Source organism: Propithecus coquereli, unplaced genomic scaffold (genome assembly GCF_000956105.1).
Source record: "Propithecus coquereli isolate 6110/MARCELLA unplaced genomic scaffold, Pcoq_1.0 Scaffold748, whole genome shotgun sequence".
NCBI lineage: Eukaryota > Metazoa > Chordata > Mammalia > Primates > Indriidae > Propithecus > Propithecus coquereli.
Genome location: NW_012153596.1, coordinates 651,988 through 719,920, shown reverse-complemented (window position 1 = coordinate 719,920; position 67,933 = coordinate 651,988). Strand labels below are relative to the sequence as shown.

The window sequence follows — 67,933 nt, the reverse complement described above, 5'->3', positions numbered from 1 at the left end:
TTTTCTGCTTGTCTTTGGGGGAACAAGCACTTCAAGTCATGCCTGTGTTGGTTGTTGTGCAGTGCCTTCAGTTTTTTAAAAATATATATTTTGTCCAACTTCTATAGCTGTTTCCAGTGAGTTAGTTTGATATGAACTACTCTTATCATGGTTAGAATCAAGTCTCCAGAAGTTATTCTTAACTCTCTCCCATGCCCTCACACACACCCCACCTCAACACCAAATAACCAAGGCATCTTGTCTTCTTCCAAATTTTGTATTTCCTGCATTTCCCTGCCCACATCTCCAGCGCCCCTGCCCTGGCCAGCCCACCATTGCCCCTCTCCTACATGGGAGTCCCACCGTGCTTCTCTCTCCAGCCTCCTCTCCCACAGCACGCATGCAGTGCACCGTGTTCCAGCCTCTGCAGTCATCTTGCAGTTCTGTGGACATGAACATGACATAAGGGGCACTTCACAAAACTAACTTGTTTTTATCCTTCCGGCTTCCAATGTTAAACGTTGCCCTTGGTTTATCTTCATTCAAGACAGATCTGGCCCCAGGTGAGCCAGAATGAAGTCAAATCAAACACATTCCCTTAGCTTTTCTCTCGGTTGAATTTATGAACTATACTCAGTTCCACCGTTGGTGATGTTTGGTTTCTTTTTTTCTAAAAATCTCCAAGAGCCATGCTTGTGGTCTATAGGACACCAGTTGCTGTAGCAACCTTGAGCAAGCACTTTGTGAAAGGAAGCTGGTTTTACCCTGTCAGCGGGAGGGTCTAGAAGGAAGCTGCCATAAGTGGAGGCTGCGTATTAAGTAGAGCAAAGGACAGGCTGGCAGAGGGAAGGGGACCCAGTGATCTCCAAGGGACAGGGGAGCAGAGTAACAGTGCTCACCTAGTGAGAAACTAGAAGAGCGGGTCGACTTCTTTCTACCACCTTCATGTTTTATGAGCTCACCAGATTGCAAAAGCAACATCAGAAATACACCCTTGCTATTATTTTTCTAGGGGAGAATGAAAGTCGGCAGGCGAAAACCGTGAATGGAGACCTCCCTCTTGAGTTCGGTTTTCTGCTGAGTCACTGGTGTAATGGCTACCGGAGACAACCGACTCTCCTGGCGTAGCCTGTTTCTAAGGCAACCACTGAGCAAGGCGAGAGCGAAGCCAGTCTGGTCTCAGGAGACTCAGAAACCTCGCCACCATGTTGCCTTTTGTTTTTCTATCCAGAACATTTTTAGAGCCTATTAAAAAAAACAAAAACAAAAAACCCCAAGCTTTCCTTTTAAAAACACCTGCTCATTAAAAAAAAAAAATCCAAACAATACAGAAGTGTACAAAGAAAAACCCCTTCTCACTTTCCCATCAAGTCGCCTGCCTAAGAGTAGCTCTAGCCGCCAGTCGCGGATTTCACTCCCACTTCTCTGGGGATTCTGCACCTTGCCAGTCTCGCTTAATGCAAATCAGGACGGGGAACAGTCAGCACAGAATAACTTATTTCGCCCGTCCTCCACGGAGGGTCAGTTCGGTTGTTTCCAGTTTCTGTGTCTGTGTTTTTGCCATCACAAACCATTCTGCATCCTTGCATGTCTATTTTCCCACTTAGGCAAGTATATCTTTAGGCGAGATCCCTGGGAGCAGGACTGCTAGGTGATACAGTTGTAGCCAACGTGGCCTCCAAAACACTGGGTATTGGCAAAAGTTTCACCTTAGCAAATCTAATAGGTCAAAAAAGCAAATCTATTTTTTTATTTGCATTTCTTTCATTATGAATGAGGTTGGACAATCCTGCATTGGCCTTTTGAGCTATGTAGCCACATATGTAGCTACGTTATCAGATTTCCACTGGGTTGTGGGTCTTTCTCTTATTGCTGGGGAGAGTTCTTTCCATAGCCAAGACTGTGACTCATATGTGTTGCAAATATTCTATCCTGGTTTGTGATATGTCTGACTTTGTTCATGGTACTTTCCATGCAAAAGTTGAGTAATCTTGTACAGCTTCTGCCTTGCATGTCAGGCTTAAAAATGCTTTCCCCACTTCAAGATCATTTTTAAAATCCATTCATGTTTTCTTCTAGTATGAGTGTATCTTTTTAATATTTAATTATTTTCTGATAGATATACACAGAGAACTATGCGCAACAGAGGGACACATTCTTTTCAAAGATATATGAAACACTCAGAAAAATATCGTGCTGTGGGCCACAAAGGTCAACCAATTGCAAGGAGTGGAAATTCGACAGACCACATCACTGACTGCAGTGCAAAGAAAACAGAGATTAGCCAGGAGAAGATAACACCTCCCCTCCCAAAATTGGTCCCGCCTTTTATAAGGTGACAGAGGCATTCGCAAGGTGGAGAGCCAAGCAAGCCTGGAGTGTGACAAGAGATGAGCTTTTCCCAGCCCTGGGAGGCCCTGCCTGGCTGAGGTGGAGGTTATGGGGCTGCATCTGTCCCTGCCCGGGTGGCGGTGTGGCTTTGGACACTGTTCTGTACCTTTTGCTAATTAATTTCAGAGTCCAACGCAACCTATATTTCTACCTATCTGCAGCCCCCAGAGCCACTGGAGATGCTAGAGGGGACCCCCCCCACCGCCTTTGCCCAATTGCAGCTGTTGGCTGTAGACTCCCCAAAATCACCACCAGAAAAACCTGTTGTTCAGGCAACGCCACGTTTACTGGACTCGCTGCAGTGAGGAAGAGCACGAGCTCGACAGAGTCCTGTTGCCGGTGAGGAAACTGGGAGAGGAAATGCCCAGAGCCTTAGACGGCCCAGGGGGAATTCAAGGTGGGAAGCTGCGGTCAGGGCACGTTTATGACACAATGGCTTTGGATTGGTGGACACAGCCTAGGGGCGGGGCTCAGCGCAGCACGCTCTCTTAAGTGTTGGGTCAGTGTCATCTTTCAGGAGCAAGGATTTTTTGACCTGGGAAGCTATTACTTTCGCTAGTTCCCAGTATTGTTTGACATAGGAAGGGGAAAGTATACCTGGTCCTTGAATTGTTTAGCACTGCGACAGGAAGGCATGTTCGCTCCCAGTATTGTTTAACACAGGGCTAGGAAATGATGTTGGTTTCAGATGTCACAACTAAGCTCCCCAGCAGAGAACAAAAGAACAGAAGGCCATGGCCAACTCCTGCTCCCCTATAAGACCATCGCGATCACCTGTTGGTCCAGCTAAGCCAAGATCATTGCTGCCAGCAGTAAGGGAGACCACAACCTTGACAGCATTACAAGGATGAGGTTAAGGAAGGGATGTTTTTAATAAAGATGTTTAGGGACTGGCTTAAGACAGGTCTTTCAGTGAGGGGATCTAACTGGGATTGAGCAAAACTGGCTACAGCAAGGTGGGGCTTTGAAGGTGACCTTGAAGAATAAATGGTCATCTGACAGAGCCCAGCTGAGCAATCTGTTGTTGAGTAGGAGGCTGTTAACCTGATAGGGGCTAGTTGAATCGTCTAATATTTGGAGGAATGGATCTTCAGGAAGTTCCTGAAATAAACAATAAAGTTATTTGCAACTTCCTTTTCCTGGACTAGAATGTCCTGGGATAGTAAAGTCATGTTAATGCAAGAGTCAAATAGTAAAAGTCTAGACACTGGGTGACAATGAATGGTCTCAGTTCTCTGAGTAGCTCACATTTTGAGGTCAAAAGCTGCTGGAAGGCGGGGCGCGGTGGCTCACGCCTTTAATCCCTGCACTTTGGGAGGCTGAGGCAGGAGAATCGCTTCAGGCCAAGCGTTCAAGACCAGCCTGGGCAACAGTGAGAACCCCTTCTCTAAAATTAAAAGTAAAAAGTATTAGCCAGGCATGGTGGCGTGTGCCTGAGGCAGGAGTTGGAGGCTGCAGTGAGCTATGATCATGCTACTGCACTCCAGCCTGGGCAATACAGCGAGGCCCTGTCTCTTAAAAAAAAAATCTGTGTTTGGGGACAGCCACCTTGCTTTGGGGCCTGCTGAGAGGTGCAATTGATCAGACCTGGCCTGACCAACACCACCAACTCCCACCTCAGGCAACAAGGAGCACAGGGTGGGTAACATATGAGGGGAGCACATGGGGGATGCTTCTGCAAAGCCAAAGGAGGGGTGCCCCAAGACAATCACTCCTTGAGAGGAGAGGTGCTTAAATTGTCTGTCCCTGTCTCATATGAAAGTGGCTGAGCTCCAGGTGCTGCTGTTTGGCACGTCAAAGAGGTGGCAGGCTTTCAGCAAGCCAAGCAGTTAGGATCTCCTACTGGGGGGGGGTCCCCAGTAGCAAGAGCTGTGGGGAGGCTGCCTTGTATTTCCCTTTCGATTGCATTGGCCAATGCAGGGGAGTGGTAAATAATACTGGTGATCGCTGGGATATTATATTGCTCTTAACTAATGAAAATGTTTCTGGAGTTCCACCATTAAGCATAGGACTGCTTTGGGCTTGAGATATATATAATCAGCTCACGAAGCTATCATCTGTTGCAGATTTCACTTTCCAAAAATGGTTGGAATAATATTTCCCATCCCAATTGTCCTTCCCGAACATTTCCACTTCCCCACCAAGAGGTAGAGTCCCTTTGAACCTGGGTGGGCGTCTGTGGCCGCTTTGATTAAACAGAGTCTGACAGAAGTCACTGTGGTGACTTCCAAGGCATGAAAAGCTCCCACTCTTGGAACCAGACACCATGCTGTGGAGGCAGGTAGCAAGGGGAGGTGCTTGTGGAGAGGAATCAACGCATTCAGTCCTCAGCCCTAGCGGAGCTTCCAGCAGGCAGCCAGCACCCACTGCCTGGCTTGCCAGCCATGTGAGCGTGTCACTTTGACAATGGCTGCTCAGCAGAGCGAGTGCTCAGAATTGTTTTAAGCCACTGTTTGGGGGTAGTTTGTTACACAGCAATCATTAACTGAAGCATCATCTATTCCAATGTTATTCCTGTGTTAAAATTAGCCAGATGTGGTGGGGCCTGTAGTCCCAGCTACTTGGGAGGCTGAGGCAGGAGGATCGCTTGAGCCCGGGAGTTGGAGTCTGTAGTGAGCTGTGATGGCACCTGTGACTAGCTGCTGCGCTCCAGCCTGGGCAGCATATCGAGACTGTCTCTAAAAAAAAGAGAGAGACAGAGAATTGGATTTTATCAAACACCTTTTTTTTCTTCTTTCTTTTATTTTTGTATCGTGGTAAAATATACATGTAAAATTTACCATTTTACAAACTAAAAAGTTTATGCACAGCAAAGGAAACAATAAAGGAATGAAAGACAAACTTCAGAATGGGAGAAAATATTTGCAAACAATACATCTGATAAGGGGCTAATATCCAAAACATTTAAGGAACTCAAACAACTCAACAGCAAGAAAAGAAATACAACTCAATTAAAAAATGGGCAAAGAGGCCGAGTGTGGTAGCTCACGCCTGTAATCCTAGCACTCTGGGAGGCCGAGGCGGGAGGATCGCTCAAGGTCAAGAGTTCAAGACCAGCCTGAGCAAGAGCGAGACCCCGTCTCTACTAAAAATAGAAAGAAATTAATCGGACAACTAAAAATATATAGAAAAAATTAGCCGGGCATGGTGGCGCATGCCTGTAGTCCCAGCTACTCGGGAGGCTGAGGCAGAAGGATCGCTTGAGCCCAGGAGTTTGAGGTTGCTGTGAGCTAGGCTGACGCCACGGCACTCTAGCCGGGGCAAAAGAGTGAGACTGTGTCTCAAAAAAAAAAAAAAAAAATGGGCAAAGAAACTGAAAAGACATTTCTCAAAAAAAGACATGCAAATGGCCGAGAGGTATATGAAAAAATGCTCAATGTCACTAATCATCAGAGAAATGCAAATCAAACCACAATGAGGCTGGTCCAGTTGGTGGTGTTCACAACTAATTGATCACAACCAGCTACAGATTCCTTTGTTCCTTCTTCACTCCTACTGCTTCATTTGACTAGCCTAAAAAGAAATCCCACAATGAGATACCACCTCACACCTTTTGGAATAGCTAAACAGCTATTATCAAAAAAAGTGATAACAAGTGTTGATGAGGATGTGGAGAAAAAGGAACATTTACACACTGTGGGAACGGAAATTAGTACGGCCACTATGGAAAACAGTATGGAGGTTCCTCAAAAAACTAAAAATAAAACTGCCATATGACCCAGCAATCCCACTACCAGGTATATATACAATGAAAATGGAATCATTATGTACAAGTGATACCTGCAAGCCCATGTTCATTGCAGCGCTATTCTCAGTAGCCCCGATATAGAGTCAACCCAAGTGTCCATCAAGGGGTGAATAAAGAAAATGGGGTAATATACACAATGGAATACTATTTGTCCTTAAAAAAGAGGGAAGTTTTGTCATTTTCGACAACATGGACGAACCTGAGAGACATTGTTAAGTGAAATAAGCCAGGCACAGAAAGACAAATACCAGACATTCTCACTTACATGTGGAAAATAAAAAGGTTGAACTCACAGAAGCAGAGAGTAGCATGGCTGTTCCCAGGAGGTGGAGGCTTAGGTGAGGGTAGGGCGGGGTTGGGGAGAGGAGAATGGGGTGATGTTGGTCAAAGGACACAAAATTTCAGTTAGAAGGAATAAATTTAAGAGATTTACTGCACATCAGGGTGACTATAGTTAATATCAATGTATTCTTGGAAATTGTTAAGAAAATAGATTTTAAATGTTCTCAACAGAAAAAAATACATACGTGAGTTAATGGATATGTTAATTAGCTTGATTTAGCCATTCCATAATGTATACAAATATCATGTTGTACACCATAAATATATTCAACTTTTGTCAATTTAAAAAATTTACCATGTGAACCATTTTTAAGTGTACAGTTCAGTGGCATTAGGCACATTCACGGTGTTGTGCAGACATACCCACCGTCCATCCACAGACCTTTCTGATCTTCCCAAACCCAAACTCTGTCCCTATTAAGCAATAACTCTTCATCTCTCACCCCCCAGCCCTTGGTACCCACCATTCTACTTTCTATCTCTATGAGATGGACTATGAACCTTATAGAAGTGGAATCCTGCAGTGTTTATTTTGGAAACATTTGTCAGTATTTCTCCGTAGTGTTGACGGTCTCCGCTCGTGGGCATGGGGTGTGTGCGTGTCATCTGCAGCAAGTTTGGAAAGCAGCTTCAGTCAGTCAGCCTGAAGAGCCTGCGGTGTGCCAGCCACCTGTCTGGGACTCTTGCAGTGGAGCAGCAACCAGGATCCCCAAAGAGTCTGTCTTTGTGTCGCTAACATGCTCCTGGGGGAAGAAGGTTATTCTAGCTTCATAAAACACATCTGGAAGCTTTTCTTTACTTTCTTTAAAACGCTGGGATTGCTTGTGTCTTAAAGGCCAGAAATAATTCATTTGAGGATTCACTAGGCCTGAGGCTGTTACAGGGGTGGTTGTCTGACAATTTGCCATTTTTTTCCTCTGCTAAGCTGTTGTTGGGGTGTCCCTACTTCCCCAGCTGCAAAACTGTGGGAATAAAAGTGTTCCTGAAAACCCTGCAGCCCACAGTAGCATACCAGGGCAGGGCAGGGGATGGGGGCGGGGGGGCAGGAAGACAGGAGAGGCTCCTTTTGGAGCAGGAAATGGTTCAAGAGCTAAGAGCCCTCCTCCCTTCTCCCCTCCCATTCCTTCTGCCCTCTCCCTGCTCCAGCCCTCAGGGCCCTGCCCATGCACTCCCCTCCCCTCTGCCCTCCCCTTCTCCTCCCACTAAGGCATAGGAAGAGATGCTCTTCCCATGTCATGGGGAAATGGGAGATACAACCACATGAGCTATCTTGCACGCACACCAGAATGACCAGCACTAACAACACTGATGACCCCAAGCATCAGTGAGGATGTGGAGCACATGGAAGGTTCATACACGGCCAGTGAGAGTGTAGAATGGTACGAGCTCTTCGAATAACTGTTTGGCAGTTTCTTATTAACTTAAACTTCACCTACCCTAACCAAGGAATTCCACTTTAAGGTGTGTACCAAAAAGAAATGAATGCATAGACTCGTGCAAGGGCGTTCATAGCTGCTTTATTTATAATAGCCCCAAACTGGAAACAGACCTATGCCCATCAATAGATGAACAGATAAACAAAACAGTGTCTCTCCACACCGTGGGATACTACTCGGCAATAAAAAGGAATGAAGCCGAGAACGGTACACCTGTTGTCCCAGCCACTCAGGAGGCTGAGGCAGGAGGATCGCTTGAGCCTGGGAGTTCAAGACCAGCCTGGGCAACATAGCGAGACCTGGTCTCTACAAAAAATTTGAAAAAAGGAAGGAAAATTCCAATATGGGTATGAATCTCAAAAACATTACGCTAAGTGAAAGACACCAGACACAAAAGACTATGCTGGATGCTTCCATTTGTATGAAGTTCTAGAACATGCAAAACCAACCTGTAGTGCAAGAGCTTATACTAGCGTTTACCTTTGGGTCTTGGTTTTCTGCAGCCTCCATTTTGCGTGTATGAAAAATTCAAGTTATATATTAATATGTGCACACTTCACTGGATCATGTTATATAGCACAATACAAATTTTTAAATATGTCGGCTTCTAAAGCTATACATTTCACTTGAAGGGCCACTTTAACTATTTCCCACTGGTTTTCTCATGTATATGTAGCTACTAATAACTACATTATTGGTGTAGTTCTGAGTATTTTAGAATTCTCATTGTGATTTTCTTAAAGTTTGCACTGAGTAGAGATTTTGGGTTACCGACTCTGCTTCACTCGCATTGTCCTCTGAGAGTGTGCTCTGTCTGCTACCACGTCTGAGGGCTGAGCTGCTTCCTGTGTCATGGCTCTGATGGTGCCATGTCTGCAGATGCCGCTCGTGGACATGGCGCACATGCAGGGTGCAGGGCGCCACACCTTCCTGTCACAGCACCTCTGGTCAGGGGCCTGCCCACATTTTCTGTGTCTTCATGGAGCTTTCCTGCTTGACCTAAATGCCTGCAAGGGAAGCCTTGGAGAAACCTCTTTCACGATGCAAGATTTGTCTCTTTCTCCCTAGAGTGCTGGCAATTTTTGCTCTAGATATTTTGAGTCTATTTTAACATTATTCCTAAAATGGTTTTGTTTTGTCCCAGTCTATTTTGTCTGATATTAATATAGCTATGCCAGCTTTCTTTTGGTTAGTAGTTAGTTGCCTAGGATTCATCCTTTCACATGTAATCTTTCCATGGACATATGGTTTAGGTGTGTCTCTAGTAAACAGCATATGCCTGCAAGTTATGGTTTTGGTCCAATCTGACAATCTCTGGAACCTCTGACAGTTCCCAATCTGAAGTCCTCAAGGAAGTTACATCTGCCGTTTGTTGTGTCTGTTCCAGGAGAAGCCCCCACTGGGGCTGGCTCAGCTTCCCCACCTGCTCGGGTTGTACCATGTACAGAGCAGTCTGGGAAAGCAGCCATTGGAACTGCCAAGACCAAGAGCAGGGAACTCCCTGAGGAAGCTGAGATGGACAGCAGCCGCCCTGTGTCCACACTTGACCTGTGACACATCTGAAGGGTAGTTGCCAGGGACTGGTGGGGGTGTGGGGGACTAGGGGGACAGAGTTTCAGTTTTACGAGATGAAAAGAGTTCTGGAGATGGACAGTGGTGATGGCTGCACAACCTTATGAATGTATTTGACGCCACTGAACCACACACTTAGAAGTGGCTAAGATGGGCCAGGAGTTCGAGGCCAGCCTGAGCAAGAGGAGACCCATCTCTACCAAAAATAGAAAAATTAGCCAGGTGGTGGTGCGCACCTGTAGTCCCAGCTGCTCAGGAGGCTGGGGCAGGAGGCCCGCTTGAGCCCAGGAGTTGGAGGTTCCTGTGACCTGTGATTGATGATGCCACTGCACCCTAGCTGGGGTGTCAGAAAGAAACCCTGTTTCCAAAAAAAAAGAGTTATGATGGTAAATTTTGTGTTATATGTATTTCACCACAATAAAAACATTTTAAAATGTACTTTCAAAATGAAATTTGGATCCGAAATGCTGGTGGCAAGGGCTCCCTGGAACACAGTTATAAACAAGAGCTACAGAGGGAAATCCAAAGCCCCGAGGCAAACCCTGCCTTGGCCACTTCCGACCTCCATGAACTTGAAGGTCATTCAACTTCTCTAAACTGCCTTTCCTGGACAGTAAGCCCTCAATGACTTTTATCTCCTGCCAGTAGGATTCCTGTCCTACTGTACAGCTGTAGCAATGGTCCATCCTGCCTCCCTTGCAAGTTACCAATGACTCGGTACATGATTTTATAGCCTCAACCTAAAGGAAAAAAACTGAAGCAGAATTAATATAAGTAGAGAGTTTATTTGGGCCAAACTGGAAGATTGCAAACTGGGAAACACACTTCCAAACAAAGTTTGGGAGATGCTCCAAGTTGGGGCAGTTACAACCAGATTTTTGAGGACAAAAATGAGGAAGTGCCAGGCACAGTGGCTCACGCCTGTAATCCTAGCACTCTGGGAGGCCAAGGCAGGAGGATCGCTTGAGGCCAGGAGTTCGAGACCAGCCTGAGCAAGAGTGAGACCCCGTCTCTAGTAAACATAGAAAAATTAGCCAGGCGTGGTGGTGCGCACCTGTAGTCCTAGCTACTCCGGAGGCTGAGGTGGGAGGATCATTTGAGCGCAGAAGTTAGAGGCTGCAGTGAGCTATGATTGCATTACTGCACTCCAGCCTGGGCGACAGAGTGAAACCCTACCTCAAAAAAAAAGAAGAGGTGTAGTGAGGCCTGTTCACACAGAAATGCCATTGGTTAACAGGGTTAAGCTACGTTTCGGGATAGTCATTCTCAGTTTGTGATTAACCCAGTTCCTCAAATTCTTTACAAAAGTAGGAGGGCTGATTCTGCTGAGAGAGAGTATAAAAATGAAAATAAAAATTTTAATTTTTAAAAATCAGGAGGGTCCAGGAATTTTGGGGAGTAACTGTGGCCTGAGCTTACAAAACTCACCCAAGGCCTCCCAGCTAGTGACGTGCAGAGATCAGCCTCCATTTTTAAAAAAATTGTGGTTAAATACATGTAACATTTACCATCTTAACCATTTTTTCTTTTTTCTTGTTTTTTTCTTTTCTTAATCATTTTTAAGTTCAATGACATTAAATACATTAATAATGTGCAGCCATCACCACCATCCCTCCTTAGATCTCTTTTCATCGTGCAAAACTGCAACTCTGTCCCCATGAAACAGCAACTCCCCGGCCCTCTTCCCCAGCCCCTGGCACCCACCATTGTGCTTTCTAGCTCTGTGAGTCTGACTACTCGAGGTGCCTCCCAAAAGTAGAATCATATAGTATTTGCACTGGCTCAGTGCACGGAGCACGACGTCCTCACGGGTCGGCTGTGCTGTAGCCCGTGTCAGCATTTCCTTCCTGTTCAAGGCTGAGTCGTGTTCCATTGCCTGGAGAGACCGCATTTGTTTATCCATGCTTCCCTCCATGGACACTCGGGTTGCTTTCACGTTTTAGCTATCATGAATGATGCCGCTGTGAACGTGGGCCTAAAAATGCCTCTCCGAGACCCTGCTTTCAAGTCTTTTGGGTCTATACCCAGAAGTGGAATTGCTGGATCATATGGTAGCTCTATTTTTAATTTTTTGAGGCAACCTTGATTTTAAAAGGCAAACGAGAACAAAATGAGCTTCTAGGTCACTCCCATCAGATTAGCAGACAGTAAATCTTGTGATAACGCCAGGCTCAGATGAGGCCGTGGTGCAATGGAAACTCTGCGGGGCAGTAATTTCAGCAAGTGCTTTGATGAGGGATTCGGCACAGGGACGTGCACAGCAGTGCTGTTGTGAAGAACACCAAACCAGGAGATGGGGGCCGGGGAAAACCTGCCACTGATCCGGTCGCACAGCCGGTCCAAAAGGACCTGAACAGTGTGTGCGTTTATAGAAAATGGAAACACGAGGCAGACACTAGTCGAATCACTCATGCATGTACCACGTGTGGGAAAGGGATGTGAGGGACATAGACCTAAAGCTGGATGGTGGCTCCAATCCTGAGCTGGCCGAGATGGTGGTGCAGACACCCTGGCCGAGGCCCCAGTGCAAGTCAGGTGGGGCCAGGAAGAGGCAGAAGTATAACAAGAAGTCAGCAGTTCCAAAGAGAAACAGCAAAGATCAAAGCGAAGGGTGGGCAACGGAAGAAAAGACTAGAAAAACACAAAAAGATTTGAAGGACCGGGCTCCTGTGGATCTCTGGACCCACAGAGGCCTGGCCCTGGAAACAAGATGTCCACAAGCTGGGCCAAGGCAGTGCCTCCAGCCACCTGGTCACTGAGCAGAGAAGCAGCACCCAGGACACCTAGGACGAAGGCTGCTTGTCTTGGCACAGAATGCAGAGTGCAAAAATAGACCGGGCTGGCTGGGCGCAGTGGCTCACGCCTGTAATCCTAGCACTCTGGGAGGACGAGGCGGGTGGATCGCTCAAGGTCAGGAGTTCGAGACCAGCCTGAGCAAGAGCGAGACCCCATCTCTACTAAAAAATACAAAGAAATGATCTGGACAACTAAAAATATATATATATAGAAAAAATTAGCCGGGCATGGTGGCACATGCCTGTAGTCCCAGCTACTCGGGAGGCTGAGGCAGGAGGATCGCTTGAGCCCAGGAGTTTGAGGTTGCTGTGAGCTAGGCTGACGCCACGGCACTCTAGCCTGGGAAATAGAGTGAGACTGTCTCAAAAAAAAAGAAAAAAAAATAGACCGGGCTGGATCAACCCCGGTCCAAAGAGCCTCCACTTTGAAGACTCCAGGGCCGGGTGCGGTGGCTCATGCCTGTAATCCCAGCATTTTGGGAGGGCGAAGCAGGCAGATTGCTTGAGCCTAGGAGTTTGAGACCAGCCTAAGCAACATAGAGAGATCTGTCTCTACAAAAATTTTTAAAAATTAGGCAGGCATGATGGCACACGCCTGTAGTCCCAGCTGCTCGGGAGGCTGGGGCAGGAAGATCGCTTGAGCCCAGGAGTTGGAGGCTGCAGTGAGCTATGATGACACCGCGGCACTCTAGGTGGGGTGACAGAGTGAGACTCTGTCTCAAAAAAAAAAAAAAAAGAAAGAAAGAAAGAAAAAAAAGCAGCAGCACTCCCCAATCGCATGACTATTTGGGGACTTGCTTGAGAACATAAACTGCTTACATTATATTTATCCGATATTTCTACCCACGGGGACCTTCAAAGTAGGGAGGGAAATGCTTTACCTGTTGGATGCACCTGGAGAACACAATCTCCTTTGCTGTCCCCGGCCACAGCAAGACACCTTGCACGGGGTGCTGCATTTCTTCTCCTCAGTGAAGTGTGCTCCGAGCTACACCAGTTAACTGTGGTTGGGCACGCTGTCACATTAACAAGATGACGGCTGCATTGTTTTATATATAAATACAAATTTTAGCTATTTACTAATAAATTTATAGCGATTATTATCTATAATAATTTTTCTTATCCACAGTGTAGTGTTCATATAATAATTTTTGTTTTGTTTTGTTTTGTTTTTTGAGACAGTGTCTCACTCTGTTCCCCGGGCTAGAGTGCCATGGCGTCAGCCTAGCTCACAGCAACCTCAAACTCCTGGGCTCAAGCGATCCTTCTGCCTCAGCCTCCCGAGTAGCTGGGACTACAGGCATGCGCCACCATGCCCGGCTAATTTTTTCTATATATTTTTAGTTGTCCAGATCATTTCTTTCTATTTTTTTTTAGTGGAGACGGGGTCTCGCTCTTGCTCAGGCTGGTTTCGAACTCCTGAGCTCAAACAATCCGCCCGCCTCGGCCTCCCAGAGTGCTAGGATTACAGGCGTGAGCCACCGCGCCCGGCTGAGATGTTATAATTTAACAAAGCTAGCTGACTGTGCAGGCACCAAGAAAACTGTTTTAAGCAAGACCAGACCCCCGAAAGCTACGAAGAAAAAGACAGACATGTATGACCACATAAATCTTCAGCCATATTGCCTTAAGATATTCACAAAGGGAACAGTCAAACAGTAGATGAAGCGGGGCTGAAGGGAACCTGAGTTTGAAATCCCTGAGTGTCCCTACAGTCCCACTCATGCGACTCGGCCTGACGTGTGCTGTTGCCAGCACTGCAAGGTCCCCAAGGCAAGACGGGGCCAGGGGAAGCAAATGCACAGACCCCTGTACGTTCTATGTGAATTGAAGGGCACAGGGGAAAGTGTGGGCAGGTCACCATGAGACCCAGGTGGGGGAGGTGACAACGATGACTGTGTCCGGATCAAGCTGCATACATGTGTGCTATCGAATCCACATGAAAGTGTACGTGTCACTTCATTTGGAGAGACACATGTGAAGGTGGTGGGGCCACCAGAATCCTGACAGTCCCCTCCACTGGCTGTGGGTAACGTTTACGTTCTTCTCTATACTTTCCTGTATTGCTGGTTTGTTTTCCTTCCAATAAGCCCACATTATCTACACAGTCAGAACAAAAACAATAAAACCACTTTCTCAGAGGAAGAAGCCCAGTGGCAATACTATTGCCACTTGGTCCAGGGAGAAGAAGAGTGGAGAGCGCGCTGGGTGGGGCGGGTGCTCCGGTTTCTAGTCCTGTGTTGTAACTTTCAGCCAAGTCAAACTTCTGGGGTTTCAGTTTCTCTATCTGTGAAATGAGGGGATTGGCACAGACGATTTCTAAGATCCCGCCCAGCTTTGAACCTCTCAACCCAACCGTTAGGGCAAAGGTAAGAGAGGCCCCATCTGGGAACCATTGGCTCCCCAGCTGTGCAGGGACTCAGTGGAGCAGCAAGACTGAGAACAGTGACAAACACAGACACATCAACAGCCAACGTCCCTGAGAGCCCTGTGCAGAGCCAGAGGAGGCACAGCCACAAGGCTCGAGCCTCGTCCCTCTGGCAGTGGCTCAGGGGACACTGGCATCTGCAAGCCTGGGCTGGGGCTAAGGCACTCTGAGGTCCCAGCCCCAGAAGCAAGGTTCACTTGGGCAGGAAGGGACAAGGAAGCTGTGTCGCTAAAGTTGGCCACACTTTGAGAAACACTGATCAAAAAAAGGGCATGGGGAGAGAAGGTTCCAGGCCATGGCCTGCCATGCTCCGTCTGGCACAGGTTCTGGGACTTCTGGCGTCACTTGGGTTGGCTCAGTGCGGGGTCGCTGGATTTAGCAAATAAAAATACAGGATGCCCAGCTGAATTTGAATTTCACCTAAACAATGAATAATGTTTTAGTATAAGCATGTCTCATGCAACATTTGAGACACATTTGTGCTAAAACATTATTCATCATCCTGCATTTAATCTGGCAGGAGAGAGGAGAGTGGGTCAGGCTTCCTGAGGTCTCCACCCCTCCTGAGGTGTCCCCTCCACTTGGGCCCCTCCCCAGGGTCTCTCCAGGCCCCCTGTGGCTCCACACCCACCCCACGCTCACAGCGGTGTGCATAGTTCTTCACGAAACTGCCCTGAATCACGCTAATCTGGGTGTGCCACCTGTTTCCTGTGGGACCCTGCCTGACACAGGAGTGAGATGAAAACCAGAAGTCTCTCGGGGTTATTAATTACATAGATATTGGTAGAAATAATAAGTAAAATAGTATTGGCGCATGTGACTCAAAGGTGTGGAATGAACAAGTCCCAACAATTCAGTGGATCCACTCTGCCCGTGAGAGAAACAGCTGTGAACAGAGAAATAACAGAAGAGGGGTCACTTGGACACCAGATGAAGACCCTGGTTCCCGTCCCCCACCTCCGTTCCCATATCTAACGGAGCCCCCAAGGAAGCCCGCCCTTTCCTCTCCCTCCCTCGGGCCTCTCTGCAGACGACCACCGCCTTTTCCTCTCCTAGGGCACAAGGGGCCTTTGAGACAACTTCAAACAGAGCAAAGCTGTTTCCGTGCAAATGCTGTGCCCTGAAGGAGGGGGAGAGGCAGTGCTCTTGGGCCCTTACCTGGTAGCATTTCAAGAGGGTCCTTCAGGTTGAGCCCCGTCACCCCACAACCCACTTGAGATGTGCTCAGCCAGGACAGGAAGTCCAGCCCAGGTGCCCAGTTTCAAAAGCATGTCAACCCTCGGGGCACTGAGCAGGTGCACTTGGGCGGCCCATCCTGAGATGCCATTTGGCAAGGACAGGGCATCCTCTGTCCTCTGCCCTCACCTTTGTAGGTGATCACTTACCCATTTAATTTGGGGATGGCCACTCAGGCGGGCCCAAACTCTGTACCAGTGAATAGGAAAAGCCTAAACCAGAAGATTTTACTCAGTATTTGAGGCTACAAGGACAAGACCGCTGGAGTCTGGCACTGGAGAGATCCCAGCTGAAATGAGTGGTTGACATCAGCTTTCTTCTGAGGTCCCCTTTATGGGCCGGATGCTTTTCAGGTGAAAGGTGGTGACACTGGCCTGTAAATAACACATTGAGAAGCAGGAGGAAAGAGTGCACAGAGGGGAGAGGCCTCTGGGGCTCTGGAGAGGGCAGTCCAAGTGCAGAATCCTCAGTGCCTCTTTAGCCTTGGCATCGGCCAAGGGATGACCTGGCATCCTGACCCACAAACCAGAGGGTCAGACCCCTGGCTCAAGGGCTCAAAAACTATCATCTGCATGAGAAGCACACTGCGGGGTTTAAAGATGTCAACTCCAGGTCCTTGCTCTGAGATGCCACCAGGAGATCATGACTCAAAAGGACCTGGGTGACCTGGGTCTCTCCAATGACCCTTCAGTAATCCTAGCCACTAAGGACATCTAAGCCACACCCTGGCTCTGAGGGTAGACCCACCAAGCAGCTTTCAGTTGAGAATTCAACTTTTGACATTTGTGTGTGTTTTTCATCTAGACACACCCTACCTTGTTCCACAAAGCATTCGAGGTGATGTGTCTTTCATGTGACCTGCCTATAGCTAATACGAACACCAAATCAGCTTGGCAGTCACAGGTGTTGTGGGGAGTTAAGTGATTTCCCCATCAGTCTGCTGGGCATGTGTTTAGTGTGACTCAGTCTCCCTGAATCAAGTCACCTCTGAGGACACTCACTGGTAGCCCCAATGGCTGGCTTGCCTAGCAGTTGCCAGACCACACCTATGACTGACACCCCAAAGACACTGCAGACACCCTCGTTCTCTCCAACTGCAAATGTGACGGATTTCTTGGGGTTATTTCCACCATTCCCTTATGCCTTATTTCGAAACATTTCAAACCACAGAAAAGTTGCGAGAATAGTATGGGGAACACGTACACATCCTGCACCTAGATCTTTGCTTTATGTCTTTAAAAGTAAGCTGTAGAGGTCATCACACTTCACGCCTGAGTACTGAAGCTTGTAACTTCTAAAGGAAGGACAGTCTTTCCTGTAATCATATATTATCACACCCAGGACACCAGCACTGGTAGCAGACTGTCATCTGACAGTCCATTTTAATGGCGGTGGGGGAGGGTCATCAGTTTTAAGTATTAATAGCTTCTTTCCACACTTTAATGTGTCTTCCCCTCAGGATGAAGTCTTTGGCAAGTGCTTAAATTTGTCAGAAACAAAAATGCAAAGTGGAACTGGAGCGCACCACAGACCTTGGACCAGAAGTGGCCTGTGAGGCACTGGAAGAGACGCCACCGTGCGAGCTGATGGTCACACAGCTTGAGGACACAAAGCCCAGGCAGGAGAACACTCCTAGAGCTAGGTAGGTGGCCAAGGAGGTGCTGCCACACTGCCGCTGGGCACACAGGGCCTGCCCCACGGTGGCCGCCACGTGAACACCTAGCGTGGCCTCAAACCCGCGGGGGTGCAGTAGTACAAGGCCGTAACTGGCCAGGGAGAGGCACTCGATGGACAGGAACAACCAGGGCTTCCAGCCCCTGTCTAGGTAGAAGCACCGGGCCAGCGGCCACGCGAAGATGGGCAAAGTGAGCCACTGGTCGAGCACTGCGGCAGGGTGCATCTGGGTCCAGATGGGCAGCCACTGCATGGGCCCATAGAGCAGTGCCATGCCCGCGAAGACGGCTTCCAGGTAGCCGGCCCTCCCCATCTCCGCTGGGCACCCTGGGGTGCTGCTGTTCCTCTGCAGCCAGTACACGCCCAGGAGCACGTAGGCCAAGTTCACAAGCGAGTTGAAGGGCATGGCCAGGAAGGCTAGGAGGCCAGCCACGGGCACTTCTGCGTAGTGCTCATAGCCCACTTGGATGAAGACGCCCTCGAAAATGCCTGCGTAGACGGTGGCAGCACAGAGGCAGCCTGCCACGGCCACATGGAAGAGGGCCTGCCCCGACTCTGGCTTCATCTGGAACCCTCAGTGTGACCTGGGGCAGAGAGCTCAAAAGAGCAGCAGCCAGCAGCCGCTGTGATTTCAGATAAACAGCTTTTGAAAAACACTCCTTGGCTTCCCAGCTGAGCCAGCAGGAAGATGTCCCGTGATTTCCGACGCAGATGCTGCGACCTTGCCCCGGAGGAAGGCAGGAGCCCTGCTGATTGGCTGGCACGAGTGGAGGACCGTTCAGCCTTTTTCCTTTGTGGTTACAAAAAGAGTGTGGTTAGAAAACAAACATCCAAAAAAGAGCCTCCATCTTCCCGACTCTGAGCCTTGGGATCCACAAATGGTTTTCATCAGACAAAACAAGTAAAAGTCAAAGGATACCCACTATGTTCACCTTCTTACTCATGGCCTCTGGAAGCCTCTGGAATTCTCTATTGCCTCTCTCTCCTGGCACCTATGCTGCTCTTCTTTCATCTGTGTACTATAAAAATCCTGCTCATTGTCCTAGTTCCCTTAAAGCCATTGCATTTAGAGACTTAAACCTTTCCTAGGTCTGTCGTTCCAACTCAGAACATGGAACTTTCCAGGCCAGCCCCGAAGCTCTTTTAACCAAATACCCAGTTGAACTAGAGACCATTAGATGCGGTCCGAGTTCTGGCTCTGAGGCAAGGGACAGTGTGGAGCTGGCGGGGGGGCGGGGGGGGAACAAGGATCACCCTGCCTCATCCCTCTGCCTTCCTGCGATGTGCTGAGCCCCAAGTCACCTTCTTTCCTTAGCCCACGCTAAAACCTTCCATTTCCTGTAGTGACAGAACCAGAGACACAATTTAATTACCCAACTGCCAACTGCTCTGGGGCTGGCTGTGGTGTGAGTTAGCCTAGTAGCCGAGAAATGTATGAATATCACAGGGAGAAGAGGTTCAATGCTCTGAAAAGGACTCACAGCCAAGAGGGTGGGCAGGTGTGGGGGAGAGAGAGTGGTGGGCCTCAAGTTCCAGGTAGCCTGATGCCAGACTGTTTCAGTTCCAAACCTCGGCTGTCCCACTTACTAATTGTGTGACCTTGGGCCTTAACCATTCTGGGCCTCACTTTGCTCACCTGTAAAATGGGGATGCTACCAGGGTTGTCGTGTGGATTAAATGGGTTTTTTTTTGAGACAGAGTCTTGCTCTGTCGCCTGGGCCAGAGTACCGTGGCATCAGCCTAGCTCACAGCAACCTCAAACTCCTGGGCTCAAGTGATCCTTCTGCCTCAGCCTCCCAAGTAGCTGGGACTACAGGTGCGTGCCACCATGTCTGGGTAATTTTTTCTATTTTTAGTTGCCCAGCTAATTTCTTTGTATTTTTAGTAGAGAGAGGGTCTTGCTCTTGCTGAGGCTGGTCTCAAACTCCTGACCTCAATCAATCCTCCGGCCACAGCCTCCCAGAGTGCTAGGATTACAGGTGTGAGCCACCACACCTGGCCTTAAATGGGTTCTTATACAGATGGTCCCCAACTCACAATCTTTTGACTTTATGGTGTGAAAGCAATACCTGTTCAGTACGCTCCTTGACTTACGAAGGTTTACATCCAGATTAAATCATCTTAGGTAGAAAGTCAGCTTATGATATCTCAACTTACGATGAGCTTATCCTGACATCACTTCATTGCATTGTAAGTCAAAAGGCATCTGTGTATGTAGACCACTCAGCACTGTTTATTTTACTGTATTGTTAATGGGTCACAGAGTGATATTTCAATATGTGTATACAATGTACAATGACCAAATCAGGGTAACTGGCATACCCATCACCTCAAATGTTTATCATTTCTTTGTGTTGTATACATTCAAAATTCTCTCTTTTAGCTTTTTGAAAATTTGTAATATAAAACAGCAACTCAAAGTACTGTAAAAAAAAATTTTTTTTTTTTTTTGAGACAGAGTCTCCTTTGTCACCCCAGGTAGAGTGCAGTGGTGTCATCACAGCTCACTGCAACCTCAAACTCCTGGGCTCAAGCGATCCTCCTGCCTCAGCCTCCTGAGTAGTTGGGACTACAGGCACCACCACCACGCCCAGCTAATTTTCCTGCTTTTAGTAGAGACAGGGTCTTGCTCTTGCTCAGGCTGGTCTTGAACTCCTGACCTCAAGCGATCCTCCTGCTTCGGCCTCCCAGAGTGCTAGGATTGCAGGCATGAGCCACCGTGTCCAGCCTGCAAAATAACTTTTTAAAAAGAAAATATTCAATAAATTCTATGTAACCATATTCACCCAACAGTGCTGCAGACAGCAGAACTCCTCCTATCTGGTGGCAATTTCGTATCCATTAACCAATCTCTTCCCATCCTCCCCTGTTCCCTACCCTTCCCAGCTTCTAATCCCTACAGTTCTACTCTCTACTTCCATGAGCTCATTTGTTTTAGCTCCCACATGATGAGAGCATGCAGTATTTGTCTTTGTGTGGCTGACTTATTTTAACATAATGTCCTCCAGGCTTATCTGTGTCACTGTGAATGGCAGGACCTGCTTTTTTATGGCTAAAGAGTATTCCATTGTGAACAGACACATTCTTTGTCCATTCATCTGTGGATGGAAACTTAGGTTGACTCCATATCTTAGCTATTGTAAGTAGTGCAAAGGCGCCAAGAACTTAAAATGGGGAAAGGAAGGTCTCTTTAATAAATGATGCTGGGAAAACTGGATGTCCACAAGCAGAAAAATGAACCTAGACCACTGTCTCTCATCATCTACAAAAATCAACTCAAATGGATTAAAGACTTAATCATGAGACCTGAGACTGTAACACTATTAGAAGACACAGGGGAAACACTTTAGGACATTGGTCTATGCAAAGATTTTATGGCTAAAACCTCAAAAGCACAGGCAACAGAAACAAACATAGACAAATGGGACTTCATTCAACTGAAAAGCTTCTGCACGGCAAAGGACACGATCAGCAGAGTGAAGACACCTGTTGAATGGGAGAGACTATTTGCAGACTACTCATCCGACAAGCACAACGTCCATCTCCCTCCTTGCAGTTTAGGCTCTAAAAGGGTGGGTCTGACTCTGCTCTTCCTAGAGGGCCCTGTGAAGCCCTGCTGAAGTTCAACTAAATTACACCAGAGCTCAGAGCCAGCCCCTGTGCGCTCTGTCCTTACCCTTTCCCCAGTCCTATTGCTATGTTGCTTCTCATACAGGTCCTGGGGGGCTGCCCGTATCCTCTTGGGAGGGGGCTGCTGGTCCTTGAGCCGAGCTCCCTTGCTTTGCAGGTCCTGCTTTGGGAGTCTGTCGCTAAGGAGGACCACCAGGCCCAGCATGTGGATGTCCCACTGCCCTCTCAAGCTCGGTGTTTCCACCAGGGAACTGAAGCCCTTTTTCCGACTCTGCATCTCTTTGCTCCACAGGAGCCTCCCATCTCAGGTGGGGCACCCTGGACTCCTCCCACCCTGTCCTCCCACTTTAAGGAGCTTCCAGGTCCAGGGAAGGCGGGGGCGCCCTGCCCCGGTGTTCCCACCTGCAGGTTGGCTGCCACTAACATGGTCCGCACACAGCAGCCCCGGCATCTTCCACATGTACCCCTGGATGGGATCACCCTTCAGTGACTGGCTCCCACTCTGCATGATCACGTACCAACCTGTTGGCCAGAATTTAATATGTGGCCACCCCCACATATCCCTGTGAGCTTCCCAGACCCAGCTCTGTCCTCCAGCCAGAACAAGGCTCTGTAGGCCTGGAGGCCCTGTGCCCTCTGTGCCCCTGGCCTGCTTATACCTTCAGCTTGGCTGCCACTTCCTCTTAGGTACTCCCCTATTTAGCTCCTGACTCCAGCTAGGATAGCAGCCAAAGCCCCACCTGGTATCTATGGGCTCTTCCCTGCACGCATCTGGGGTCCCATGCCACCCATGCTAACCTGACCCTCCTGTCTACCAGCAAGCAGGGTGGAGAGCTGGGGACAAGAGTCAAAAACTGTCAACTTGATAAAGGAGGAAATCCAGGAAGGGTGTGGAAAGTGACTCTTCTTTCCTGCTGCCGAGGCAGTCTACCTGAGCCAGAGCACAAGCTGAATGTGACGTGTACTCAAATCACCTGTCCAAGTCCCCGGGGAAAACCAGGCTGCTTACTTTATGGCCCGGCTCCTCCTTACCCATGAATTGCCATGACTCTTATTATGTGACACTCAAAGCTTTTCATAGCTGCCCCTCTTGCCTGGCCCTTGGGTCTGGGGTCTTTTAGAGAAGTCCTGCACAGTGAGACAATCTCCTGGCTCACAGGCTTTCTACATATGTATGTGTTCCTGTGTTCCTTAGACTCTCCTGATTCCTGGGGCTGTATGCTTTTAATCAGGAGCCACTGTCACCTCCAGGTGAAGAACAGCGGTGGCCTCTTTGGCCTGTAGCATTTATGACAACAACTTGTTGTGCCCCCCATGACCTTCCTTCCTGTCTTTCTGCAGGTAAGGGAACATAACTGGGGACACCCGTAGCACACAAGGTCAACGTGGCACACCCAGAGCAACCACAGTGGTTCCTGAATTTGGGGGAGGGAAACGCTGACTTCAGTTAAGGTCCTTGGACCAGCAGCTCAGCTTTCTTATTTTACAGGGGAGGGCCACAGAGGTAAGGTGACTGGCCAGGGTCACGTAGGGTGGTTGGTGGCACAGCAACACAAGTAGGGGCTCTTCTCCTTTGGGTGTGCCACAGGCCTCTTTGGCTTTTCTCAAATGGATACTTCCGACTGCATAAACTAAAACAACCAGAGAATTACAAAATAAATTTAATATGTTGAAAGATGGTTTTTAAAATATTCTTTTTGAGACAGAGTCTCACTCTGTTGCCCGGGCTAGAGTGCCGTGGCGTCAGCCTAGCTCACAGCAACCTCAAACTCCTGGGCTCAAGTGATCCTCCTGCCTCAGCCTCCTGAGTAGCTGGGACTACAGGCATGCGCCACCATGCCCGGCTAATTTTTTCTATGTATTTTTAGTTGTCCGATTAATTTCTTTCTATTTTTAGTAGAGACGGGGGTCTCGCTCTTGCTCAGGCTGGTTTCGAACTCCTGAGCTCAAACAATCCGCCCGCCTCGGCCTCCCAGAGTGCTAGGATTACAGGTGTGAGCCACCGTGCCGGGCCTAAAATATTCTTGAAAATGTGTGATATGGTAACATATGTGCTTCTTTACTAACACATTAAATTACAAGATCTACCAGCAGGATGAATAACTACAGTAACTTCAAAGTAATTATTTAGCCTGCCAGTAGATCTTGTAATCTGATTAATTTAACTTCTAGACATTTACAACAAAAGCTATGCGATGTGAAATGATCTGTCCATTTCCACTGCTGACAAAGTCACAGGTACTGCTAACGCTCTGTGCTCTGCTACCTACATTTGTAATTTCGAGAAAAGCCAAATTCCGGCCAGAGGTTAGTGAAAATAAAGATGAGCTAAAGTGGAGAAATATCATCTGTTCTCACTCCAAGCTGCCGGACACCAGCTTGGGATCCCTGCACTACAGCCTACGTGAGTCTGTGGGGATGACGCCAGCGCCCAAGAGGCCTCCTGGAGAATTTGGGACCTGGAGGCGATGCCAGTACCCATCTGTCAAGATTGATGTTAGAACTTACAGTATTGGCGCGAAAAGACCAGCGATCACCATACGGGTATTTTGCCTCTCTCGCTTTGCAGGGGGAAATTCAAATCTCGAAAAAGGGCGGACCCGAAAAGCGGCCGTGCGCCTGCGCGCGGGGCGGGGCGCGGGCCCTGGGAAGCAGGCGGGGCGGGGTGACGTGAGGTTACGCGGGTCTCTCCTGCGGTCACCCGCTTGCTTCGGGAGCCGCCGGCCTGGCTGTGCGCTCTGCTGCCGACCGGGCGCAGAGGGCCGGCGAGGGCGGCCCGCCTCATTTTGCTGGGACGCGGGCCGGGGCTCCTGTGGGCGGGTCCAGCGGGCCTGGGAGCCTGGGAGCGGGCGGCGGCTCCGCCCCCGCGTGCGATCAGCCGCCTTTTTGCCTACTCTCGCCCCGCCTCCGGCTCCCCTCAGGGCGGGCCTTGGCTCGCCTACTGCGGCTACTGGGTGTGAGGGGCGGGAAAACGCCCGCTCCCCAGCCGTAGGCGCGACCGCAGTGTCTCCTCTCCGCCATCCTTAGCAGCCTGTGCCCCTGTCCCCACTTCTGGTTAAAGGCAACTCCTTGGGCGTGTGTCCCTTTAGCGACCCGGGAGACAGTTCCCAAGGGGGGCGGGGCCGAGCGCATCTGATGGGTTCGCATTCTCATCCGGGCATTCCCTAGGTGCCGCCGCCGCCATCTTTGTTTTGTGCTGAAAGTCTCTATTGACGCCCGCAGACGGCCGGGCGAGGGGAAGTGGCAAGATGGCGGCTCCCAGGGCGGAGGCGTGGAAGCGCACTCGGGGGCGGGCGGGGAGGCCGTGGGGCGGGATGCGCCTGAACCTGACCTGAGCGAGGCTTGAGCTCTAGCCCAGCGCGCAACGGCGCCGGCCTCCATCCCCGCCGCCAGGCTACGCGGGGTCCTTTAAGAGGCTTGGGCCCAGAGGCGAAGCGGTGCGAGGGCGGGGGGGATAAGCAGTGACGTCAACGGGCTCCGCCCCCTCGCCCGACCGCCGCCGCCATGTTTAGTTGTTACTTCTTCACTCAAGATGGCGGCTCCCAGGGAGGAGGCATGAGCGCCCTGCCGTTACCGGTCCTACTGCCGTACAGTTGCCACTTCGGGGCCTAACTCTGGCTATTTGGAGCGGCTCCTGTGGGAAGGAGTCATAAGGAGGGAAGTGAGGATCGGACACTGCCTTGCGTTTGGTTTGCAGTGGAAGAACTGACCCAGGAGTAAGAGAATAGGGGGGAAGGGAAAGCTAGTCTCAAGATGGCGGCTCCCAGGGCGGCAGGCGCAGCCTGAGCAGCAGAGGCGGACTAAGGGGAGAGGTGCGAGACCTCACGAGCCGTACGGCGCCAGCCCCCAAGCAGCCCCCGAGAATTCGAGCTGGTTCCACCGGCCTCCGGCGCGTTTGTATTCCTTAGGAGTGTCGAGTCTGTTTCGGGAGCGGCGGCTGCACTAAGCGCTGGGCGGGGAAGCAGGACGGTCTCAAGATGGCGGCTCCCACAATTGTGGTCTGAGCGCCGGCGGGGCTGGGACGACCGCGGCGCTAGTGGCTCCTTTCCACCCGCCCCGGAAGCCGGCCAGTGCTGGGGACTTGGGGGTGTGGGAACCGGGCCGGGGCTCCGCCATTTCCGGCGAGGGAGGGCTACGACTGAGGAAGGGAGGAGAGAGAGGCGCCTCAAGATGGCGGCTCCCAGGGCCTCCCGCCCGAGCTTGTAAGCGGGAGTGCCCGGGCAAGTAGTCAGGGCGACGGGACTCGGCGGCCTCCAGCTTCTCGAGCCTAGGCGGTGGACAGTTTCGGGACGCTCTTGAGCAGACGGGGTGAGCAAGAAGAAGGGGAAGAGCCGAAGAGAAGGAGGGTAGTTAAGATGGCGGCCTCCATGGAGTCGTCCACCGCTGTGTGAGGAATCGCTTCTCCGTGAGAGCTGCCTTAGACGAAAGGGGGTGTGTGTGACAGGAATTCAGGGGCTCCCTTCCCGCTTGTTGACTTCTTCCCACCGCACCGTTTCCCGGAACTATGGCTTCGGCCGTGTCGCCCGCCAACTCGCCAGCGGTGCTCTTGCAACCCCGCTGGAAGCGAGTGGTGGGCTGGTCTGGTCCGGTGCCCCGGCCCCGCCACGGCCACCGCGCTGTGGCCATCAAGGAGCTCATCGTGGTGTTTGGTGGTGGCAACGAGGGAATAGTGGACGAACTGCACGTGTACAACACGGGTGAGTGCAAAGCCCGCTGGGTCTTCAGATCTTTCCCTGCCTCCATCTCCTCCCTCTCTCTTTCCTCCCTCCCTCTTCCTCTTCCCTCCCTCCCCCTCTTCCCCCTCCTCCCTCCTTCCTTCCCCTCTTCTCTCTCCCTCCCATCTCCCTCCTCCCTTCCCCCTTCCCCCTCCCTTCTCCCATCCCTCCTTCTCCCTCCCTCCCCCCTCCTTAGCCTTCCGCACCCCTCCCCAACCGATCTGCTTTCCCCTTTGCTCTGACAGGCTTCTATGCTTTTCCCTGATGATCTCCTGGTTCTTAACCCCTTTGACTCTTCTGTGTCTGAGGGTTGCTTCTCCTTAGTTGAGAAAAACCCTCTAGTCCAAGTGGTGAGGGCGAGGGGGTGTTGCTAGTCGTGGTGACTTAAGACATACACTGTTACCTGGCAGGCTGGGGCGGGTGGATGTGTCCCCTTGGTGCAGACAGAGTCTTCCCTCCCTCCCTCTGCGCCTGCTCAGCTCTCCCTCATCTCTAGTGCCCGTTCTGGAGAAATGGCAATTTCTAGATTATAGATTAGCTGTCTCTAGAAAAAAGGAGGGACGCGCTCTTAACTGGCAGCCTTTAACGTCCTAATCCGACCTGGGTTATGTTGGAGCCTTGGGGACCTATAGAATGGGCAGCAGTCTGCCTCCCCCTTAGACATTTACTTCTGCATTGTATCTTTTCAAATCATCTCTTTTCCTAATCTGGTGCCTTCTGGTTTGCAAGATGAATTCCATTTATTTCTCAGCAGGCTGGGTAGTCCTGTATCTCACCTCTTCTGTGAGATCAAGGGGGTTGATCCCACCCGTTCAGCCTCCTCCTAAAACCCAAGCACTTGGTAGTTGGGAGGAAGGAGGAACCTCTCCCTGTCTCCAGGTATCACTGATGTGCTGGCTGGCTTTCTACGCTTCTCCCTCATGGAAGCCACATACCGTCCCTTGCCTGGTGGCCTTGCTCGGTCTCTAGGGCAGAAAGCTGCTTTCCATGGCAGCTTTGTTGCATCCTTCCCCCGTGGTAGCCACTCGGCCGTTTTGTACACCTAGCACGAGGTCAGGTCCTGGATAACCTGTTGACTGGCCCTGAAGGAAGGGTCTCTGGGAGTTCTGTTCCAGACATGGTAGCTTGTTGGGTGCAGGAGAAAGCCCCTGCGCTGGACCTTGGGCTTTAGGAAGCTCCTCCTTAGCAGGGAGGCCCGTCTTCCAGCACCTTCCCCCTTGCCGTCACAGCTCACAAACCCCTTTCACTCTGTGTCCATCTGGCGATCCTGGGCACTTCCTCACACCTGAAGACAAGCCCTTTGTGGGTGGGCTTCATGTTGCCCCCAGTGGCCTGTCACTCTGGGGGTGGAAAGTTAGTGGAGCTGCCTGGAGGGAGAAAGTTGGTTTGAGGAGTGGGCGGTTGGAGCTGGGTTCTTGGTTGGAGCTCCCTTCCCGACCCTGCAAGGCAGAGAGTTCAGGCCTCCCTGCACGTTGTAGGTTATTGTCCCTACCAGGTTGACTTTGAAAGGCTGGTGAGCTTTTTCATTCTGGTTCTGTCAGCACCTGTTGCCTCTGGGGAGCAGGGCCTTTCTCAGTCCCTCCTGGGGATGGTTGGTGGTGCTCTTTGCCAGCCTAGGCAGCTGCAGTGGCAGGAATTAGCCCAGTAAGCTGAGGCCGAAGGGAAGGGATACAACTTATCAAGTGGTAGGGCTGTTTTTAGAGATGTCATCGCTGTGAGCAGCACCATCTCAGCTCCTTGGACCGACTTTGTCTTCTCATAAGCCCTGGAGCAGGCTCCCTGGCAGGGAAATGCAATTTTAGAAAGTAGGGCAGGGGCCTAATTACAGTCAGCTCCAAAGTCCACTGCCTTGACTTCCTGGGGCCTCTGCATATTCATTAGTTTATTAAAATGAATTGACCACTTTGGCATTAATGAATTACCAGTCTGCAAAGACAGGTTGTGTATAAGAGGGTAGCCAGCCTTTCAAAGGGATGCTTGAGTTGACGCCCTGGGATCCTGCAGGGTAGCATTTTGGAGACTGTCATAATCAGTTCCTTGGGCAACCCAGCTCCCTACTCTTTATGTGCTTCTTATCTGTTACTTTGCCTTTGGCAGCTGCCCGCTGGGCTCCAGCCCCTCTCCAGCTGTGGTGATGAGCCCAGCAGCTGCCTCTGCAGCTTACCTTTGTTTTGTTTCCTTTTGTTTTGTTTTAAATGAGGTCAGGGCATAATCTCCGCATACCTTTGCCTCTGTACTTTTCCTTCTGTGGGATCAGTCCTCAAAAAGACTTGCCCCTTTGGAAGCAGATCTGATCTGGAAGCACTCCCTGTTGTTAAGATAAGAAAGCTTCAGGGGTGTGTGTGCTCTTCACTGTCTTGGTTAGCTCTGCATTGGGGTGACAGGTGGGGGGAGTGTGTGCACTTGAAGGATGTGTATGTGAAAGTGAGAGAAGAAGCAAGTGCGTGTCCTTCAGCAGCAGTTGCCACAGTGGCTGTGGGACACTTCATTGGCCTTTGGGAGGTCATAGGGTAGCTACTGTCCTTGTCCCCAGGGAATTTTATTTCCACCTGGTAAGCCAAAGAATTCAGAGTGCTGTCAGAGTTGGGGTGCTTGCCTAAGACCGTTTTTGCCTCAGTGGTTCTTTAATGTCTGTGGACTGTTAGAGCTGGAAAGAACCTCAGAAAACGTCTAGTGGAACTTCCTTGTTTCTGCAGATGAGGAAATTGGGGTCTAAGAGGGGAAGTGACAGGTCCAGGGTCACCCTACCAGCTGGTGGCGGAATTGGGCGGCAGTGCAGACCTTCACAGAGACTGTTTCCCCTGTCTGTTTCATCGGTTAATAGGCTGCAGGCCACCACCTTTGAAACACCTCCCTTTTCCTCTGTCCCTGTGTCTAATTGGTCCCAAGTCAACCTGGTATCAAATTTGTTCCCCTCCATTCCAGGTTCTCCTAGCTTCTTACTGGGTTCTTACAGTCACTTCCTGATTGGCCCTGCTAGTTTCATTTGTTGGGAAATTCTGTTCACCCTTCAAGGTCTGGCTCAAATGTGACCTCTTCTGAGAAGCACTTTTCCCTCCTGTCCTCCCCACCAATCGCCCTTGTTCTGTGCTCCCAAGGGCCAGGCTTGGTTCAGAACTCTTCAGGGGTATTTGTCCCATCGTAGGAGAGGGTGCACAGCCTTCCTACCAGATGGGGAGTATGAATACGAGAGTGATCTCTCTGTGCCTCCCAGCACCGGGCATGGTGTCTGCCACACAGGAAATGCTCTGATGTGACAGATCGAACAAAGAGAAAGGCAATTCCTCAAACTTGTCCATCTGCCCTGCTGCCTGGGCATTGGTTTCTAGGTGGTGATGGGGCAGCAGCAACTGCAAGTAGAGCTGGCACCATGAAAAGGGGTGGGGGAGCCTGTGAAATGAACAGCTAGGATTTCAGTCTTGCTGAGGAGGGGGAAAGTAGAGTGGTGTTTGTCCCACACAGGGTCCTGCAGAAGGATGGCCTCCTTTCCCCAAACTCCCCTCTCAGCTGAGAGCCAGCCTGGAGGGTGATGATAAGCCAGAGCCTATCCAGAATGAGGGGCCCAGGCATTGGGTTACATGGATGCCCACCCCCCTCCCCCAGATGATTAAGGGAGACTGAGAACAGCTGTGGATTTGAAAGACAGTGTGGAAGGGGAGAAGAGCTCGCTTGCTGTGTGCCTTCAGGGGACTCAGAGGTGGGACTCTACCAGGAACTGCAGTCCCTGGCAGACTTCTCTTGATGGGATGGGGAGGGCCCCTGCCCTACCTGGAGTATTCTAGAATGAGATCAGCACCTCTTGGTTCCCATAGAAGGATCTGGTGATTGGGAGCCCATAGGTCACTTCTAGCCTGGCCAGCTGGGTCAGTGATCAGGGTATGATGGGAAAGCCACAGACTGATCCCATTTGCCATTTAGCTTTGTCCCAAATCCTAATTGATGGCCCCATAGCTATGTGCTTTGGCCATGGGGGTACTCAGGTGAGTGAGGGTGGCTGGTGGCTGCCTGTACATGGGACCCTTGGGTGGGCACATACCGATCATATCAAGTCAGTGACAAGGTTCTTGTCTCTCTGTCTCTGTTTTACTCTGTAACCTCAGGTAAGTTACTTCCCCTCCTGGGCTCTGTTCCTTTATCTACTGAGAGAGATTTCTTTCTGCTCTCCCCGCATTCACCAAGGTCCACGGTAACTCGCGTGGGCTCCTTCCAGGGATTGTTTGTGCAGGGTTGATCTGCCTCAGCATCAGAAATCTGCTTTTCTTGGGTGGTTTTTGCACTAGGAGTGAGAGAGGCGGAGAGCCTGGCCCTGGGCGTGTGCGTGTGTGTGTGTGCGTGTGCGCGCGCGCACAGCAGCGCCAGTGTTGCACCTCAGCTGTAGGGAAATGGCAGAGGAGCTCCGGTGCGAGGCATGCTGGAGTCCCAGTGACTCAGCTGAATGGCTGCAGAGACCCACAGCCATTTTGGACGCACCTGGAGAGCTGGGTGCTGGTGGGCAAGGGGTGGCATTCTTCCCTCTTCCCTCGGAGGAGCCATGACTGGACAGCTGTGCTTTTGCTGAGGGCAAGCCTTGGCAGAGTCGCGTGTTGAGCCCTGGGGGTGACAGTGCAGGATGTGGGGCAATGTAGTAATGACCATGGCTAGCCCCCTTTCCCCAGATGCACCTGAATAAGGAAAAAAACAGATGTTTTTTCTTTTCTGTGCTCTCACAGTGCTTTTGGTCACCAAATTAAATGTTTTTCATATTGTATCACAGCATCCCTGTGTGGAAAGTCAGGCCGAGAAGCAGTGAGCAACTGGCACTGGGCCATAGAAGCCTCCCAAGTTCCCTCCACATGGGGACCCCCAACCCCCCGACCCCATCAAATCCCAGGAGGAACACTCTTGATTCTCCACTCGCATGGAGAGGCCCTTGCCCCTTCTCTGCCTGTCCCAACCCAGCCTCAGCTCCTTCTGCAGTCTGTTCACTCAGATCTAACCAAAACCAGCGTAGCGGCATGGAGTCAGATGTGCATCTGGCCCCTAGCCTGGGATTTTGGGAGAGAGTGGTGTGGTGTATCCTCACCACAGGGACCCCTCAAAGGAGGAGGAGATTTTCCAGGAAGTCCTGGCACAGCAGGTATGAGAGGGGAATGAGGACACAGGCTCCCTGCTCCCAGCTTAAAGGCTGGGCCCTGCTGTCTTGGGGAAGCCAGGCAGTGCCTGGAGTCTGTTTTGCCCTATTTCTTGGTGGTCTCCCCACCCCCACAGGCTTTTGAGAAGCTTCTGTCACAGAAGCTCTGCCCAGTCTGCCACCTCTGGCTTGTGAGAGTAGCGAGTAGCATAGGCAGGCGCAGCAGTGGTGGGGGAGGGGCGCTGGCGGTACCACAGAGCCTGGGGACCATCACCTAGGAGACGAGAGAAGGCCTCGGGAAGTCAGCAGAGATGAGGGAGGCCCCGTGAGGTCAGAGCACAGACTGGTTCTTGTCCGTGTGGCTCTCCCCAGCCTGCAGCAGTCACTCTTTTGGCCACACAGAGGTGCAGCCGTGGGCTCTGGTTGTCATGCCCCTGTGGTACATGGAGAGAAACCTGAGCCACAGAGAGTATTTTGGGTATAGAAGTTTATTTCTGATGACCCCCCCCCCCCAAGCGGTAGGGGAAGGAAGTCAGTGGCCAGATGCCCAGACGCTGGTGAATTATCTTGGTCAGTGACTTCCTGCTTGTTTAGATGACCATGATGAGAAGCAGGGTAGTCACAGGCTGTTTGTGGTGGTCTGAATTCGAGGGGTTTGGAAAATGGCATGGATAGAGTGGCCAGAGCTGGACGCTGATGTGCGGAGGTCCAGGCTGATGGAGCCCCTGTAGAGACAGGGTGCTGGCTTGGCCCTCTGTCTGGCCAAGTTTGAAGGTCAGTGGATTTGGGGAATAGGAGGAATGGGGGCTCTGGTTCTGGGAGCTCTGGGGTATGCTAACTTCTGTTTCCTTTTCATCCCCAGCAACCAACCAGTGGTTCATTCCAGCTGTGAGAGGGGACATCCCTCCTGGGTGTGCAGCATACGGCTTTGTGTGTGATGGGACTCGCCTGCTGGTGTTTGGTGGGATGGTGGAGTATGGAAAATACAGCAATGACCTCTACGAGCTCCAGGTAACAGAGCGGAGAGCCCTCAGGAGCTGCCTCTTCCACAGCCCTGGGTTCTTACACTGCTGCCTCGCCCTGCACGACCTTCTCCTAGCATTCCTCATGGTAGTGGCCTGGGGGCTTGGGTCGAGCAAGGAGGTGGAGGGGCCACCCTGAACTTGGCTAGCCTCAGAGGAGAAGGCAGGGCCCAGACAGCTCCAGCAAGGCTCACCCCTCACCCCAGCCCGTCTCCTCCCCACAGCGCAAGCTGCCCCAGGCCCCTAGTGGCAGCCTCCCCATCCCAGGGCTCAGTCTCCAAGTCTTGACTTTGCAGGCAAGCCGCTGGGAGTGGAAGAGACTTAAAGCAAAGACGCCCAAAAACGGGCCCCCTCCATGTCCTCGGCTCGGGCACAGCTTCTCCCTCGTGGGCAACAAATGCTACCTGTTTGGGGGTCTGGCCAATGATAGCGAGGACCCCAAGAACAACATTCCGAGGTGAGGCTTTGTCCTTTCTCTCTGTGGAATCCCACCAGGGCAGTTGTGCTCAGGCATGTGTTGGGCCTGTGGGATCCTGAGGTCTGTGTTGACTAACCCCACCGCAGCCAAATCCCCTTCCCACACTGGGTTGTAAAATGAGAGGTTGGCACTAGATATCCTCTAAGGAGGTTTCCAAAGTCTCTAGCCTTGAGCAGGCCTTGTGGGAGGAGGGCTGGGCCAGGAGGTAGAAGCTCCCTTTGTCTTGGGCTGGTACCTGCTCCTCAGACCTGGTTTAGAGCTGGTGGCTTTCCTTCTCAGCCTCTGCTGCCTACAGGCTTCCTGATGGGTATTTTCCAAGGGCCTTTCTGTTTGGAGGTAGCCCCAAGCCAACACCCCCTCTTGCTCTATGGAGGCCTTCGTATAATGCCCAGCTTTGTGTGTGCATGGCAGCCCAGAGGGGCTGCTACTGGGTGTGAATTTGAGACTGCCACACAACCTCATACACCCCAGCCCTCTGCTCCAGTTGGACTCACCCTAGGGAGCGTCTGGCAGCCTTTCCTCGGGAGCAAGGGTAGAAGAACTTGGGAGATCACAGGGCCTTAGCCCCTTTATATGCCAGGGAATTGACTATTCGCTGATAGATAGCCACTGAAGCCTCTGGCTCATAGAGTTGAGGCTGGCCATAACTAGTCTTTCTTTATCAGGTACCTGAATGACTTATACATCCTGGAATTGCGGCCAGGCTCCGGAGTGGTAGCCTGGGACATCCCTATTACTTACGGCGTCCTGCCCCCACCCCGGGAGAGTCACACTGCTGTGGTCTACACTGAAAAGGATAACAAGAAATCCAAGCTGGTGATCTATGGAGGGATGAGTGGCTGCAGGCTGGGGGACCTCTGGACCCTAGACATTGGTAAGTACAGCAGTGGACAGAGGTCTGCCGGTTGGCTGATCTCACGAGTGGTCTTGTCAGGTGGTGAGGTGGGGCTTATAGGGCAGTGGAGCATCCCACTTAGCTCTTGTCTCTTGTCATGCTCGGGTGGGGGGTAGGATCCTAGATCGTCCCTAGGTTTGGGGCTGTTATCCTTGCCCTGCAGTGGTGGCATTGCTTTTAAGAAAGAGCGAGGCTCAGTTGCCTGAGTTGGTCTGCTAGCTTATAGGAGAATAAGGGGAGACATTGAGGTCTTTCTAGAATGGAATTATCTTGATTTGGGTAGCATTAGTCCCTCTTGACTTAGCAGTAGCCAGACTGTGTGAGAGAACTAGTGCATCTGGTCTGACTGTTGCAGTGTAATTGGATGTCGTTAAACCGTTAGGCCTTTGGGGGCTACGTGGGCAGGTAACCAGGCAGTTGTATCAGGAGTGGTTGGGAAAGATTGCTCACCACAGGTCTCTGGAGAGCTTTCCAACAGGAGAGAGTAGATGTTGGTTATGCTGTCCCATAGATCAGAGTAGACACTCAAGAGAAGCAATGTAGTGTGGGAGAAATTTCCAACAGTGTTTCCTGAAACGTCTGTAGACTGAGGTGGTGCACGGATGAATGCATTCGTGGAGAGTAGAGAGCGAAGCTGGCACAGCTCAAGGTGAGCTTGTTCCGACAACAGTGCCAGCTCAGAGCAGGTGCTCTGTACATATTTGAAGAAATACTATCGCTAGGATGGTCAAAACCACTTGGAAAACACTGGCATCTGGCAGCTACGACAACATTCAGAGGGTCTGCCAGGGGTTGTGGGGAGGCCAGGGATGGAATTATCACACTGGGTCAGAACCTGCCTTCCCGAGCCTTCCCCAAGTCCAAGGAACGTCCTAGGTCTGATCCAGCGCGGGTAACCCTTTCTCCTCTCCATCTGTGTGCGCAGAGACTCTGACATGGAACAAGCCCAGTCTCAGCGGGGTGGCTCCTCTTCCTCGCAGTCTCCACTCGGCAACCACCATAGGAAATAAGTGAGTGGCTATTCCCTCGTCTTTCTCCTCTCTAGCCTGGCCCCGGCCTCGCCCCCACAGGGTTCTCTGTCAGTTTGTTATGACAGTCTTTAAGGCCTGTGGACTCCTCTTCCCTGCTGGGCTGGCATTCGGCAGCCCCATGTTTCTATTATGACCCTGGGGGACCAAGAGAAGACAGAGTCAGGGTAGAGGGGGCCACACACAAGCCCAGCCCAAGACCCTTCCTGGGCCTGTGAGGTTCCACCCCATCAAGGGTGGAGACTGTTCTAGATCTCTACGCAAGCAGCTGGGTGTCTTTGTGAGTGCCAAGGTCCTAAAGGGAATCTAGGAACGATGAGAGACCAAGGTGAGCTTTAGATGAGCCAAATGGTGGTTTTTTTCACAGTAGAGGTGACACAGTTCTTGTGAGGGCTGAGCCACCAGGTAGGAGAGGGCCGCCTCAGAAGGCGTTGTGCATCTGGGGGACTCTCCTAGGGGAGAGCTAGATGGCCGAGCTCTAGAACTGGGTAGGAGGGATGCCTCTAGGTTGGCACCTCCTCTACAGTCCTCTCCCACTCTTCCCTCCCCTCTCAGAATGTACGTGTTTGGTGGCTGGGTGCCTCTCGTCATGGATGACGTCAAAGTGGCCACACATGAGAAGGAGTGGAAGTGTACCAACACGCTGGCTTGTCTCAACCTGGGTATGGCCTCCTGGGGCTCGGAGTGGCCTGCGGGAGGCTGCAGGAGGCTGACCCTTCTCAGCCCTGAGAGCTGCGTGGGGTGTGCAGGGAGCGAAGCCGGCCCGTGGCACCCTCTAGAATCTGCCAGAAGTATCCAGTGGGCAGAGCGCTCTGAAGTGATGCTCCCCTTTACGTTTTTGAATAGGCTCTTCATACATGTGCTCTGACAGCCAAACGTCCAAAAGCATACAGTGCAGAGCCTCCCTCCCAGTTCTCACAGGCAGCCACACGGGTGGTTTCTGTCCACCCTACAGGGGCTCCTCTACATAGATGAGCATTAGCCATAGGTCCCTTTAAAAGCAAACAGCGGCCGGGCGCGGTGGCTCATGCCTGTAATTCTAGCTCTCTGGGAGGCCGAGGCGGGCGGATTGTTTGAGCTCAGGAGTTCGAAACCAGTCTGAGCAAGAGCGAGACCCCGTCTCTACTAAAATTGGAAAGAAATTAACTGGACAACTGAAAATATATAGAAAAAATTAGCCGGGCATGGTGGCGCCTGCCTGTAGTCCCAGCTACTCGGGAGGCTGAGGATTGCTTGAGCCCAGGAGTTTGAGGTTGCTGTGAGCCAGGCTGACACCACGGCACTCACTCTAGCCCGGGCAACACAGTGAGACTTTGTCTTAAAAAAAAAAAAAAAAAAAAAGCAAACAGCGATGGCAGCCTGCTGCACACGGTGCTGTGCCTGACCCTTTTCACTGTATCTTGGAGATCACTGCACTCCCCACGCAGCGAGCAGCTTCATTCTTTTGAATCGCTGTTGTGGTGCTGTGACACGCGCAGATGCTGCTCTGTGAGTATCCTTGCACCATTTCCACCCATGTGCAAGCATATTGGAAGGGTACAAACCTAGAAGTAGAGCTGCTGTCAGATGTTGCAGAACCACCCCGCACAGAGACTGTACCAACGTAGACACCCCCAGCGGTGCCTGAGTTCCTGGAACTGGCCCTCGCCACGCAGTCAGACCGCTCTTTGCCAAGCCTGATAGGTGGCTGAAGCTCCCCACTGGCCAGACCCCTGCCCCGGCTCACCTTGAGCCCAGCTGCAGCGGGCACAGAAATCAAACTGCCAGGCGCTGTATGGTTTAAATTTATATTTCTATTATTTTGAGTGAGAGTGTGTGTTTTTTCTTAAGAGCCTTCTATTGCCTTTTCCATAAATTGTGATCCCCTCTGCCCAACTCTCTGTGGGTTGTTGTACTATTTGACATGCAAAAAGAAGACGTTTATGCACTTCAAATAGTTTTCCTAGTTTGTCGTTTGTGGCTTATAATTTTATTTTTTACAGTGTTTTTTGCCATACAGAGTTGGGTTTTTGGGTTTTTTGTTGTTGCTGTTTTTGTTTTAGTAATCTGCCAGCTTTCTGGTTTTAATTTCCCACCCTGACAACAATAAAACAGGGGGCAGCTGAGGGTGGTGGGTTTTCTCTGCCTTCCCTGCTGACTTCCCCTGTGCACCCTCCTCTAGATACCATGGCCTGGGAGACCATCCTCATGGACACGCTGGAGGACAACATTCCCCGGGCTCGAGCTGGCCACTGCGCGGTTGCCATCAACACCCGCCTGTACATTTGGAGTGGGCGTGACGGCTACCGCAAGGCCTGGAACAACCAGGTCTGCTGCAAGGACCTCTGGTACCTGGAGACAGGTAAGGTGCACTCCTGCTGAGCCCTGCTACAGCCTGGAGCCTCAGCTTCCCCTTCTCACCAGCTGTGTTCTTCAATAGAAAAGCCACCGCCCCCAGCCCGGGTACAGCTGGTTCGAGCCAACACCAACTCCCTGGAGGTGAGCTGGGGGGCAGTGGCGACAGCCGACAGTTACCTTCTGCAGCTCCAGAAATATGACATTCCTGCCACGGCTGCTACTGCCACCTCCCCCACACCCAATCCAGTCCCGTCTGTGCCTGCCAACCCTCCCAAGAGCCCTGCCCCGGCAGCAGCCGCACCTGCTGTGCAGCCGCTGACCCAAGTAGGCATCACGCTCCTGCCCCAGGCTGCTGCCGCGCCCCCAACTACCACCACCATCCAGGTCTTGCCTACGGTGCCCGGCAGCTCCATTTCCGTGCCCACAGCAGCCAGGACTCAAGGTAAACCGGGCAGCCGGGGCATTGGCAGGTAGGGGCTGGCCTCCGGGGAGATTCGGTGACTAGTGGGGACTGCTGCTGAACAGACAGCAGGCCTGGCGGGCTTATTACCCAGTGCTCCGGGGAGGTTGCAAGCTGAGCCCTGTCTGTGGGGGTGATCACTCAGGGCACAAAGAACCAGACTCACAACACAAGCAGCTCAACAAAAGTAGTTTAAGTCTGTGTGCTGAACTCGGCAAAGGGGCTGGGAACCGTTGTGTGGAAGATGGCTTGCTGATGGCCAACCCCTCTTCTCTCATCAGGTGTCCCTGCTGTTCTCAAAGTGACTGGTCCTCAGGCTACAACAGGAACCCCGTTGGTCACCATGAGACCTGCCAGCCAGGCTGGGAAAGCCCCTGTCACTGTGACCTCCCTGCCCGCTGGTGTGCGAATGGTTGTGCCGACACAGAGTGCCCAGGGGACGGTGAGGAGCAGTTGCCGGGCTGGTGTGGGGTGGGGGTGGGACTTCTGGTGGTCCAGTGGAATAAGTGGAACGAGTACTGGCGGGCTTCCAGTCCCACCTGGCTCTGGTACTGTGCGTCCTGTGCCTTCCCATCTATAAAGTGCTCATGGTGAGATCTCTGGCAGGGTCACGGCAAGAATCAACTAATGCCTCCAAGGGCCCTAACCTTCTGTCTGATGCTAAGGGCATTTTAAATGTGGACTTTCTTGTTCAGAAGCCTGAGGGGAGAATGCAGCCAGCTGGGTTTGACCCAGGCCCATGAGAAATGAATTAACTGTATTTGGCTCTGTGGTCTTTAAAAAAGATCTAGCGCTCCTGGCCAGCTCCTGCCACTGGGGTTGCTGTGCCCAGTTGGGGAAAGGCCTCCATGTGTGGGACCAGGAGAGCAGGGTCTGGAGTAGGAAAAGCTGAGAGATGGTGGCAGTATGGAGGCTTCCTGGAGCAGAGCTGAGGCCTTGGGCAGGTTCTGGTGAGGTCCTCAGCGCCGGGAGGTAGGTAGCACTCCCTGGGGCTCACATGCCTTGTACCTGCTACAGGTCATCGGCAGCAGCCCACAGATGAGCGGGATGGCTGCGCTGGCAGCTGCAGCTGCCGCCACCCAGAAGATCCCTCCTTCCTCGGCACCCACAGTGCTGAGTGTCCCAGCGGGTACCACCATTGTCAAGACTGTGGCTGTGACACCTGGCACTACTACCCTCCCGGCCACTGTGAAGGTGGCCTCCTCTCCAGTCATGGTGAGCATCTTCTGGGCCAGTTTTAGAGCCAGCAGCCTCGGAGCTAGGGGCTCTGGTCACTGTGATGGGATAATAGCGGTCACTCTTTTGGGCTTTGTACCAACCCATTTGTCCATAATTGGTGCTTGCTGTGGGCTGTAGAGTAAGCTGTCGCCATTGGGTGTGTGGCACCCTTAGGGTAGACTTCTGGTGGTTTATTCTGTTCCCTTGTTAAAGGACAAGCTGTTCTGCAGCTCGGGATGGGGAGAAGGGGAAGCATCGAGGCCAGAGCTGTGGGCCTGCCGTGGACGTTCCAGGTGGTGGCCCTGTGTCTCTCTGCCTTGCCTGTCACTGGTCTCTGCCCCCTCCAGGTGAGCAACCCAGCCACCCGAATGCTGAAGACTGCAGCCGCCCAGGTGGGAACATCTGTCTCCTCTGCCACCAACACATCTACCCGCCCTATCATCACGGTGCACAAGTCGGGGACTGTGACAGTGGCCCAGCAAGCCCAGGTGGTGACCACAGTGGTGGGCGGGGTCACCAAGACCATCACCTTGGTGAAGAGCCCCATCTCCGTTCCAGGAGGTAGTGCTCTGGTGAGTGACGAATGCCACCTGGCTGCTGGTGACAGCTGGCAGGCCACAGCGACTGCCAGTGGTAATTCACTGCCCTGGGCCAGCTCCAGGAGAGTCCCAGACCAGAACGTGCCCTTACTTGGTTTCCGGATCACTCCTTGCTCCATCCTTTCTTTTCAGATTTCCAATCTGGGCAAAGTGATGTCAGTGGTCCAGACCAAACCAGTTCAGACTTCAGCAGTCACAGGCCAGGCGTCCACAGGCCCTGTGACTCAGATCATCCAGGTGAGCTCTTGGTCCCTGCTGGAAGTGGTCCCCAGACTGCTGCATAAGCAAGAGTGGGTACTGGGCCAAGGAGAACACTTGTGTCACTGCCTACAAAAGGTCCCATGAGCACATTGGCTCCTCAGTCCCAGCACCTACGATGTCCATACCAAAAATTCCTTCCCAGCAATGATGCCAGTTCACCCACCTGCTTCCCCCTTTCAGACCAAAGGACCTCTGCCAGCGGGGACAATCCTGAAGCTGGTGACCTCGGCGGATGGCAAGCCCACCACCATCATCACTACCACGCAAGCCAGTGGGGCAGGGGCCAAGCCCACCATCCTGGGCATCAGCAGCGTGTCCCCTAGCACCACCAAGCCCGGCACAACCACCATCATCAAGACCATTCCCATGTCGGCCATCATCACCCAGGCGGGCGCGGCGGGTAGGGGCCTCCCTTGCGCATGGGTGCTGGCGAGTGACTGTCGGGATCAGAGCCAGCAGGGGCAGTGGAGGCTGGGGACAGCTCTCTGGTTTTTGGTTTCTCCCTTTCTTCACCTTCTCCTTGCCCTTTTTGTTTGGTTTTAAGATTTGTAGAGAGATGGCAGGGCTATGGCTATGATTGGTAAAGCTTCATTTTAATCTAGGGCAGAGAGCAGGGGTAAGTGCTTGCAAAGGGGGCCCGAGGAACACAGGAGACGTGGGAAGCCATCACAGAGCTTGTCTTCCCTGGGCCCCCACTCTCCCCCATCTAGGTGTGACCAGCAGTCCTGGCATCAAGTCCCCCATCACCATCATCACCACCAAGGTTATGACTTCAGGAACGGGAGCACCTGCCAAAATCATCACTGCTGTCCCTAAAATTGCCACTGGCCACGGACAGCAAGGAGTTACCCAGGTGAGGTGCAACGGGCCCTCTCCTCTACCCAGCATTGAGTACAGTCCACCCTGGTAGGCCACATGTGTCCTCCTGACCGGCTTGGGAGTGACATTGGTGGCACTTTCCTTTGGTGTTCCAGGTGGTGCTGAAGGGAGCCCCTGGACAGCCAGGCACCATCCTCCGCACCGTGCCCATGGGGGGCGTCCGCCTGGTCACCCCCGTCACTGTCTCTGCCGTCAAGCCAGCCGTCACCACGCTGGTTGTGAAGGGCACCACAGGTGTGTAGCCCGTAGGCCAGGGTCTCAGTGGCTGGATTCCAATCCCTATGGTCTTCTTGTGACCGCTTCCGTGTAGTGTGGCTGGGGGAGGATGGCAGGTGCTCTCCAGAGTTTTCTGTTCCCAGTGGCTCCAGAGTGCCCAGTACCCTATCTGGGGAGAAAAATCTGCCTGAAAGGAGGTAGCATCAGCAGGCCTCATTCTACTTCTGCCTCCTTTCCTTTAGGTGTTACAACTCTAGGCACAGTCACAGGCACGGTCTCCACCAGCCTTGCTGGAGCTGGGGGCCATGGCACCAGCGCCTCCCTGGCCACGCCCATCACTACCTTGGGCACCATTGCCACCCTCTCAAGCCAGGTGATCAACCCCACTGCCATCACCGTGTCAGCAGCGCAGACCACGCTGACAGCGGCCGGCGGGCTCACCACTCCCACCATCACCATGCAGGTAGGGTGGGGTCCGAGGGCACGGGTGCATGGCAGTGGCCTCCACGTGAAAGCACGTGAGGATTGCGCTCCCTGTGTCCAGGCTTTCCCTGCAGGCGTCATTCTGCTGCTGTGTATAGATATTTTCTCTGCTGTTGCGTAGTCCTTGGTTCATAGTCCCTCGTGGTGAGACATCATGTCTTAGCCATATCTGGTGTTTGAACACCAGGTTCTTTTTCTTGTTATAGAGCTGCGGTCCCCAACCCCTGGCCCTGGACGGGTACCGGTCTGTGGCCTGTTAGGGAACAGGCCGCAGAGCTCCGCCATCCCCCCACCCCATGCCCTCATCTGTGGAATAATTGTCTTCCATGAAACTTAGGAACAAGGGTTGGGGGTGCACAGCAGGGGTGAGCAGTGGGCTAGGGTTAGTATTTCCAGAGGCTTCCATGGCTGGCATCACTGCCTGAACTCCGTCCCCACCCCACCCCTGTCCTTGGAAAAATTGTCTTCCATGAAACCGGTCCCTGGCGCCAAAAAGGTTGAGGACCTCTGTTATAGAGGATTTAACAATTTATCTCCATATGCACATGGTGTTTTTCTTCACTTCATACATTTTCTTAAGCTGAATTCCTGGAAGTGGTGAAGTATCTGGTGCTGGCCTTTGTGCATTGTGGGGGAGTCCGTTCCCCACCGGAGGGCTTAACTCCTGCCTGGGCTCCGTCCTCACTTTGCCCACTCCCCACTGCCCCTTCCCTGTCCCAGTTGCCTTTGAGGCAAGGTGGCACCTCTTTCCTGGTGCCACCGAGCAAGTCAGTGTCTTGAAATCACACGGCAAGTGGGTATTGTGTTTGCCAGGGCTGTGTTTAGGAGCAGAGTCAGTAGTCCAACTGGTGCAGGTGACAGTGCAGGGAGGGAAAGACAGAGAATTGCAGCACCAACTCTTCTGGTCTTGTGTCTCCCCCCAGCCTGTCTCCCAGCCTACCCAGGTGACTCTTATCACAGCACCCAGCGGGGTTGAGGCCCAGCCCGTGCACGACCTCCCTGTGTCTATCCTGGCCTCTCCTACTACAGAACAGCCCACAGCCACAGTCACCATTGCCGACTCGGGCCAGAGTGATGTGCAGCCTGGCACCGTGACGCTGGTGTGCTCCAACCCACCCTGTGAGACCCACGAGACGGGCACCACCAACACAGCCACCACCACTGTTGTGGCTAACCTTGGGGGCCACCCCCAGCCCACGCAAGTGCAGTTCGTCTGTGACAGGCAGGAGGCAGCTGCCTCTCTTGTGACCTCAACCTTGGGGCAGCAGAATGGTAGTGTGGTCCGAGTCTGCTCAAATCCGCCCTGCGAGACCCACGAGACGGGCACCACCAACACCGCTACCACTGCCACCTCCAACATGGCTGGGCAGCACAGCTGCTCAAACCCACCCTGCGAGACCCATGAGACGGGCACCACCAGCACTGCCACCACGGCCATGTCAAATGTTGGCACCAGCCAGCAGCGAGATACCCGCCGGGTCTGTGTGGCCAGCAACCCCACTGTGGTCCGGATCAATGTGGCCACCGGAGCAGTGGAGGGAGCCCAGGGTCCTAAGCCCCAGTGCCAAACCCGTCAGACCAGTGCAACTAGCACCACGATGACTGTGATGGCCACCGGGGCCCCATGCTCTGCCAGCCCGCTCCTTGCAGGCCACAGCCCGGCTTTTATGCAGTTGGCGTCTCTGAGCGGCAAGGTCGGGCCGAGTGGCTCCGGCAGCAAGGACGTGCCTGTGGGGCGCCAGCTGGAAATGCATCACACCCACACAGCCAACACCCCCACCATGGCCCACCCCAGCCTGGCTGCTGGGGAGCCCGGCACAGCACAAGGGGCCCCTATGCCTGCGTATGAGAGCCCCCAGAGCAGCGTGCCCAGCACCACCGTGACTGTGACAGCCCTGGAGGCGCTGCTATGCCCCTCGGCCACCATGACCCATGTCTGCTCCAACCCACCGTGCGAGACCCATGAGACAGGCACCACCAACACTGCCACTACCTCCAATGCTGGTAGCACCCAGCGGGTGTGCTCCAACCCACCCTGTGAGACCCATGAGACAGGGACCACCCACACAGCCACCACCGCCACCTCCAGTGGGGGCATAGGCCAGCCTGAAGGTGGGCAGCAGGTCCCTGCCGGCCACCCTTGTGAGACACACCAGACCACTTCCACTGGCACTACCATGTCGGTCAGCGTGGGTGCCCTGCTCCCCGACACCACCCCCTCCCACAGGACCCTGGAATCTGGCTTGGCTGCAGCAGCACCGCCCAGCGTCACCCCGCAGGCTAGCACCACGTTGCTGGCTCCTTTCCCAACACAGAGGGTGTGCTCCAATCCCCCCTGTGAGACCCATGAGACAGGCACCACGCACACGGCCACCACTGTCACCTCCAACATGAGCTCAAACCAAGGTGAGTGAAGGCAGCTGGCCTGGCAGTCGTGGGCTCCTAGGGCTCCCAGGGCTGGAGGGCTGAAATGATGGCAGAAAGATCTGTTCAGACTTGACATCCCTTGGCTCCCAGTTTACCAACAGGGTGGGCTAGGCCTTTCCTGGTCATGTCAGGCACATGTGGGGTGTCTCCAAGAGATTCCGTCCTGTCTTCTCTGGCCTTGCTCTTGAGGATGGCATAAGCCTGCCTGCAGTGTGGTAAAGCCAAGTGGAGGCCTCGCGGCTCTTGCTGAGCAGCCTTCTGCCTGTCACCCCTGCAGATCGCCCCCCAGCCGCCAGCAATCAGGGAGAGGTGGAGAGCACCCAGGGCGACAGCGTGAACATCACCAGCTCCGGTGCGATCACAACAACCGTGTCCTCAACGCTGACGCGGGCTGTAACCACCGTGACACAGTCCACACCAGTTCCTGGCCCCTCTGTGCCAGTAAGAGCCCAGGGGGCCCATTTCCCTCCTTCCTGCCTGCGGTGCCTTTGGCCCATGCTGTTCCAGAGTCACACACCAGATGTCGCTCTTGCACCAGGCATGGTGCTGCTCCTTGGTCCCTTTTCCAGACCATAAAAGGGCAGCCTCAGTGCCTGACAACGCAGGAGGCAGGACTTTGATAGTCCTCGGCACCTCCGGGGCGCTTTTGTTTCCATCACTGTTTCCCATCGCTTGTCCTCTCACTGTAGACTGTAAGATGAGATGGTCATCTAGCCCAGGAGGCCTCTGTGAGGATGGGTTAAACTTGACCAGGGATCTCAAGGGCCCCCCACCCTTCATGCTGCCCCGTGAACTACTGTCCCCCTCCCCATTTAACATGGGGTCTAGCTAGCCTATCAGGAATGAAAACTCAGGCCTGCAGGGGAAGGTGAAGGCTGTCTTGCTTCTCTGCGCCACTGCCTGGTCTGTTCTCCCTCCCCTCCCCTCTGACGGGGCTTCTCTCCCTTTCTAGAAGATCTCATCAATGACTGAGACTACCCCAGGGGCTCTGACTACCGAAGTCCCCATCCCGGCCACGATAACAGTGACTATAGCCAACACAGAAACTTCTGACATGCCCTTCTCTGCTGTTGACATCCTGCAGCCCCCAGAGGAACTCCAGGTCTCACCAGGGCCTCGCCCACAGCTGCCGCCACGGCAACTCCTGCAGTCTGCCTCCGCACCCCTGATGGGGGAGTCCACTGAGGTCCTGTCAGCCTCCCAGACCCCTGAACTCCCGGACGCCGTGGATCTGAGCAGCACAGGGGAGCCATCTTCAGGCCAGGAGCCTGCCAGCTCAGCGGTAGTGGCCACTGTGGTGGTCCAGCCACCTCCACCCACACAGTCTGAAGTAGACCAGTTAACACTTCCCCAAGAGCTGATGGCTGAGACCCAGGCAGGCACCACCACCCTCATGGTAACAGGTCTCACCCCTGAGGAGCTGGCAGTGACTGCTGCCGCTGAAGCAGCTGCCCAGGCCGCAGCCACAGAGGAAGCTCAGGCCCTGGCCATCCAGGCGGTGCTCCAGGCTGCACAACAGGCTGTCATGGGTAGGTGCCAGCTGGGATCCATGAGGGTGACACAGGCCCTTCAGGAGAAGTGACAGCCCTAGACAGGGCTAAGGTGACAGGCAACAGAGCCAGCCTGAGGAGGGCCACTCCCTGCAAGGGTGGCATGAGTCAGACATGATAGAGAAGATGGGCACAGTAGGCCCCAGGTGGGGTGGGGTTAGCACCCTGGTAGGAGCCAGGGCCCTTCGGCCAAGGCTTAACCTGCAGTGGGGTGTGGCTGGAATAAAAGTGGTCAGGGAAACAAGGTCTGCAGGGACAGCTCTGAGGGCCTCCATCAGGGACATTCATCTCTGTCTACTGGGACAGGCACACCGGCCTTCCCTTTTAGAAGTGTGTTTCTCAACCCTGGAGCAGGCACTGGGGAGCCCATGGACACTTCCGAGGCAGCGGCGGCTGTGACACAGGCGGAGCTGGGGCACCTGTCAGCTGAGGGTCAGGAGGGCCAGGCCACCACCATCCCCATTGTGCTGACACAGCAAGAGTTGGCCGCTCTGGTGCAACAGCAGCAACAGCTGCAGGAAGCGCAGGCCCAGGCCCAGCAGCAGCACCACCACCTCCCCACTGAGGCCCTGGCCCCTGCTGACAGCCTCAATGACCCGACCATCGATAGCAACTGCCTCAACGAGCTGGCTGGTGCTGTCCCCAGCACTGTGGCTCTGCTACCCTCAACGGCCACAGAGAGTAAGCAGGGCCGTGCCCACAAGGAACTCTGTTGACTAGGGAGAGGTGTTTTGGCTGAGGATGAATCGGTGCTAGAGCGGCTGGGAGGTTTGCAGGGGAGAAGGGGGGCAGGTCAGGTCCCAGGAGACCCAGGTCCCCGAGGGAGTTGGGTGTCTGGAGCCCCGGAGCCTTTCCCACTGAAACTTCCTTTCTTCTCAGGCCTGGCTCCATCCAACACGTTTGTGGCCCCCCAGCCGGTTGTGGTAGCCAGCCCAGCCAAGCTGCAAGCTGCGGCGACCCTGACCGAAGTGGCCAATGGCATCGAGTCCCTAGGCGTGGTGAGTCGGGTGTGATGGGGGCCCTGGGATTGGGAGTGGCAACACTGCCTCGGGGCCCTGGGAGCTTCATCCCATCTCCTCCTCTCTGTCTTGCAGAAGCCGGACCTGCCACCCCCGCCCAGCAAAGCACCCGTGAAGAAGGAGAACCAATGGTTTGATGTGGGGGTCGTTAAGGGCACCAATGTAATGGTGACACACTATTTCTTGCCACCAGATGATGCTGTCCCGTCAGATGTAAGTGTCCCCAGGAGTTGATACCTGCCCTCGGATGGGTGGATCTTGGCTTTGCTGCCCTGAGTGGGCGCTGGCAAAAAAAACTCCATCTTTGGGCCAACTTGAATGGCGGGAAACCTGAGGCCAGCCAGGCAGAGCCCCTGACCCCTGAAGCAGTAGAACTGAAGTGAGAGCTTTTGGTCCTTCCCAGCAGCGTGCGGCCGCAGTCAGCCTTGTCGTGAAGGGGCAGCCATTGCTGATCTCTTTCCTTCTGCCTCATGGTCGCCACAGACCTATGACGTTCCTGGGAGAAACTGCTGTGCTGGCCTTAGAACTGACTTCTTGATAACGGGCTTCATGCCACTTTGTTTTCTCTCTGTTTTCCTGTTCTTTTTCTGTTCTCTTTCCCCAGGATGACTCAGGCACTGTCCCCGACTATACCCAGCTGAAGAAGCAAGAACTGCAGCCAGGCACAGCCTACAAGTTCCGTGTTGCTGGGATCAACGCCTGTGGCCGGGGGCCCTTTAGTGAGATCTCAGCCTTTAAGACATGTCTGCCTGGTTTCCCAGGGGCCCCTTGTGCCATTAAAATCAGCAAAGTGAGTCTTGCTGTGGGGTGGCCTTCTGTCCCCAGTGGGTCTCCTGCCTGCTTGGAGCAGAGCAGACCTCAGCTGAGGGGAGGTCTGCAGGAGCAGAGCCAGGTGGGGCTGACTTGGAATGGTCCCCAGGATGTGGCCAAAGTTGGCAGGGCCTGCCTTTGGTGAACAGAGGCTGCTGCCTGTTGGGTAATGGCAGGAACCCTGGCTCTGTCACCAGTTGCCAGGGTGACAAGGGCCTCAGCCTCAAGTTTCTTCCTGTGTAACCTGCCAGCTGAGTGTCCACTGTGTGCCACACCTTGGGCTGTTTAGCATGTTCTTTTATCTAACCCTGGCAACATCTGAAGGAGATCTGGGTCCTGTTTTTAGCTCCATTTTTCAGACGGGGAGCTGAGGCACCAAGGGGCTAAGTGACGAGTCACATATTAGGTGACAAGAGTAGGTATAGGAAAGCTGTGTTTTGAGTCCCAGTTCATTTTATTTCTCCTACGCGGGGGCAGATCTATTTGAAGCTCTTTGAATTTTGATGTAGAATATCTCCATTGTGTCAGGGGAAAATGGCTTGACAGAAGCATGAGAAGGCAGGCAGTTCTAGAAGCTTTTTGCCCCCTCTGTTGTTCCGGGTACAGGCAGGAAAGACTATGACCACAAGGAAGAAAGTAAGGCTTTACCTTCTGCCCCCTTGGTTCTAGAGTCCAGATGGTGCTCACCTCACCTGGGAGCCACCCTCTGTGACCTCCGGCAAGATCATCGAGTACTCAGTGTACCTGGCCATCCAGAGCTCGCCGGCTGGTGGTGAGCCCAAGAGCTCCACCCCGGCTCAGCTGGCCTTCATGCGAGTGTATTGCGGGCCCAGCCCCTCCTGCCTCGTGCAGTCCTCCAGCCTCTCCAACGCCCACATCGACTACACCACCAAGCCCGCCATCATCTTCCGCATCGCCGCCCGCAACGAGAAGGGCTATGGCCCAGCCACGCAAGTGAGGTGGTTGCAAGGTGAGTGTCATTCATGGGGTTCCTTGGGCAGCTTCTGGGAAAGGCACAGGGAGCCTGGCATGGCACGAGGCTGGGACCGACTGCAGGAGTCATCTCCATCTGAGCTGTGTTCCTACAGGCTGTCTCCCCTGCCTTGTCCTGAACACCCCACCCTCCCCACCGGGGCAGCTGTGGAGTAGGGCAGGGCGACCCAGATCCAAGTTGGACTTAGGAGTCTGGGGGTGTGACAGCATAGGGCGCTATGGAGTGTCTTGGGATCCTGGCCTGGGGGTGCAGGGAATGCTTGCCCGAGGTGTCTGAGGTAAAAGATGGAGGGAGGGCCCCTGAGGCAGAGCCCAGTGGTGGAGGGGCAGGGTGGCATTTTGGGGGAGAGCTCAGCTTGGGGCCAGGGAGGCAGCGAGAGGTGGGGACTGAGCCGAGAGGGTTTCTGAACCTGCGTCCAGGGTCCAGGGGCAATCAGCGGGGAGGGGCACCCTGTTCTGGCCCCAGGCAGCGGTGTGCAGGTGGCTGGACCTCCGGAGCAATCCGCCCCCATCCCCAGGCCCACCATGCTTGTGGCTTGCAGTCGCTGCTTGTGCTGTTGTGGGGGGTGGCAGGTGGGGAGTGTGTATTCCCTGCTCTTGTTTTCTCGCTCAGCCTTTGTCCCTTGTCCCTTTCAGAAACCAGTAAAGACGGCTCCGGCACCAAGCCAGCCAGCAAGCGGCCCCTGTCCTCTCCAGAAATGTAAGCAGGAGGCCCTTTCAGGAACCTTCTAAGGCTGGGGGTGGAAATAGTAGGGCTCGGGCCCTCATCAAGTGACTGGGGGAGCGTAACCGGCCGCTGATGAGTTCTGCGTTGGTCCTGCAATGCCATTAGGACCCACGCTGACTTTCTCCCTCCCTTTTCTGTCATCCAAGGAAATCTGCTCCAAAGAAATCTAAGGCAGATGGTCAGTGAGAGGACGCTGGCCAGCACCTGGATTCTTCTCCAGACCCCCGCCTCACCCCGCTTCAGGAACCACCCACCAGGGCCTGCCTCTCCCACCCCTCCCAGTATTTGCACTTCGCTGTCACGAGCCACTGGCCGCCATTCACTCTCTCCCCCCTTTCTCTCTCTCCCTGTTTTAAAATGACCTAAAGAAAGCACATTTTACCTTGCTGTTGGGAGAAAGCAGAGGCAGGCTGGAAGGAGCAGCGAGCCAATGAGAGAATAGGGCTCCTACTGTCTTCTCCCCGGCCGAGCAAGACTAGAGAGTTCCGAGACCTCTGAGGGAGAGAAATTGGAACTTACAGAAGACAAGAAAGCACCCACACTTCCAAGCTTGCACGCTTCAGGGTTCATTGCCCTTGGCCCGAGGGGGCAGCCGAGGGCTGGGTGGGGGTGGGTGAGGGGAGGTGCCCTGGCCCCTCCTCCGAGAGGCTTTCCCGGCGCCCTGACCTAGGCATATGTCTGGTTCTATTTTACTTTGTTGCCCTTGTGTTTCAGCCACCTAACGTCCCTTCCTCAGGCTTATGCAGCCCACCCTGCCCGGTGTCCCCACAGGAAGCTCACACATTTTCTCAGAGGCCTTCATGCTCCTACTTCTCCCCTTCCCCCTTTCCTGTTTAAAAAAAAGAAAAAAAAGGAGGAGCCTCATGGGGCCTGAACAGCGTTCTGTGAAAAAAAACCTCCCAACGGGGCTGGGAGTAGCCCCCACCGAGCCTGGCTTCAGCCCTGCCTGGCCTGAGGATGGGGCCACATCACCAACTGCTGCGTTTGTTGTATTTTTTTAAGTTGAAATTGATGAAGTTAACATTTTTATTGTAATTTTAGCCTTAGCGTGTGGGGTTTTGTCCCTTTTTTGTTAGCTGTGTACAGAATGTGTATCTTTCTTTTCTTTTTTTTTTCTTAGTTTTTGTTTTTTACTTTTTTCTCCTTGGCTAATCCTTGGCAGGGATCTTTGTGGAGGAAAAGCTGGGGGCAGCCGTGGCAGGAGAAGAAACTCTCACGTGGGGCCTGGTATTCACTGCCCAGCCTGATTTCCTGTTGCTGGCCCCTGCCCCCTGCCCTTTGCCTGTACCCAGGCCTCTGGAACAAAGGAAGAGTGAGCTGTCAAACCTCACTCTGCATGGGTGATTGCTCTGCATCTATAGGGGCAGCCTGAGGGTAGGCTAGAGTCTTTGTGTCCTGGATTCACAGTTATCCACAGTCCCTGGCCAGAATTGAGGCTGAGAAGCCCAAGGCCCTTGGCAGCAGCAGCTTGGAGATTCTGACGCTCTGCACTGCTGCTTTCTGTAGCACCCCCCGCCCCCCTAGTTTTAACAGAAAGGGGGCGGAGAGTGGAGGGAGACTAGGACTCCTGGAGGCAGGCCAGGAAGAGCACGTGTGGTGGTGTCTGCAGGGGAAGCTGGGACACCAGCCATCAGCTTTATGAACCTGCAGCATTGTCCCAGACTGGGCCAGTCTTCCTAAGGGCCAGACTTGGGGTGGGGTTCTGCTTGGAGTTTTCTGCCCCACACCTGAGTTTTAGGCAAGGTGCAGGGCTTGCAGGCAGGTCATGGAAGGATTTGAAATGAGCACCCAATCTTTCAGCCCCCCCATCTCTGCCTGGAGACGCAGTGGTAGGGGAGTGGCTCCCACCTCTGGCCCACGCCCTCCAGGGCCTCTGGTTTGTTGTATTATATTTCACTGTGGAAAATGTCACGTTTAGTCACCTTGGAACCCACTCACCTGGTCCCATTGTTTTACCCCAGTCCCTTCTCCCAAGCACCCTCTGATTTCTCGTTTCTGAGAACAGTGCGCCTGTTCACTATTGTAGAGTAACCCCTGTGACTCGATATTACCATAGTGCGATGTCGTTTTGTGCTATTTTGAACAATTAAAAGACTTTTTTTGAAATAACCACCTGGTGTCACATTGTGTCCCGGACTCCTGGGCCTCTTGCCGCCAGGGTCTGTGGGTGAGTGGGATCCTGCTTCCCAATTGTGTGCCCAAAGCTCAGAAGCCTTCGGGGCACCCCCACCCCCCACCCCCCGCAGCCTGTGGCCTTTGGACCGAGTCACACCAGGCTGTTGCAGGTCCCTCAGTGGCAGCTGCTGCTGGCTCCCTGTGTTTGGAGGTTGGGTCACCTTCCCTCACTAGAGGACAGGGATGGGACAAAGATCTGGCAGGTCACCAGGGCCTGGCCTCCTTGGGCAGTTTGGGGGGAGGGGGCTGGGTCACAGCTCCCAAATGCTGTCCACCACAAGCTCAGGACCTCAGCCCCTCAGTGTGTCCACTCTGGCAGGACTGGTCCATGTCAGGCACACAGTGGGCACTCGGGCGCTGCAGAAGAAATGAATCTTACCATGCTCCCTCTTAATGCACAAGCCAGGCCCCAGCAAGCTGACAGTCTAGTGACAGTTGGGTGGCTCAGCTAGAATTAGATGGCTGAATTCTTCCTTGGTGTTGACCAGCCAGGGGTCCAGAAAGCCAGGGCGTGGCAGCCCAAGTGGCACAGGTCTTGGGTGCGGTGGAGGAGAGCAACACTGCTCTGCTGGGGCTTCCTCAGCACCCCTCCGCTTTCTCCCTGAAGCCTCTGCTGCCCACCCTTCCTCTCACCCGTTCTGCTACCAGAAGCTGCTGGGGTACCCAGAGCTTCCATCTGCCCACAGTCGGGTGGGTGTGTGCACAGAGTGTGGGTGCATGCTGGTAGGCCAAACCAAGGCTTAGTCCAACTCGGCCTCCCCAAAGTGAGCTCTTTGCCTGGTGCCCACTCTACTGGGCTTTCCAGTGTGTTGTATCATGTGATCTGCTGTGTCCCCCCCCACATAGCCTGTTGGTCTTGACACCCAGAGCCATGGCTCTGTCTTACCCACTCCACCCAGTCCTGGGGAGCTCAGGAGAGTGGCCTCACAGACAGGGGCCCAGGGCAGGAAAGCGTTCTCAGAGCAGAGCAGTGGGAGCAATGCTGGGGGCAGGGGGTAGAAACATGGACCAGCTAGGGTGAAGAGTCCATGTGGGGCTGGCCCCAGAAGGGGAGGGGCCTTGTAGATTTGCCAGACGTTTGAGAAATGGTTTTGTGGACACAGCCTGGAGAGGGGTACAAGGGTTCTTCCTGTAGCCAGCACCTATGAGGCCACCCACACTCCGCCTTCCCTATGCTCACCTGCCTTGTGGTGGCCTGCATGGCACTCTGGAGGGCAGGGGCCACATCAGTAGTCTCTGGTGCTGATCTCAAAACACTGGGCTGGAGTCTGAGCACACCACTCCTCGGCCTACTGGGGAGAGCCCTGGGCAGGGAGAGGCAGCATGGCACCTGTTCTCACCTGCTGCCAGGGAAAGCTCTTCCAGTTCTCCATGTCTGGATTGGCTAAGACAATGACCACTGGACCCAGGGCTACGGGGACCACCCATAGGAACCTAGAACCCTCCACACACTGAGGCTTGGCCTTGGCTAGGCACAAGGCAGGTAGTATGTGCAAGGGAGGCAGGGGAGAGGCTGGACATGAACTGATAAACCATACACAATGACAGGCGCCTGTGAGCAGAGCAGGTGGACACAAGCCCAGCAGGACACAAAGCCAGGATTCGCAAAGCATGAACTAAAGTTGAGGGTGCACATGAACCTAGAGCAGCTGGAGTGGGCACCCACCTGCTGGACAGGGAGGTAAGTCTTGTTCCCTAGCATCACAAAGGGGAACTGTTCGGGAGGCGCCGCCCCCCACCCGCCCACCAGGCAGCCATAACCTGGAAGGAGGTAGCCACTGTGGTGTCAAACAGCAACACACGGCAGTGGGAGCCCCAGTCCAGTGCCACACCCAGGGATCGGAACCTCTCCGTGCCGGCTGTGTCCCAGAGCTGCACCGAAGAGGCAGAAAGACCAAGTTATGTTCCTGGGCTGCAATCCACCTTTCCACAAGAAGGGATGACACAGAAATCCAAGATTCTCCAAGCCACACTGGGAACCCAGGGACCTCAGGCATTCTGGCATAATTCTACGGAGCAGTAAAGCGCCCAGTTGTCAGGGAAAGTGAGGGACGGCTCAGCCAGCCTGCCTGGTAGCACCTTAGAGCAACGCAAACCAAGCCTGGGTGGCTGGAAAACAGGCCCGAAGGAGGGGGCTCCAGCTCTTACCTGAACAGTTACTGTCTGGCCTTTGAGCTGCATCACTTGGGTAAAGAAGTCAGCACGGGCCGGGCGCGGTGGCTCACGCCTGTAATCCTAGCTCTCTGGGAGGTCGAGGCGGGTGGATTGTTTGAGCTCAGGAGTTCGAGACCAGCCTGAGCAAGAGCGAGACCCCGTCTCTACTAAAATTAGAAAGAAATTAATTGGACAACTAAAAATATATAGAAAAAATTAGCCGGGCATGGTGGCGCATGCCTGTAGTCCCAGCTACTCGGGAGGCTGAGGCAGGAGGATCGCTTGAGCCCAGGAGTTTGAGGTTGCTGTGAGCTAGGATGACGCCACGGCACTCACTCTAGCTCGGGCAACAAAGTGAGACTCTGTCTCAAAAAACAAACAAAAAAAGAAGTCAGCACCGATGGCTGCCCTTTACTGACTGCTGAAGTAGTTGGTGACAAACCGATTCAACACAGGACTTGACCACTCAGTGTGGCCACAGGTCAGAGGGGCCTCTAAATTCAGGTATTTCCAGCTGTTCCCTGTCCTGCTGCACTCCCACCCTCAGCCGCCCTGTCCTGCCCCCGGCCCCCCACCAGGGCCCCTCTCCGGCTCAGTTAAAGGTGACTAGTTGGGGGGCGGGGCAGCCCCGCGCTCGGCCCTCGTCCCAGACTGTCCTGCCTGCCCTGCATTTCTCACCAGGAAGATCATGAGCTGAGGACGTCCGGCAGAGGCCTTCGCGAGACTCGTCGGTCTGAGGGTCGCGGCGGGGCCAAGCGCGGGGGCGGACCCACCAAGCCACGCCCCCGCCGTGGGCTCCGCCCCCAGGCCCTGCGGAATCCTGAAGAGGAGGGGGTGGGTGGGGCGCAGCTCGGTCAGCTGAGTGACAGTCACGGGACCGCGACCGGCTCAGTCTGGCTTCCTGGAGGAGAGGGAGGGATGAGCGGGGGTCTCCAAGTGCGACAGGCTAGTGGTGGGGCTCGTGGGGGGAGTGCTGTTTTGGAGGGTTCCCGGGGATGGTGAGGTCAGAAGCCCTCGCAGAAGTGGGGGGATCCCTGAGGGTTGGGGCCTGGGGCTGGGGACCTCTAGGGGGACGGGTCGAGCAGCTCTGGGACCCGCCTGGCCCCCGCTCAGGAGACTGCGCCTCCAAGCCCGGGTCCCCCTAGGACATGGAGAAGGAGCGGGAGACTCTGCGGACCTGGAAGCAGCGTATGGGGCAGGAACTGGACCGCGTGCTGGCTTTCTGGACGGAGCATTCCCATGACCAGGAGCACGGGTGCGCCGGCCCTTGAGGGCTCTTTGCCCCTTCCTAGCCCCCACCTCGCTCACTGGCAACTCACTGATCCGCTGGCTCCAGCGGGCAAGGGGCTTGTGGCGGTGCAGGGCCCTTCTCCCTGCTAACCCTGCGCATCCCACAGGGGCTTCTTCACGTGTCTTGGCCGCGATGGGCGGGTGTATGACGACCTCAAATATGTCTGGCTGCAGGGGAGGCAGGTAGGGGATCACCTGGTGCAGCTGAGCCTCTCCCAGGGGTGGAAATCCTGCCCCAGTCCACACACACGCAGGCCCATCATCCCAACACTCTTCTTCCCAACAATAGTGACATCTAGGACTCACCCTCCCCAGCCACTCCCCCTGAAGCCATGTTCTCCCACAGGTATGGATGTATTGTCACCTGTACCGCAAATTTGAGCGCTTCCACCACTCTGAGCTTCTGGACGCAGCAAAAGCAGGTACCCCTTCCTGCTCCCCATCTCCCCAGTTTACTCAGTGGAGCATGTGTTAGTTCCTGGGGTGGGGGGAGCAGCAAAGGGCCTGGGGAGGCGCCAAGGTGGTGTGTGTGTGCAAAGGGAGCCCTCACTTTAGTCTTAGCGTGCCAACTTCCGAACCGCCAGGTGGCGAATTTTTGCTGCGTTATGCCCGGGTGGCACCTCCTGGCAAGAAGTGTGCCTTTGTGCTAACTCGGGATGGCCGCCCAGTCAAGGTGCAGAGGACCATCTTCAGTGAGTGCTTCTACACCATGGCCATGAACGAGCTGTGGAGGGTGACAGGGGAAGTGCGTTACCAGGTGCGTGAGAGGAGGTTTGCCTAGGTGACTGCTGGGTCTAAGGATGAGCCCTGAAGATCCCACCCTGGTACTCTGCCATGGTCACCTGACGTAGTTCAACTCAGTGTGCAAGTCCCCTCCCCTGGCCCCCACGGGGGCTTCGAGCAACACCCCCTTTTATTGCGCCGTACTGTCATCATGTGTCTACGGTTTCTGCCCTCCCCCCCAACGTCTCCTTCACCTGTGAACACCCCCCCATACCCCCACAGGGGTCCTGGGCAGAGAGGGCTCTATCCACACCCTGCCTCCAACTGGAAAGGGGCCTCTCCCTCCTCCCTGGGGTTCTCTGTGCTGCCAGACCCTGACCCCACAGCCTGGGAGTGGTCTGCACCCCCAGACTGGGATCCCCTGAGGCAGGGTAGTGCGGGTCTACCTGGCCCCCAGCACCTGACTCCAGGGCCAGGCCCATGCCCACAGTAGGCCCTGTTAAGGTGTCCTTGGAGCTCTTGAGAGGAATTGGCTCTCCCACCCCAAGGCCCTGTCCTCGGGACCCTGCAGGTACCTGGGGGATGACACAGATGGGACAGGATACAGCCTCAGCCTGGGCCTCCCCTCTCCTGCCCCCACCCCCTAGAGCGAAGCGGTGGAGATGATGGATCAGATCGTCCACTGGGTGCGGGAGGACCCGTCGGGGCTGGGCCGGCCCCAGCTGGCAGGGGCGCCGGCCGCAGAGCCCATGGCGGTGCCCATGATGCTGCTCAACCTCGTGGAGCAGCTCGGGGAGGCGGACGCGGAGCTGGCAGGCAGATACGCGGAGCTGGGGGACTGGTGCGCCCTGCGGATCCTGCAGCACGTGCAGGTGGGGGTGCCCCCCACTGCCCCTCCCCATGCTCCCTGGGCACCTCCTCCGCCCACACCCGCCCTCGAGCTTTACAGACCGGGAGACACGGGGAGGCTCGGCCAGGGCGAGCTGCGGCCCAGGACCCTTGGGAAGGTGGGGGGCCCCAGGGAGCCCATGGCAGAGAGAGCCCATGGGGCTGAGCGCGGCACCGACGGTGCCAGAGCCCTGGGCAAGGCCTGAGAGCGGGAGACCTGGCCAGACCCAGGCCCCTCCCAGGCCTCTGTGGGCAGCCAAGCATGCCCTGTCTGTCCCCATTCAATGTTTCACCATCCCCACTGGAGAGGCCTGGGCCTGGTGCAAGGATTAGAACCTCCTAGACCCATGGCAGTGAACTGCTCATCCTCAAATGCCCCTCTGAGCCAAGCTAGCCCAAGCCAGTGGGACCAGAGGCTTGGGTGGGAGGGAGAGAGGAGAGGATTTCTGATGCTGGGTCTTTCTAGTTAGGTGGCTGGGTGGGTGGGCTCAAGGCAGAATTACCTTCTACTCCTTGCCTGGCAGAGGGATGGCCAAGCTGTGCTGGAGAATGTGTCAGAGGATGGCAAGGAACTTTCTGGTTGCTTGGGGAGACACCAGAACCCAGGTGAGGGACAGGGTGGGCTGGGGGCTCCCCAGGAGGAGGGGAGCACTAGGCCTTGGGTTCTGGGCTTCAGATGTGGGGAGTGCCTGGGGTGTCGGTCATGGTGGGTGCATGAGCTGGGGAGCTTTTGGGCTTCCCGGGTGGAGAGGTTCATTGCTGGGGAGGGAGGCACGGAGGTGCCAAGGCTTGAGTTCCCCCACACCCTCACCCCCTCCACTACCCCCAGCACCTGGGGGAGGACCTGGTTCCTGCCTTACCCAAACCCCTGGCCAGGTCATGCACTAGAAGCCGGCTGGTTCCTGCTCCGTCACTCCATCCAGAAAGGTGACCCCAAACTTCGAGCCCACATTATCGACAAGTTCCTGTTGTTGCCCTTCCGCTCTGGATGGGACCCTGAACACGGAGGCCTCTTCTACTTCCAGGATGCTGATGACCTCTGCCCCACCCAGGTGAGACAGTGCCCAGGGCCATGTGTTACTAGTCCTGTTCTAGGGCTTTCTGTCCTGGGAGATGGGTGCTGTCATCATCCTTGTCTTATAGAGGGAACCCAGCAATACATTTGAACCTAGAGGCCAGATCTTGACTTCTGTGCCACTGGATCCCAACCCATGTCACATGGAGGCCATTAGGGAGCTTGTGCAAATGACAAATGACGACATTTGTCCCCTTTGTCTGGAGTCCTGGTGTCTTTGAAAGTTTCTCCAGGTGATTCTAGTGCATTGGCAGCCAGGAGTGGAATTGTTCCCTTATGCTATGTTGCCTCTGATTGTGCCTTGATCCTGCCAGAGATCTGCAGATGGTGGCTGTCCCACCCATGGGCAGGAGTTTTAAGGGGCTTAAAGACAGATTAATAAGACAGACAGGCTATAAGGGAGCCCACCCCACCCTTGTCCTTTTAGAAGGGACTACTTGGGGTACATCCAGGTCAGCAAGCTCATCTTGTTCTGAGGTACCCTTTTAGGCCCCCCAGAGATGTCCCATGATTAAGTTCCAAGTCCTTGGGTTGGATGGAGACTAAGCCAGGTCTGGAAAGATGGGGGCTGAGTGTCTTGCTGAGAGGGCTGTGGGGGCAGGAGAGGGAACCCAGGGTTCTCAGATGCCTGCCTCTGCTCTGCTCTCAGCTGGAGTGGGCCATGAAGCTCTGGTGGCCTCACAGCGAAGCCATGATTGCCTTTCTCATGGGCTACAGTGACAGTGGGGACCCTGTGTTGCTCCATCTGTTCTACCAGGTGGCTGAGTACACCTTCCGCCAGGTGAGTGCTGCCTCCTTGTCCCCTCTAGAGGCTCAGGCACTGGGCAGCATGTAGGGGGAGCCTCTTCCCCCAGGCCCCCATCCTCCCTCACTGGGCACAGTCCCTCAGCTGGTTGGAGTGGTTCTAGAGCTTCAGCGGCCTTTCCTCAGTCAGCAGAGAAGCCCCTGCCCTTCTAGAGCCCTCATTTTGGTGGGGGGAGAGTATAAACAAGCAAACATGGTGGCAGCAAGAGCTCTGGAAGACAGGAAGCAGGGGAGGGACTGGGCACTCTTTCTTGTGGGGCACCGAGTAAGGGCCTGAGTCAATCCACAGAGCAGGGCAGGGGTGTGTGCGGGGCGTGGGGGTACCCGTCTGATCTGCTGGAGCCCAGCAAGCAGGCCTCCCAGCCTTGGGACGAGGAGGGCAGGTGGGAGGGGATAAGGGGAAAGGGGCAGGGGTTGCCTGGGTCCAGGGCAGGTGGTAGGAAACACGGCAGAAACTGGGAGAGTGGAGGACGCTCTCATTGTCACCAGCCAGTGAGGTCTGACCGGGGGTGGGAAATGAGGGGCAGAGGGGTCCAAGTCTGGTTGGGCAACAGTGGGATTTCTGAGTTCAGAGGGAGAGGTCTGGGCTGGGCACAAATGTTTAACTGTCATACGAATATAGCTTGGGAGACTGAGGTGGGAGGATCTCAAATACAAGCCCGGCCTGGGCAAAAGCAAGACCCTATCTCAAAAAAAAGAAAAAAAAAAAAAAGAATAGAGATGACACCAAGAGCTGTGAGGCGAAGTGCACTGTTGCGTACAGAAGGAGAAGAGGAAATAGGAGGCCCAGCAGAGGCGGCAGGAAGTAGTTGTGAGGTAGCAAGGAAACAGAGCCAGGGGCCCCCCAGAGGCCCAAGTGTTAGGAACGGAGTGATAAGCTGTACTGACTGTTGCCAGGGCAGGGCACCCAGTGGTGACAAGGCCTGGGTGGTGAATGAAGGAAGACTTGGGATGTGTTTCTGAAGTCACAACTCTGACTCACTCCATTGGTAAGCGCAGGCACCGGAAGGACTGTATAGCAGGGCAGCTTATTCTAAGGTCTGTGGGCTGCAAAACCTGGTGGAAAATGACACCTTTATTTGCACTAACCTCTAACGGAAATCTAGCATTTGCTTCTATTATGAATGGATGTGTTTATATGATGTGTTCATCACTACTTCCAAACCACAGGAGTCATCAGGCCTGCAGCTGTATCTTAATATTGTAAAGCATTCGTGAAGAGCCACCAGTTTTAACTCTATAAAATGATACTGAAGGAATACATTATAGCAAGGTAGAGATGACATTAAACAATTACAAAAGTTATAATCAACAAGTAAATCATGCACTAACCAAAATAACAGAATAGAGAAAGCAAAAATCCAGACATCCAAGGAAAAACTGGAAAGTCAATTAATGTGGGAAATTTAAAAATTCTTCATTATCTTCCTGTGTCAGATTAGGCAGTCATAAAGTAAGGACTTCAACAATGTAACTCAAAAGATACAATGAAGCCACTACAAAGATGAATACAAACTCTTATAGGCCGTAATTTAGAGACAGATGATGGACTTCAATGTAATTGACTTCTTCTATGGTCCTTCTGAGAAGGGGCTCAATTGACAAGCCTTCCCGGGACAAGTACCTGATGGGATGCGAACAGGACAGAGGGAGGGAGTGCGGAATGGGTCAACTGAGCTGCTGTTCCCTCTATCAGAAGCAGCTGGGCACTGGGCAGGGGCAGAGGGAGGACAAGATGTGTTCAAGACCCATGGCGAGTGAAGACAACAGTCAGGTCTTGGTTCCAGATGTGCACAATCTCATCTACTGGAAGACAGGTCCGTCAAGCAGGGAACAGGAGCTCCAGGGGAGTCACTTGTTAGAAAGTTTCATGACAGCTCATCTTGTCCATCAGGGTTCTTTGTTCCTTTATTTATTTATTTATTTTTTGAGACAGAGTCTCAACTGTGTTGCCCGGGCTAGAGTGCCGTGGCATCATCCTAGTTCACAGCAACCTCAAACTCCTGGGCTCAAGCGATCCTCCTGCCTCAGCCTCCCGAGTAGCTGGGACTACAGGCATGCGCCACCATGCCCGGCTAATTTTTTCTATATATTTTTAGTTGTCCAATTAATTTCTTTCTAATTTTAGTAGAGACGGGGTCTCGCTCTTGCTCAGGCTGGTCTCGAACTCCTGAGCTCAAACAATCCGCCCGCCTGGGCCTCCCAGAGAGCTAGGATTACAGGCGTGAGCCATTGCGCCCGGCCTGTTCCTTTAAATCAACTGGTTTTTTTCTTCTTTTTTAAAATTTTTATTTATTTATTTACATTTTTTTTGACAGTTAATTTCTTTCTATTTTTAGTAGAGATGTGGTCTCGCTCTTGCTCAGGCTGGTCTCGAACTCCTGAGCTCAAATGATCCTCCTGCCTCAGCCTCCCAGAGTGCTAGGATTACAGGTGTGAACCACCATGCCCGGCCCCTTTAAATCAATTGTATTGAAGTACAATTTACATACCCTAAAATGTATCCATTTTACGGGTTCATTTCAGTGAGTTATGGCAACGTATACAGTATGTAATCACCACCACAATCAAGAATATAGAACATTTGTATCATCCTAGAGCAGGGTTCTTTTATTTCATCTGGTACTGTTTCATGTCACAGGCCCCAGCCCCTTCCCCAGTCGGTTATACAGCTGCAGACTGTCTGGTACCTCTCATCCCCTGCTTTCATCTTGTTCAGGACATGGTGTCACGGTTAAGAGAACTGGTTTTGGAGCAGTGTTACCTGCGGTCAGTCCAGGCTCTGACCCCCGGTAGCGGTGAAGTGGGGACAAAGAGCACACCTGCCCCAGGCCGTGGCATCTGAGCGGGTCCTGCAGCCGCTAGCTGTCACTGTCACGTTGTTATTACAGTTTCGCGATCCGGAGTATGGGGAATGGTTTGGCTACCTGAATCGAGAGGGAAAGGTTGCCCTCACCATCAAAGGGGGTCCTTTCAAAGGTGAGAGGGGTACGGGGCGGGACCGCAGGGGCTCGCGGCACTCGGCTGCCCCGTCCTCCCAACCGCCCGCCCGCCTCTCCCCGCAGGCTGCTTCCACGTGCCGCGGTGTCTAGCCATGTGCGAGGAAATGCTGGGCGCCCTGCTGAACCGCCCCGCCCCGGCGCCCGCCCCCGGCGCCCGCTCCCCGCCCGCCGTCCCCGCCCGCCGAGGCGCAGAATAAAGCTAGACCTGTTCCGCCTGTCTGTGTACGCGCGTCTGTGGGCTCGCGGGAGGGGCGGCCGCCACGCCTCACCGGGCGACCGGGCAGGCTCCAGCTCGCAGGGCCAGCGCCCGCCCCGGCAGGCCCGCCCCGAGAGCCGGACCTGCCAGCGCATTGGCCGAACGGCCAGGAGGGCGGGCCCGCGGCCGCGCACTTCCGGCCGGTGTCCGGCCCGGCGCGCACCTCCCCTTCCGCCACCGCCCCCGCCAGCCCGGCCCCAGCCCCAACCGCAGCCTCGGCCCCGGCCGCCCCGGCATCTCTTCAGAGCGCGGGGGCAGCTGACTGCGCGTTCACGACTCTCTGGGACCCGCGACCCGCCGCCGTTATGAACATCCGCAATGCGAGGGTGAGGGTTCGGGTGGGAGGCTGTCCGCGCCGCGTGGGCGCCGGGCCGGGTGGCTGCGTGCGCATGCTCCCGAGGGCCCCGGCCGAGCCCGGCCCGGTGGCCCTGCGTGCCTGCGGCCGCCGTACCCGTGGGGCTGGACCAACTCAAAGAGGAGGCCGGCGGAGCCGGGGCGCAGGGTCGGGGCTGCGAATGCCTCCTGTTTGCGCGATGTCGGGGCCCGGTCTGGTCTCGGGGAGCTCCCGGCGGCCACTCTTATTCCTGGAACAGACAAGTTTTGCACAGCGGCTGTGCGCCAGGCCTGGGAAACTCAGATATTCACAGCGCCTGCCCAGCCCCCGGGGAGGGCCTGAGTAGACAGGGAGCAGGGCTCTCACCCGACTGAGGCCTGCTTAGTCACCGGCCCTGGACTGACCGCATTCCCATTCCACTGCCCTACTCCCCTGCAGCCAGAGGACCTGATGAACATGCAGCACTGCAACCTCCTCTGCCTGCCCGAGAACTACCAGATGAAATACTACTTCTACCATGGCCTCTCCTGGCCCCAGGTGGGCAGCTTTTGAATTTGAGGGTGAGGGAAACCAGGCCAGGAAAATCCAAGTTGGGTTGTACAGGGAGTAGTGGGCGAGGCCACAAGAGTGGAGGAGGCTGTATGGTCGCATGACCACGGTGTTTTCCAGCTGACATGGGGCAGGGGCAAGTGAAAAGGATGTGCCTGGAGGGAGTGTAGAAGAGGGACAGGATTCCCACCTTGTGTCTGTCTTCTTCCAGGTCAAGAACCGGGCACAATGTGGTCTGGGGGAAACTCAGTCACTTAGCCTGGAGGTCATGAGCCATCACAGAACTCACCACTTGACCAGCTTCTGTCTCTCTTGCACATAGCAAGAGGCAGGCGTTGGGACCAGGTGTCCTCCAAGGGCTCCTCCGCTCTGCCATGAAGTTGTTTTCTGACTCCCTTTTCCTCTCCGCCACCAGCTCTCCTACATTGCTGAGGATGAGAATGGGAAGATTGTTGGGTACGTCCTGGCCAAAATGTGAGTCACCAAGGAGGGAAGCCCAGCGCTTGGGGGCTGGGGCAACACCACACATACCTGGTGGATGCTGCTGTGGCCTCATAGTCTTTTTATTAGTACAGTTTAAAGTTTACAGAAGAATTGAGCAGAAAGGACAGAAAGTTCCTGTATAGCCTCTCAGGGTCTCCTGCCCCCAGTTTCCTCTATTAATGTGTTGCCTTTGTGTGCTACATTTGTTACAAGTGATAAACCAGTATAATGTATTATTAGTAACTAAACCTGTAGTTTACATTACCATCATTCTCACTGTGTTGTGTGCTCTATGGGTTTGGACAAATGACATGTGTTCACCCTTATATTATCCACCCATTCATCCCTCCCTCCCCCCAACCTCTGGCAGCCACTGTTCCTTTACTGTCTCCATACTTTTGCCTTTTCCAGAATGTCATATAGTTGGAGTTATAGAGTATGTGTAACCTTTTCAGACATGCTTTTTTAACTTAGTAATATTGAATATTCACTTAAGGTTGTGGCTCGATAACTCATTTCTCTCTCTCTCTGTCTTTTTTTTTTTTTTCTTTTTTGGAGATATGGTCTCACTCTGTTGCCCAGGCTAGAGTGCAGTGGTGTGATCACAGCTCACTGCAGCCCTGAACTCCTGGGCTCAAGCGATGCTCCTGCCTCAGCCTCCCGAGTAGCTGGGACTACAGTTGTGCCCTGCCATGCCTGGCTAATTTTTTATTTTTTGTAGGGGTAGGGTCTTGCTGTGTTGTTCAGGCTGGTCTTGAACTCTCAGCCTCAAGTGATCCTCCCACCTCGTCCTCCCAAAGTGGTGGGATTACAGGCGTGAGCCATAGTGCCCAGCCGACAGCTCATTTCTTTTTATCACAGAACAATATTCTGTCAACACTGCATATGTCTGGTAGATGCTACCTGTGGATTTTTTTTAGGGACAGAGTCTCACTGTGTTGTCTAGGTTGGAATACAGTGGCTCTTCACAGGCCCAATCATGGCACACTACAGCCTTGAATTAATGGGCTCAAGTGATCCTCCTGCCTCAGCCTCCTGAGTAGCTGGGACTACAGGCATGCGCCACTGCGCCTGGCATGCATGGGGTTCTGAGGGAGCAGAAGGTGGCAGGATCAGCTGCTCTGATCTGAGAGGTTCACAGCTCTCCCCCAACCCCAGTCTTGGGGGGCTATAGGGCCAGCCTAGAGGAGTTTGTGCACTTGCTCTACACACGTGCTGGGGGAGGGGTGTGGCTGCGTCTGCACCAGGTTCCTTTCTAGCCTCTCTCCTTTCTCCTCTAGGGAAGAGGACCCAGATGATGTGCCCCACGGACATATCACCTCACTGGTACATAGGGCCCACCCAGGCTCTGGCGGGGGTGGAAGTGAGGGTTAGCTGGGGCAGCCTTCAGAGCCCCACCCTCTGCCCACTCTTCCCCTACCAGGCTGTGAAGCGTTCCCACCGGCGCCTCGGCCTGGCTCAGAAGCTGATGGACCAAGCGTCTCGAGCCATGATAGAGAACTTCAATGCCAAATACGTCTCCTTGCATGTCAGGAAGAGGTGGAAGTCAGACTGAGGGGAGGGAGAATTGGTGGAGGGAAGGGGGAGGAAAAGATACTGTCTTGGCAGGGGTCCTGGGGTGCCTGGGCTTGTGGAGAAGATCCGGGAAGTGGGATTAGTGGGAAGGGGGGACCAGGAAGAGGGACAGGACCTGGACATGCTGTCCCTGCCTGGCCAAGTCTGTGCTGCTCAGCAGTGCCTTATTCCCCCGCAGTAACCGGGCCGCCCTGCACCTCTATTCCAACACCCTCAACTTTCAGTAAGTAGATCCAGATTTTCCTAATGGGCTGGGGCTGGTCCCATGTCTGGCCCATCAAGGCGGCTGAGAAGGGCTGAGCAGCCTTCCAGGCAGAGGGTTGAGGGTGGTGGAGAGGGGGAGGAGGCCATGGACCCCAGGCTGTCGATTGAAAAGGTGGCATGGAAACGGCACCTGCCTGCTAAAATATGCTCAGTGCATGTTGCGATGGGGAGGAGGTTTGGTGTGTCTGCTTGGGGAGACATGATGGCTAGGTGCTGGCAGAGGCTGGTGAAGTGCAGTGTGGTGAGGAGCGCTTTTTAGTGAAAGTCTGGGAGAGAGATGTGGGCCCAGGGCATGAGCAGATGCTGAGGAGCAGGACTACAAGGGACCAAGCACATAGAAGCCTCAAGCAAGAGCAGAAGACAAGAGAAAGCACATCCAGGAGGAAGGGCCATCAGGGCGAAGACATGATGCCTTGCTCCATTAGCACAGGATACTAGGAGGCTGAGGAGAATCTGCCACCAGGTTTGGGTCTTCCTTGCTCTCCACCCTCTGCCCCCAGGATCAGCGAAGTGGAGCCCAAATACTATGCAGATGGGGAAGATGCGTATGCCATGAAGCGGGATCTCACCCAGATGGCTGACGAGGTAAGAGTCAGCTGGGCCAGGGTGGCAGTCCCCGCCACGAAGAAAAGCAAGGCAGGTAGGGGAGGCCCTGGTAGGGGGCAGATGGTGGCTGGAGGTGAGACTGACTTTGGGTGCCAGCCCTCGTGGCCACATTGCTGGGAGTCATGGCCCCTCTTCAGCTCAGTTTCCTAAGCTGTCACGTGGGGAGGTGGGCCTGGGCTGTGCTTCAGAGGAGGCCATCCACCCAAGATTTTGTTGTCTGAAGAAGCAGCCTATAGGTATGATATGAGAGGCAGGGAGGAGGCTTTCTAAGGAAGTGGGACAGCCATGGCCTGCCTGCTCAGGTAAGACAAAACTGGGCTGCAGAGCATGCCAGGGTCCTGCCCAAGGCTCCTTGGGGGGCAGGGCTTTTTAAGGGGCATAGCTCTGTCTTGGGGGTTTCATAGAAGCCCTCATGAGGGAGGTATGATCGTCCTCATTTTAAAGGTGTAGAAATAGGCCCAAGGAGAGCAGAGCCAGGACTCAGGCCCGGTCTCTCCACTCAGTCCTGGGTTTCCTGCCCTGGCCCTGCTGCCTCTCATTACACCCCTCCCCCCAGCAAGTGACAGGGCCAGGCTCCCCTTGCCGCCACCTCCTACCCCATGTCTGGAGACTTAGGCCCTGTCTCTCTGCTCCTGCTTCTCCCTGGGCTCCTGCCGGCAGCTGAGGCGGCACCTGGAGCTGAAGGAAAAGGGCAGGCATGTGGTGCTGGGTGCCATCGAGAACAAGGTGGACAGCAAAGGCAATGCACTTCCGAGCTCTGGAGAGGCCTGTCGTGAGGAGAGGGGCCTGGCTGCTGAGGATAGTGGTGGGGATAGCAAGGACCTCAGCGAGGTCAGCGAGACCACAGAGAGCACAGACGTCAAGGACAGCTCGGAGGCCTCTGACTCGGCCTCCTAGAGCCTACTGCATCCCTTCCTCGCCCCACGAGCTTTCACAATAAATTTCACCCCGTGGCCCTGGGGAATTTGTGCGTGTGTGTGCGTGTGTGTGTGTGTGTGTGTGTGTGTGTGCGCGCGCACATTCCGGGCAGGGGTGCTGCTCTCCAGAGCATCCTGCCGAGCCCAAGTAGAAGGGAAGAGCTTTGTCCGCGCTTTGGAGGTGTGACTCCCAAGTCTGATGGCTTTCAGCAGCGTTGGGCCTGGTGAAGGAGACCTTGGGCTTCTGGGCAGCACGTCGTTAGGCTTTCACATCCTTGTTAACGTCCTAGGGCTGAGCTAGATGATCCCTCGGGGCCCTTCTAGCTCTCCCACGCTGAATGTGTTTTGAGGGCCAAGCCTGGGCTAGTCAGCTTCAGACGTCAAAGGTGGTTTTCCTATTCCTGGTGGCCTTCACTGCCTCTGCCTGGTCCTTGAGTGTCCCACCTTCAGCCCCTTTCTCTCCCTACTCCTACCTGCTTTCAGCTACGACAGCTCCAGTTCATACCTCCTGGGCTCCAGATGTGGAGTCCAGCTGCTCACTGGGCTTACCTACAGGTGTCCTATCTGGGTAATGGCCCAGCCAGCTACCCAATTGCTCAAGCCCTGTCAACTATCCTTGATTCCTCCCTCCCCTATCACCCAAATGGTCAGCAAGTGCTCTGTGTTCAGCCTCCATAATACTTCTTGAGTGTATTCCCTAACCTGAGTCCGCATTTGAAAATAAGACTTTATTTTTAGTAGGTCTAGATTTACAGAATTATTCAGACAGTACAGAGTTCCACCCAGCCCTTCTCTGCTCAGTTTCCCGTATTGTTAACATTTTTTATTAGGTGGTGTATTTGTTACTATTGATGAGCCAATACTGATACATTATCGTCAACTATAGTCCCTAGTTTAGGGTTCCCTCTGCGTTGTACCGTTTCTGTGGGGTTTGACAAATGCATAAAGTCACGTATCCACCATTAGTTTCAAGCAGAATATAAATCCTGTTTTCCGTGGCCTCACTCTAATCCTAACTCTTGCTCCTGTGCCTTTCCTCCCTGTCCTTCCCTCTGGCTGCAATGCCACTACTTGCTGCTTCTAGCCCCTGGGCGGGTTCTGCACTCCCGACCTGACACTATACCTTATGCCCCTGCTACTGTAGATGGCACACTGCTCTCCCTCTAGGTTGAACAATTCGCCATCCGGGCCTGTACCTCCGTTCTCCCTTTGGCTGGCGCCTGGCACGTGACTAAGACAGCCGGCAGCCGGGTTAGCAGTGACTAGAGTGCGGAAGGGCCGGGGCCCGTCCCGAAAGACGCGCCTGCGCACGCCCGCCGCTCTCCGGCTCGCCAGCTCGGGCGAGGCTGTGTTCTGATTGGCTCAAGTCGCAAGCTTCCTTTTTATGGGTCGGAGGCGGAACCTAGGCCCGCCCTCCGCGCCTGGCATCACTCCCGGTTCGCAGTCTTGCGGCGGGCCGTTCCCAGGCTCTGATTGGTCCGGCGGCGCCGGGCCGGGCTGTGAGCAGGTGGGGGCGCAGACATGCGCGCTGGCTCGGCCGCGCCCTAGCACCGTGGGAGGGAGGGAGCTGGGGCTCCCGCGGCGCCCAGTTGCGCTTGCCTTCCTCCCCCGCGCGGACCCGGCCCGCCCTCTGTTCTCCGTGCCCTGCGTCCCTGTCGGCCCCGTGGACTCAAGGCCGCTCCCTCCGCCCCCAAGCGGTTAGCGGTTAGGTCCTCACCTTCTGCGGGATAGCTGGCTTTTGGGTCTCTAAAGGGGAACAATGGAGCTAAGGGTAGAACGAGCAGTAGGGGGCAGTTTCATTCAGGGCATTAAGTGCCAAACACTCAAGGTTTTAAAGCAGGGCTGAATGGGGGCATCATGTGAATATTTCTGGAGTCAGAAGAGGACTAATGAGAGCATTTGAAGGCAGGGGCTGAGGCCAGTTCAGCAGCCATTCCCTGTGTGCTTAAGCCCTGTGCCTGGCTCTGCTGGATGAATGAGGGACCTTTGGGGACCAGTTGGGACTCCGATGGAGGGCTAGCGGGTAGGCGGGGTGTGTTGGTTAGCTAGGGAGGGGGAGAGGTCCCTGGTTCCTCTTGGCCTGAGGCAACGTGGGGCGCAGGACGTGTTTCAGTCTCTCCTGACACAAGAGCAGGTTCAGGTGTGTGTGCGCCTGTGCCTGCTGTGGGAGGGGGTTGGGGCTCTCTGGCCTTGCCCGAGAATTCGAACATTGGTACTTCTGGGGCCAGCTGCTGGAAGTCCATCCAGGTTCTGGGCCTGCCAGGGTCTGGCTAGCACCCAGGCCTTGAAGCCCCAGGCCCTGAGGACACATGGCATCTTAGAGAAGGGCCTTGGAAGGGAGCTTAAGGGGGCGGGGAGCTGAAGGAGTGTGTTTTTTCCT

The 67,933-nt window shown here is 54.1% G+C and overlaps 4 protein-coding genes across 10 annotated transcripts; 3 read left to right on the top strand and 1 right to left on the bottom strand.

Annotated features, from left to right (window-relative positions):
• Positions 1-17,366: 17,366 nt before the first annotated feature.
• Positions 17,367-18,166, bottom strand: TMEM187 (transmembrane protein 187). The gene is given in 2 exon segments (XM_012661963.1): positions 17,367-17,536; positions 17,539-18,166. Coding segments are annotated over 2 exon segments (798 nt in total).
• A 6,581-nt stretch (positions 18,167-24,747) lies between these two features.
• Positions 24,748-50,568, top strand: HCFC1 (host cell factor C1). Of its 5 annotated transcripts, none has more exons than XM_012662026.1 (26): positions 24,748-25,928; positions 31,919-32,067; positions 32,375-32,535; positions 33,222-33,430; positions 34,377-34,461; positions 35,035-35,141; positions 36,641-36,820; positions 36,899-37,258; positions 37,558-37,718; positions 38,294-38,491; positions 38,842-39,066; positions 39,226-39,330; positions 39,535-39,754; positions 40,065-40,207; positions 40,329-40,467; positions 40,692-40,912; positions 41,856-43,338; positions 43,637-43,800; positions 44,444-44,888; positions 45,264-45,590; positions 45,789-45,907; positions 46,004-46,141; positions 46,533-46,718; positions 47,408-47,708; positions 48,368-48,431; positions 48,605-50,568. In XM_012662026.1, the coding sequence occupies exons 1-26, from the start codon at positions 25,736-25,738 to the stop codon at positions 48,642-48,644; spliced, it is 6,123 nt and encodes a 2,040-aa protein (XP_012517480.1). In that variant the 5' UTR covers positions 24,748-25,735; the 3' UTR covers positions 48,645-50,568. The 5 variants fall into 5 exon arrangements, with proteins under 5 accessions (XP_012517480.1, XP_012517479.1, XP_012517478.1 ...); XM_012662025.1 differs by having other exon boundaries at positions 45,261-45,590; XM_012662024.1 differs by having other exon boundaries at positions 44,312-44,888.
• A 2,960-nt stretch (positions 50,569-53,528) lies between these two features.
• Positions 53,529-60,768, top strand: RENBP (renin binding protein). Of its 2 annotated transcripts, none has more exons than XM_012662020.1 (11): positions 53,529-53,732; positions 53,933-54,042; positions 54,185-54,260; positions 54,424-54,499; positions 54,662-54,834; positions 55,448-55,672; positions 56,213-56,294; positions 56,565-56,740; positions 57,413-57,544; positions 60,459-60,546; positions 60,633-60,768. In XM_012662020.1, exons 1-11 carry the CDS (start codon positions 53,706-53,708, stop codon positions 60,764-60,766), a joined length of 1,299 nt encoding a protein of 432 aa, XP_012517474.1. In that variant the 5' UTR covers positions 53,529-53,705; the 3' UTR covers positions 60,767-60,768. The 2 variants fall into 2 exon arrangements, with proteins under 2 accessions (XP_012517474.1, XP_012517475.1); XM_012662021.1 differs by having other exon boundaries at positions 53,671-53,790; positions 53,901-54,042.
• A 113-nt stretch (positions 60,769-60,881) lies between these two features.
• On the top strand, positions 60,882-65,597 carry NAA10 (N(alpha)-acetyltransferase 10, NatA catalytic subunit). 2 transcript variants are annotated; one of them, XM_012662018.1, is made up of 8 exons: positions 60,882-61,151; positions 61,598-61,696; positions 62,124-62,182; positions 63,472-63,517; positions 63,615-63,730; positions 63,945-63,989; positions 64,531-64,615; positions 65,297-65,597. In XM_012662018.1, the coding sequence occupies exons 1-8, from the start codon at positions 61,131-61,133 to the stop codon at positions 65,531-65,533; spliced, it is 708 nt and encodes a 235-aa protein (XP_012517472.1). In that variant the 5' UTR covers positions 60,882-61,130; the 3' UTR covers positions 65,534-65,597. The 2 variants fall into 2 exon arrangements, with proteins under 2 accessions (XP_012517472.1, XP_012517473.1); XM_012662019.1 differs by having other exon boundaries at positions 60,964-61,151; positions 62,124-62,164.
• The last annotated feature ends 2,336 nt before the right edge of the window (positions 65,598-67,933 follow it).

Coding starts and splice junctions, on each gene's coding strand:
- HCFC1 (XM_012662023.1), top strand. CDS start 25,736: ATGGCTTCGGCCGTGTCGCCCGCCAACTCGCCAGCGGTGCTCTTGCAA. Junction 33,431..34,376: donor CCTCTGGACCCTAGACATTG/GTAAGTACAGCA, acceptor CTGTGTGCGCAG/AGACTCTGACATGGAACAAG. Junction 37,719..38,293: donor CACAGAGTGCCCAGGGGACG/GTGAGGAGCAGT, acceptor TACCTGCTACAG/GTCATCGGCAGCAGCCCACA.
- RENBP (XM_012662020.1), top strand. CDS start 53,706: ATGAGCGGGGGTCTCCAAGTGCGACAG. Junction 54,261..54,423: donor TCTGGCTGCAGGGGAGGCAG/GTAGGGGATCAC, acceptor GTTCTCCCACAG/GTATGGATGTATTGTCACCT. Junction 56,741..57,412: donor ATGACCTCTGCCCCACCCAG/GTGAGACAGTGC, acceptor CTCTGCTCTCAG/CTGGAGTGGGCCATGAAGCT.
- NAA10 (XM_012662018.1), top strand. CDS start 61,131: ATGAACATCCGCAATGCGAGG. Junction 61,152..61,597: donor TGAACATCCGCAATGCGAGG/GTGAGGGTTCGG, acceptor ACTCCCCTGCAG/CCAGAGGACCTGATGAACAT. Junction 63,731..63,944: donor TCCTTGCATGTCAGGAAGAG/GTGGAAGTCAGA, acceptor ATTCCCCCGCAG/TAACCGGGCCGCCCTGCACC.